Raw genomic sequence first — 72,089 nt, 5'->3', positions numbered from 1 at the left:
TTGGAACGGGTTGCCCAGGGAGGTGGTGGAGTCACCGTCCCTGGAGGCGTTCAAGAGGAGATTGGACGTGGCACTTGGTGCCATGGTCTAGTCATGGGGTCTGTGTTGATAGGTTGGACTCGATGATCCTCGAGGTCCTTTCCAACCTAAGTTATACTGTGATACTGTGATATTTTTCTATACTTCTGTAAAATCTTTTATTGATAAGCTCCATGTTTCTGAAAACTTCCTTTGTTCCATATGAGTATATTTTGCCAGCTTTTATTGATTGTTGTGTGTGGGGTTTGGGTGGTTTTTATTTTACTTGTTTTGGTTTGTTTGTCTTGACTTTTTTGTTTGGTTTTGCATTTTTTGTGTGTGTGCTTTTGTTTGGTTTTGTTTTGTTGTAATTTGGGGGTTGGGTTGTGGGTTTCTTTTTGTTTTGTTTTTATTTTATCCTAGCTCTTTCCTATTTCTTTCACATATTTTCTAATATTAGTGTTTGAACCTTTTTTTTTTCAGGAAGTTGCTAAGCCTGGAGGAGTTGCTAGGGAAGAATTAATTCAGGACTGTTGGTGTTATCAGGGCTGGCCACAGCTGTACGTACGCCAGTTAGCACCTCATTTGAAATGGAGACAGTTTCCTGTAAACCACGGTTAGTTAGTCTCATTCTATTTTGGTTTAAGCTGTAAATTCACAAAACAAAGTTGCTTTTGTGTTCACCTAGAGCAAAATAATAGATTATGCATAATTAAAGAAGGATTCCTACAAGCGTTCATTCTCTTACGCTATTTTTCAATTATTTCTCATTCTAACTCCATTTATGAGTGCAATATAGACTTAATTCAGCAAGGCTGTAATTTATTCAGTTCATATGGAAACTGAAAGAGGCTTTTAATCAAGTAGCTAATGCTGGGGTGAATTATACCTGTAATCTGCATTGAAATGGAAAAGCAGCAACTTTGTTGGAAGATTCTGATTAATTGGCTGTTAAATATGCCTATTATCCTATGCATATCATTAAATGCTGCCCATTATGATTTGTCAGTTTCTCTATCTGTAGGTATGTTCAGGCTCTGAATGATTAAGTGAGAACAGATTTATCATAAATGTCTTATGAATTCTATATATGACATACCATATAACCTCATTAGAAATGTTCATCCTTTTCTCCCCTAATTTGGTCTGTGTGATTACTTTCTTAAGTGAGCTCATTGTGGTTATGTTTTAGAAAATGGTTTGAGACATGCAATTACCTGGATAAGCCAATGAAGCCCAGCTCAACGTAGATATCACTGATCAGCATTATTGATCAAAGGAAACTTGTTTATATTACAGATCTAGGATTCCCCCCGCCTCAGATGTGCGCACACGCTATTTGTGTCACAGTGAATTAAGCTCCTCACAGGATGTCTTTGGTCATTGGCCAGGCTCTTGGCTGCAGGTAGCTTTTAGGAATGAAAAGCATTCATAATAATATTCACATATTAGTTATACATCAGGTTGGGGTTTTTTTGGTGTGTGTTTGTTTTTGTTGTTGTCGGGGTTTTTTTTTGTATAGTGGGAAGTTATTAATTTGGGCTTGTGATTATAAACTCAACAATGAGGGCAAAATATGAGAATAAGCAAGCTGAAGAAAATCCTATTGTTCCAATACTCCCTGCCTTTTCTCTTTGCTCCCCACAAATCTCAAGGCTTTTTCATGCTTCCTTTAAGATCACTATCTACCCAAAGATGATGCATGATGAGGGAAGATTATGACCTATCCTACATCGGTCACTAATATACACATATTCTGTCTAGACTTCTGGCCACTTTGACACCTGGCTCATAGGCTGCTTGTCCTGCTCAATGGCTGGTCTGGATGTCTAGTTCTTAGCAATCAAACAATGCCATGCATGCCATCACATGCTTCAAGACCCCAGACATACATGCACCTGTGGCCCATGACTACAGCACTCAAATACACACAAGCTCAGAGATCCTTTCACCTAGGAAGATGGTTAGAAATTAGCTTTAAGGGAAAGATATGATAGCCTGAAGTGACCAAGTGGGGAATATGGTTTCACAAGCATACTGACTAGCAACCTCTTTAAACATCACAGTCTTTTTATGCTCTTATCTGTTTTCTAATTCTTTCACCTCGTCAAGCAATCTTAACCCCTTCCTTTTTCCACCTATGTTTTCTCCCCTGTAATAACTCTTGTCTAATCCCCATATGATCTTTCTGACATCTCATAATACGTCTCATAGATCCTAGGCAGTAACCCACCATGGTCTGTATGATATACCAGCTGTCTCTTCCTGCTTTTCTGTGGTACTGGGTGACCTCTATCTATGGAGCTGAAGACCCTCCCCATAGACAGACCTCAGAACAGCTGAGACAACTTATTTCAATGACTTGGTAACAGGGGTTTGCTGTTTTGCCTTCTCTTGAATACCTACTATGGGTGGAGCAAGACTTTTGTCACATAATCTAACATTATGTGCAGGGTCAAGCAAAAGCATAACATCATGTTTTAATATGCAGCTTTCTAAGATAAAGGTCTTTTTATCTCTGCATCTATGAAAACATAGGAAAAGATTGTCTAGACATGTCTGCCATAAATTGAAGGTGGGCTGAAAAGAGACTTAAAGAACTAAGGCATGCTTGGGAAGATAAAATAGACCTTTTGTTTTAGTGCTTTTTTTCAGTCTGTGCTTATACTTTTAGCAGCCCACATGGGCATTCTCAAAGGTCTTCCAGATAAGCAGGCTGAACACTGATTCAATCAAACAATGCTAGTGCTGCAACACAGAATCATCAAATAGATTGCAAGAGACTTCACAGATCATATATTCCAAAGCCCAATGCATTTCTCAACTAGACTCAGAAGCAAAGGCAAGGCCAACCTGGCCTTGAACACCCCCAGGGAAGGGATATCCACAACCAGTCTTGGCATCCAGAGTTCCACCACCCTCATACTGAACAACTTCTTCCTAAGATCTAGTCTAAACCTATTATCCCTCAGCTGAAGACCATTCCCTCTTCTCCTGTAGCTAGATCCTTTATGAAAAGTCCCTCTCCCGTCTTCCTGTAGGATCCCTTCAGGTATTGACATCTTGGCCAAATGTTGCCTTTTGGCTTCTGGTACAAGATGTTTTCCACCACTAGGGCTCAGCAGTGCTGCAACAATAGTCTTAACCCTAGGAATACCATCTTCTTATGATTGCAGATCTTCCTATTAACATAATTTTTTCCCTCTGAAAACACATCATAAAATTGTATTGAGAAGGAACTGTGATTGAAGCACATGGCCTTTCCTATTAGATGATTAATTTTAACAGGATGTGAGCAATAGGATATATTTCCTGCTAGAGAGTGTATAAAATCATTAGTACATCTATGGTGCAAGTAAAAATATCCCCTTATGCATGTCAAACAGCAGCTTGAAAATGAGATCTTTCTGCAAGGAAGTGAATAACTGATGAGGAATGCTTGCACATATTAGCAAACATGTACTGCAAAATCGGAAGCTTCTTATGAAATACAAACCACTGGACATCACTTACAAAGACTAGACCACAGAAAAATGCAGTTTCAATGGGTATAGTTTTATTTAGGTCACAGAATTCTGTATTCACCTCGCCCTGTTCCTTTAGTAACCTAATTTCCATCTCTACCTGCTGTCTTTGCACATCTGTCTCTTGGTTAAAGCTCTTATTTGAGTGGCTGGCCACAGTTACTGACCATAGCCATTAATCCTTTCCAAAGTAACTGAGTTCATTGAGTTCTTGTGTGACTTAGAAATGAAGGGGAAAAAAAAATAAATATAAGAAGGGATGGTGGTGGGGAATAAATGGAGATTTTTTTCACTACTTATATTTCTGGTAGACAAATAATACCCTGAAATACTTTTGCTATTTAACAATTCCATAACAAGACAGAAAACATTATTTTGTGTGATCACTCATCCTTAAAATTATGACTGCCATTGTTATACCATTTTATAGAGACATGGAGATATAAAGAGAGCACACATGTCTGCAAGTAGAAATTGAGGGGTTACTTTTCCTCTGAACTATGTCCTAAAATTTACTTATTTTGATCAAGTAAATAGGGAAAGCCTCAAAGTTTTAGTGCAGGAAAGGTGGGAGGGGGTATATTTATTTTTTTTCTGCAAATACAGAGGGGTTTGGAGGGATTTTAATAAAACTGTATACAGAGTACAGCCAGAGAAGCTTTGGATTCTGTTGGAGGAGATGTGTAACTAGTTTAAACAACACGTTTGAAACATTTAGTGCCTGTTCAAATTTGAATCAGTTTGGCTTTCATCCTCACTGTGGGCACTCAGACAAAAGAAACATCGTTATGGCTAACACACTGAAGCTATTGAAGAGCACTAATATCAGTGGTTCTCTGGAGTTGTGTTGGTTTTCTTTAAAATGTGCAAAATTTGTGTTGCATGTTGCGTGAATAGGGCTTTGCCCAGTGTTATTGTGCAAAGCTTCCCACTGTGAAGCATGGCAACTTGACAGTTAGCTGCTGCCCTTTTTCAGAGGGGCCTGCTGTGATTTAGCATTGCTCTCACAGCCTAATTGGTCAAATGCCAAATGTAAGGTCCTGTATATGTGTAACATGTTCTTGCAGTATATCCTACTTAATTGGGATAGGGTTTTTTATTGAATGCCTCCCTGGTAACTAATTCAACCTAGTGATAGTAGGTTGTAATGACTTCTTTTTAATTGGTGTTATTAGCATATATCCTACAAGGCAGCTATATGTACACATGTAGCTGATACCAAGTAGTTAAACAGTCCTTTGACAAAAATGAACTTTAAAGAAACAGAGTGGAATCCTGTACCCTTTAAACAAATGATGAATCATCCTTTGTGGATCAAGACTGTACTCATAATTTCTGAGCATATCAAATTTCTGGAGAAGTCCAGCTAAAGGTCCTGGAATTTACATACTTGTCAGGCCTTCTAGTTGGTATAAGATAAAGAACTGTTCTCTTCCACTCAAAATTTATCAGACATCCTGGGTTTGTTCACTCCAATGACACTCTCACCCTTAACATGCCTGCTACAATGTCTCCTCAGGTAGGTCTTCCAATCTGTAGAGGGGCTGGCAAGCATTAATATGCTGAAAGGGAAGATTAGTTTCCAGGGTGCTATATGAATGACAAAAATGATTGAAAAAGCTCTTACACAGGCTGTATTTCGTTATTGACTCTGTTGTGCTGCTATAATTGTGTATGGGCAAGCAAGGTTACTGAAAATGATTGAAGTCAGAAGAAATCTGGGGGGCAAAAAAGGCTGTTTTTAATAAAGATTAATTTAGTCATCCCCAGAGTCCTATAAGTAGTTGTATTGACACAGCTGGTCTGATGATGAATCTCAGTTGAGGCATGAGCAGTTTTGGATGGCTTTGTTACCAAAGCCACCCTGTTATGAGTCAGTAGCCTGAAGGACAATGTATTAAACTGCTCCTGAGTGCTCCTAGATGCTAGGTATCAGTTTATGGATGAGATGAGAATGAATTACTTAATGGAAGATGACAGACACTTATAAATGCTATGATGACTGCTGATTGTTGCTGCATTCTAGGAGAGGAAAAAACACCTTGCTGGAATTTGAACTCTCAATTCAACTGGGATGAGGACCTACAGATGTTTGCTTCTTAGCTTAGATCCAGACAAGCTGAAGTTTTCCTCCTTGGTTCCACTAAGAGAGAGTCAACAGTGCATAGTTTCAATGGAAAATAGAATTTGCCTGGCTCCCAGAAATGAGTGATAAGACTCCAAAGGTGGAGTTAGTATTAGCTTAGGAGTGTTAACTACTATGTTCTGTGTGAGGCCTGCCTCTCTGGTTGCATAATTGACAAATAAGTGGCCTCAGTCAGTCAAATTTTAGGCTTAAATCTGGTTTAAGTGTGAACTTAACTCTAGCCTGTCAGTTGCAGTGTCCAGAGTGATTGTAGTTCAATGGTATAAGGATCTTCTGAAGCTTGCCATTTCAACATTTCCATGTCCTCTTGACACATCTGATCTCAACTTGTGAAATCCTCAGGGTATGGACAATCCCTTTACATGGAGGAATGAGCCCATTGTGACTATTACTATGAACAAAACCACAGCTCCTTAACAGGTCCCAAAGGGAATTTCTATCTGGAAGAGAGCAGAAGATGACTTTGAAGATAGACTTGTCTGAAAAGATGGTCACATATCTGGCAGCTAAATGACAGTTGTCAGACCTGAACAGCAACAACAAAATAATCCTCTGGTCTGATTTGTAAAGAAACAATATTTGGTCATCTTCCTGTTATATTAACTTGCATGGAAAGAACAAGTGCTGCACCTGGGCTGGAACAATCCTCACTATCAATATAGGCTGGGGGATGAGGTGATAGAAAGCAGCCCTGTTGAAAAGGACTTGGGGATGCTGATGGACAAGAAGCTGGGCATGAGTAGAAAGTGCACACTTGCAGCTCAGAAGGCAAATCACATTCTGGGCTGCATCAAAGAAAGCGTGGCCAGCAGATCCAGAGAGGCAATTCTGCTGTTTCACTCTGCTCTGATAAGACCTCACCTGGAGTACTGCATTCAGGTTTGGAGCCCTCAATACAGGAAGGACATGAACCTGATGGAGAGGGTCCAGAGGAGGGCCACAAAAATGATCAGGAGGTTGGAACATCTCCCTACAAAGACAGTATCACAGGTTGGACTCGATGATCTTTGAGGTCTCTTCCAACCTGGTTTTTTCTATTCTGGTAACCTCCAAATTGGAGTCAGTACTTACGCTTCAAAAAATACTCCTAAGGACTGGAACAGAATACTATATTATTTGGAAGAGTGACAGAGAATCTGTTAGAGGTGTTTGAGAAAGATGTCATAAATGATGCTTCATTCTCGTAAGCATTCCTTAGCATGAGGAAATTTCATTTCTACCATAGCTCATTCCTCTAATATGTTGGAATCTTCAAATATTAATAAATATTATTTCTGTTATTTATATATGAGGCTACAGGGAAAGTTATGAGATAAAGAGTGAATGACTTGAGAAAGATGCTTTCTGCATATGATTTGATACCTAGTCAGTCTGATATGTATAAACTCCTGCCGCATCTGACATTTATTGGGTCAAATCTTCACTTTGATATACAAAAGACAGAGTTATAAAGAATTCTGTTTTAAAATCTGTTTTGCATATGCCAGTTTCTATTTTAAAAGTTTTAACTGAATCAAAGCCTCTTCACTGGCATGCTGAAAAGCACTCTTTAAACACCACGTCTCTGCCAGATTTCAGCTTCCTAGTCCCAGCTACTTCGGTGCTAGATCTGTTTGCAAAAAGCAGCAGTGAAATACACGATGATGAAAGTGTTTTGTTCAGTAATTGTAATCCCATTCAGCCCAAACTGTTTCAATTCCCCCTTCTTGTGTCTACCAAATTTGCCTTGAACAGATACCAGCTCTTGATATTTGGACAGAAGACAGGGAAAGACTAAGAAAGAATTAGTGTCAGGCAGTCATTACTTCTCCAGAAATATTTTCACTCAAAATATCTCAGTGTAAAATAAATGCAATATCTGTGGTGACTTCTTTTCCAAAATTAAAGCTTGGTACCATAGTCACCTTTTATTCTAGGTGGAAGGGCAAATGTACTTATTTCCCAGTGCATACAACTGTTTTGAGTGTCTGTTTTCCCAAGTGGATAAGGTCTTTTTCTGCTTGGAAAACTGACAAGAGACAGCAGGTGCCTTATAGATGTACCTAAATCAATGATCTAGGCTACATTTCTTGATCTAGGTTGGTGTTGTGGTCTATACCAGAACTGACTTTATATAAGGTGCACTAGCCTCTTTGTGCTCCTTGAGAGACAAGGAAGCAAAGGCAGTGGTATAAGACAATGGACTGCCCTTTAGGCATGAGTCACGTCTGGGGAAACAAGGGACTAGGATCCTGGAGAGCTGCACCAAGAGCAAGCTTTGGTAGAGCATCGCTTTGACTAGCATGATACTTCAAAAAGTCTGCTGCTGTAAGCATAGACAACTTTTCACATGCAGAGGCACCGGAGGTGTTCATCCTCCAAACCACACCCTGAATTCACATTAGATTTATTTGCTTTGTTTTCCTTCCTTTTGTTTTAAGAGCTAGTCAGTGTGCTCCATTATTTGAATTTCAACATCTGGCATATTTTAGTCCAGAACATGCTGCAAAGTGAAAAAGACCAACTGATGGCCAAACAACAATAAGAAAAGCACTCTGATTAGTGAAGCTTCACTGATAATGAGGGTTGGGGGAAGTTGTATGCTCTTTCTGCTAGGTGGCCAACAGTTGCCAGGTCGGAATACAAAGAATTTTATAAAGCAAATGAATATTTAGTGTGGTTAGGTGGTTGTTTATTTTGTCAGGTTGCTGGATTGGGTAAACTTTTGTCTTTTTGAAAATAAGTTCTGCATCGTTTTCCTATTTCAGAGTCTGTTAGTTGTTATGGGAACATTTGTCATTGGCATTACTCAAGTTTAGTCACAGCCACATGGGCAAAATAAAACTGGCTTATACATATATGTTGAACATTTATGTAAGGGTTTGGCAGCTGTTAAAAATTTTTTATGGTGTTTGTGTCTGTGTATATGTATATGAATACACATCCACAACTCCTGAAGCTTTGATATTGATTTTTTTTTTTAAGATCTATTGTGCCTAGATCAAGGTGCTAGCTTTTCAATTAAAGATTTGAAAACATAATTTAGGCTACTTCCTTTAGATCTTCATCACACCAAACTTTTGCTTCAATTTTTGTATTGCATCATTTCACAAATCCACAAAGTCTTGTACTTCTTGTTTGGTTTGGTTTTGTTGGGTGGAGTGATTGCCCATTGGAATGGGCTGCCCATGGAGGTGGTGGAGTCACCATCATTGGAGGTGTTCAGGAGGAGACTTGCTGGGGTGCTTGGTGCCATGGTTTAGTTGCTTAGGTGGGTTGGATTGGTTGATGGGTTGGATGCAATGATCTTGAAGGTCTCTTCCAACCTCATTTATTCTATATTTCTATATTCTGTATTTTTGGGAGGTTTGTTTTGCTTTTAGTTTCTTTTTTTTTTCCCTGACAGTATGTATTTTCTTGACTCTCTCTTTTCATAGATTTTATATCCTTCCCAACTCTTGATAGTTCCCCTGATGTTTAGGAAGGTTTTCTCCACTGATCACATGAGTCTCAAAATGACTGCTCTTTACCAGTATCACCACTTACAGTTCCACAAGTTTATTCTCCCTGTACAGGTTGCTAGAATGTAATTTAGATACTCAACACAGGTTACAGGTAGGGTTTTCAGACTTATTAAACCTTTTCTTGTCTCTTCTCCCATTAATGACAATGATATACTCTCCCTAACTTCAGATGAGTAGAATTAGGAGGAAACTAAGGGCTTTCACTCTTTGTCCTTTTTCTTTCACCCTTTGTCCTTCTTCTTCTTCTTTTTGTTTTAATTAACTTTTCCAAGAAACAGTGACATCTCAGATCTAAAACTTATGGCTGTAAATAACAGTTTCTTATTTACTGTTATTTTGTGAGAAGCCAGGAGGCAAAACTTTTTTGGCTGTGGAAAAAGCATAGTTAGCTGGCTACTTGTGTTAACAGCTGTTTTGCTTCAATAGCAAAACTATACCAGCCATTCATTTTGATCTGTGTCCAATTTTATTAGCTTTATTTCTTACATCTTTGAGGGAAATATGGTTGTTTTGAGACATTTAGGATACAGCTAGCGTAGGTAAGCCTAGCTTCACTAGTGTTGCCTAATGTAATGACTTTAGGGTCTGAACTAGAGATTGGAATGAAGTAATTAATTCAGTTATTTATGTGGCTCTCCAACTAGTTTTACTAGCATTGGCCTACAAGAAGGCTAGGGAGGGACTTCTTAGGATATCAGGTAGTGATAGGACTAAGGAGAATGGAATAAAGCTGGAGTGGGGGAGACTCAGACTGTACATGAGGAGGAAGTTCTTCACCGTGAGAGTGGTGAAGCCCTGGAATGGGTTGTCCAGGGAGGTGGTCGAGGCCCCATCCCTGGAGGTGTTTGAGACCAGGCTGGACGAGGCTCTGGCCAGCCTGATCTAGAGTGAGGTGCCCCTGCCCATGGCAGGGGGGTTGGAACTAGCTGATCCTTGTGGTCCTTTCCAACCCTGACTGATTCTATGATTCTATCTGAATGGACCCCCACAGATATTCCCAGCAGTTGACAATATAGCTGAATGGGGCTTAGTAATGAATTAATGATTTAACTTGTGTATGTATGAAATGTATTTTAACAATGTATTATAATCTTTTAGATTTTTTTACTTAAGAGAATGTCTTATAGCATGCTATTTGTGTGTGTGTGTGTGTGTGTGTTTTCCTTGTTGCAGGTTTTTAATGATAGAAGTGATGGAGCGGTTTGTTCAGACAACCACTGTTGTTGGTTGTTCAGACAACCAGTGTAAGCTTCATTGCCCTTTTCCATGCAAGAAATTCTAAACCTGTTAGGTATTAGGAGTGTGTTATTTTCAAGAGAAATATAGCACATACTAATGGGCAGAGTGTTATTTTGGCACCCACAGCCATTCTCATAAACCAAATACGATCTGAAAAGACAGCAGTGACAATGGGAATAGAAGGAATTCCACCTTGGTAACAGGGGGCAGGGGAAACAACCAAAAATGATGTTATCTCCAAAAAGATGGGCACAGTTCTCTAACTGGGCACAGCATGGAGGTGGGAGGGCAAGCTGGGCGGAGGAGCTGAATGTTCGCTCCAGAGCGGCTGGGCCAGACAAGAGGATCTCCCCACGGATATCAGAAATGCCACATAAACACTGCTAGTAATTTAAGAGCTCAGCTGAGCTGGAGGCAATCTGTGACTGCTCGGTTCCTCCAATGTGTTAACTCATCTGGAAACAACTAAGTATGAGTGATAACAGTGGGCAGGAGGAACAGGTTGCTTCAGAAGAGTAATTACAGGTTTTTAGGGGCTGTTATTGCAGCTGACCAAATGTCATGATTTCTGTGAAAAACTAATTCTGCTCTGGAACAAAATAATACTGACTTTTTATTTTTGACTTTTTATTTTTAACTTTTTATTATTTTTTTTTTAACTACTGAAAGAATTGGGGCTGTTCAGCCTGGAGAAGAGAAGGCTGGGGGGAGACCTTAAAGCTACATTTCAATATCTGAAGGAGACCTACAGGAAGGCTGGGGAAGGGCTCTTTAGAAGGGCCTGCAGGCTTACAATGAGGGGCAACAGCTTTAGACTAGAACAGGATAAATGTAGGTTGGACATTCTTTACAACAGGAAAAGTAAAACACTGGAACAGGTTACCCAGGGATGTGGTTGAGGCTGTGGCCCTAGAGACATGCAACATCAGACTGGATGTGGCCCTGGGCAGCCTGATCTGGTTGGAGGCGTCCCTGCTCACTGAAGGAGGTTGGACGAGATGACCTTTGGGGGTTTCTTACAACCTGATGCAATCTGTGAATCTGCAGGGAAATAAAATACATTTTAAAATACTTTGGAAAAATGAAAAAAGTTATTTTAGATGCCTACATGTCTTACTGTTCTCATTTTCTTGCACTTTCTAGAAATGATCCCAGGGTTTCTCGACTCTCTATTGTCAACCACATAACCTTATTACAATGAAATGGTACAACATATACAGCCCCTGAGGAATTACAGCCAGATGGAATTCTGGGATTCCTATTTTATAGGTATATATCTGAGGGAATTCTGAAGCTTAGGCCATACATCCCCCCCCCTCCCTTTTGCTGCTTCTTATTGGGCCAATCAATATAGATTACCCAGAGCTAGCTTTTAGGATGCACCACTTTCTAAGCAGAGTCAACAGCTGGTAAATTTAGTTTCAAGCTAAGGCTACCAGCTACTGCTGCTCTGTAATTTAGATGTGGGACTTAAATTTTATGATGATCGGTGCAGTGCCCAGTTCAGATTCAGTAACCTTAGTTGCAGGACAGAAATAGTACTCTGCTTGGAGGTAATGCTACAGAATCTTTCTCAGCTGTCACACTGCCTTCTGTGTAGTTGCTGGTACCCTTTTTCTTTTGTACTCTAAGAAATCCTAATGTTTTTACCCAACTTCTTTTCAATCACAGTTCTCTTCTCTGGCTTGAATTAAAGATCAGAATTGATGACAAAGTACACAGGCTAACTTCCTTTGATGTGACACTTGCAATGGGTTGTTGATTCTTACTCTCTGTTTTTCCCTTAGTGGGTCAGTTGTGGTTGTGTTTTTTCAGATACAACACAAACAGTAGCCAATCCTTTTCAGAGCTTACATGAGGATTTTATTTTTCTTTCCTCTTGTTAGCTGGAGCTTGAGAAGGGTGGGAAACAGTGTGAGGGCAGAAAGAAATATACTCAATTTTTGTCATCTCCAATTTTCCCCCCTGGAAAAGCATGTTTTTAGGAGAACCAGAGGGAAGAAGAAAAACAAAAAGCCCTGGATATTTTGGAAACAACCTCATAAAATTACTACACAGCTAAAATGTGACAATTTATCACAGGAGCACTCTTACTTATATCTAGTGAAAGCTAAACCAGATTTACTTATGGGAGAGAAATTCACTAATGACAAAAAATCATCAGACCATATCTTCATAGTTTATCTTCAGATTTAGTATCATCATCATAGTATCAGTCAGGGTTGGAAGGGACCACAAGGATCAGGTAGTTCCAAGCCCCCTGCCATGGGCAGGAACACCCCACACTACATCAGGCTGGACACAGCCTCATCCAGCCTGCTCTTAAACACCCCCAGGGATGGGGCCTCGACCACCTCCCTGGACAACACATTCCAGGGTTTCACCACTCTCATGGTGAAGAACCTCCTCCTCACATCCAGCCTGAATCTCCCCACCTCCAGCTTCATTCCATTCCCCCTAGTCCTGTCACTACCTGAGATCCTGAGAAGTCCTTCCCCAGCCTTCCTGTAGGCCCCCTTCAGATACTGGAAGGCCACAATGAGGTCACCTCGGAGCCTTCTCCTCTGCAGACTGAACAGCCCTAACTCCTTCAGTCTGTCCTCACAGGAGAGGTGCTCCAGCCCTCTGCTCATCCTCGTGGCCCTTCTCTGGACACGCTGCAGCACCTCCACATCCCTCTTGTAATAGGGGCTCCAGAACTGGACACAGTACTGCAGGTGGGGTCTCACCAGGGCTGAGTAGAGGGGGAGGATCACCTCCCTCGACCTGCTGGCCACACTTCTCCTGATGCAGCCCAGGATCTGATTGGCTTTGTGGGCTGCAAGTGCACATTGAGAGCTCATGTTGAGCTTTTTGTCCACCAGCACCCCCAAGTCTCTCTCCTCAGGGCTGCTTTCCAGCCAGTTACTGCCCAGCCTGTATTTGTGCCTGGGATTGCCTCGACCCAGATGCAGGACCCTGCACTTGCTCTTACTGAACTTCATGAGGTTGGCTTGTGCCCACCTCTCCAGCCTGTCAAGGTCCCTGTGGATGGCCTCCCTTCCCTCCAGCGTGTCTGCTGCACCACACAGCTGGGTGTCATCAGCAAACTTGCTGAGGGTGCACTCAATGCCACTGTCCATGTCACCCACAAAGATGTTGAACAAGACAGGTCCCAGCATGTCCAGCCATAAATTTTCATTACTATGATCCCCTTGCCTTCAACCTGATTTTGTTATTCACATTCAGATTTAATGTGTTGTCTTATAAGCATCATTTAGAACCCACCTTTTAATGAAGTACTATAGTGATGATTTACATATGAATTGTGCAAGTGCTTTGCCTTCATTGAATCTGCCACATGAAATTTGCCATGAACTTTTTGTTAACCCAAAGCATGTAAATGAGTAAATAAATACATGTGATTGGAAAATCAGAAATTCCCTGAATATGAATGAGCATAACAATTTATTCCTGTGGTATGGAAATAAAGACTATAATCTGCTCTGCTTATAGAGTCTATACTTGAATATTTCATTAACTTTTAACTCCAGACAGCACACTTTGGTGCCATGTTCTTTTAATATCATGAGAACGTAGCGATGCACCTGTGGTAATAAAACCAGATTAAAATGATTAGAAAGCTACCATCTGAAATAAGTATGAGGTGCCAAAGATATATTTAGACAAGATGGTGCAACTTATAATCAAGAAGGAAACTTTCATCACGATTTGAGCAGAAAAGATTAATCTTGGCACTCTTTTCAGGATGATATACATCTCCCATAGTGTTTGGAAATACACTGGAAACATGCTCCAGTTCCTGCTTCTGCACCTAGAACTTAGAACACATCAGAGGAGAAGCTGTGCTGTTCTGAGTGCATACTTTTTACCTGGATTTGCTTCTCAGCAATCTCTTCTTTCTCTCAAGGCTGTTCCTGAGGCCACACTGCATTAACACATCTTAGGACTGTCTAAATGGTATAGTATCAGTTGTAGAATTATGTTAGTATGGATGTTGGGTCTGTGATGAGCAAAGCCACATGGTGCAGTTCTCTGGAAAACTAGGTTTCCTCAGATAACAGCAAACCTGAATGTGATCACTGTCTTATGTCAATGAAGAGAGGAGCTGTAAAGTATCAAAGCAAGCAGCCCTGCTTCTGTAACTGTTTTGTTCCTGCTGTCACCTGGGAGCTTGGCCAGTTCTGTAGTGGGTTTTGTTGAAAAGGTTACAAAGGTTTACTCAACACCTGTATTTTTTTTTTCTACCTGTAAGTTCTTGCAGGCTTATCAACTGTTGTAATTTTTGTTCTCAAACAAAAAATTTGGCCAAATGTTCTGCTTGCTCTGTGTAGGAATTATCCTTAGTTGCCAAATATAAGCTGTTACAGCCCACTCTATTATATTTTGATTAGCAGTCAGAGGGAGGAATCATATATCCCCTGAAATCAGTATTTGTTAAGTAAGCTAGACTTGGAAAGTTTATAGAGTTAACTTCCACCTTCCAAAAGAGTTCCAATGCTTAATCCAAATCTTCATCCTTTCTATTGTAGTAACTGGTTAATAGGTGGAAAAAGGTGAGTTGTTGGCTTTTTGTTTTGGTTTGGTTTTGTGGGGTTTTTGTGTATGTGTGTGGGTTTTTTAATGGTTTGGTTTTGTTGTTGTTCTTTTTTGTCTTTTATCTATGACCCAGAAATATTCCAGAGCTCAGTGTAAACAACACCACAAAATGCAACACTGAACTTCCTGAATTACCAGATAACTGAGGCTCTTGATGCTTCTAAGTCCCCAGTTCCAAGGTAGTTGTCATTGAGGAGTTGTCTCAGAAAAATCTCTGCTGTCCTGCAATTCACTAGGCAATTTGCAAGAAAACTTAGGGAAGGTTTATTGGATACTTGCCTGTGTTTTGGCAGACATTAGTTGAAACAGATGTTTATGTACAACATTTTTATTCCTGAAACATGCTTCATCTTAAATGTAGTTTGGTTTATTGCCCTTGCTACTCCTATTGGAAAGATGTTACAGAATATTCTGGCTCTGATGGTTTCAGCTTCTAATTTCCAACCCAAATGTATTTAGGGCCTACCTAGAAATATTTTTATTAAGTCAACATCATTGTTTATTTTAAATAGCTTTTCTTCTTCTCTTCTGTTTAACCCTAACCACTCCATTTATTTATGTAGAGCAATCTCATCACATCTCAGTTCATTTTGCTAAATTACACAAGTTCTTTTTGTCTTATTTCATATGGTTTGCAGTACTCTGGAGACCTCATTGCATACAACCTAGAATTGTATTTGCTGTTTGATGTATGTGTCATTTTATTGTCAACAACAACTCAGCAGCATCATACTGGGTTTCTTCTCTTCCAGCTGTTTAGATGAGAACTTACTTTTGTTCCTCCTTCAGTGACTCAGCTTGCTTTAGTGTTATTCACTGTCATATTCCCCCAGTTACTTCTGTACAGTGCTGATGTTTGCTCCATGTTGTATTACTAATACATTTTATCAGCTATCCTTTACAGTATGTGCGTGCATGAAATGTAATGAAAATATTATACAAGCTCTGCACCATGACTAATCCTTGACCTAAGTCTTGGTAATTGATCCTGGCTTGATTATTTCCCTCTCAGATCTGTCAGTTACCAGCTGGTTTTCAGTCATTTCACTATGCACTGCACAATTCTTGCACCAGCTCTCCTGTTCTCACACTTGTCAATTCCCGTAGGTCATCTCTCAGATGTTCTACCATATGCCTGATAGATTAACTATATTGTTATTTCTCCTCTTGTATCATAGGCTGTAGATATGAAGTTAATATGATTCAGTCATTCTTGGATAATTTCTTTTGGACATTATCCCATTTCTACTCACCATACATCCTGTATTACTTCCCTAAATAAATGAATTTTTATTTTAAAATTACTTGGATTTAACCTGTAATTTCTGAAATTGGATAAAGAATAAACTTATGTAGAGTAGCAAATTTTCATGGAAGGGCCTGTGAAAGACACATGCTGGAATTCTTTTCCTGTGAGAGTAAAGACTTGAAATATGTTTTCTTAACTCTTAAACCTATTGGTTTCTTACATAGTACATACTAATAAGTGAATCTCCCATCTCTCTCCTTCTGAATCTTCTGCCTTTAAGATAAAGGAATATAGAATCAGAAAGGGAGAATGAGTCCCTTCTAATGCTTTTTGCTAAGACTAGACTTCTAGACTCCATTCCTAAGCATAATGAATATTGAATTACTTATACATGGTACAACAGACTGGGCAGAAAAGATGAGGAAGGCTTCCTCCCCTGGTTCCCAATGTATCTTTAACCTGTCAGACTCCTGGAGAAGTGAAAGCTCAAGGCGGAGCACTCACAGGAAAAGGATTGAATTTGATTGTCCTTACTAGTAAGCAATTGATAAAAAAGAGATGTAAAATAACTTTTCATCTTGTTCTGGCAGCATTGTGAATATGGTCTTACATGTTTCTCTGTTTCTCATAAAAGCTGAAAAGACATGCTGGTGTACATCTAAAAGAGCCAATGGTTTTGTCCCATTTATATTTATTTAAACATGAGGGGAAGCAACAGTGAAATGAAAGTTTGTTTCTTTTGGCAAAGTGTTTATAAATAACAGTGTTTTATTTTCCACAACTGAGAGTAGAGGGGGATGGTTTTATTTTGACTTGTTTGCCTGCTGAAATGCAAAATCAGTTCTTGCACAGCTCCGAACTGACTTCTGGTTCCTTGTTGAGTTTCCTGGTCCTCATAGAAATATCTACATGTTGAATTGGCTCAAAATACTTCTTATATTAGGAAAAGACACCAATGGATTTATAAATGTTATTTACACTATTTGTGCATACAAGTAATCTATTTTAGTCGTCATTATGTTGTTTTTAAAGTCTAAAATCATCAACTACCTCTAAAGCAAAAAAAAATCTAGTTGTAATCATTCATAGAATTTAATGGACTAGACTTTATATTCCTGAATTAGAAAAGAAATAGGTTTATTTTGTAAACAACCACGAAGCAGTCTGCATTTAGATGTATATGACATGTATATTGCTCATATATTACATGTATCACAGTATAACTAAGGTTGGAAGAGACTTCAAAGATCATTGTTCCAACCTGGATGCTCCAAAACTGTACAGTGTTGTTTCAATATTTAGTTACTGCTAGTTGGGAAAAAGATTAAGTACATATATAATAACAGGAGGATGTAAGGAAATCATTGCATTTTAATAGTGATGCATTCTTTTAAATATGTCTCACCCTTTCCCAATTGTGGAAAATTAAATTAACAACTTGATATTGACTTATAATGGAAACAATTACCAACTTGTCACAAAGAATATGTATCTACCCTTCAGAGGCTAATGACTCACTGTATTTTCTTATTGGCTTTTCTTACAAGATGATGGAACCCACATACAAAAATTATTTCCTTTATAATAAACTGAGCAAACAATTATTAAATGTAAGGTAATCTGTTTTTTCTCTAGCATGTAATAAACCAAACTTTTCTCAGTACTAAAAATCTCCTTTCAGCCTCTGTTCTTAGAAGAATAACCAGAAGGCTCTGATTGCAAGTATGTAAAAAAAAATTTAAATCTTTTTTTATTGACCTTCAGTCACCAGCCACCAAAATATGCTGCAATTAAGCCTGAGTACTTGCAGATCACCAAAATGCTGCTTATGGCCTTGGACTCTTTAATAATAACTGACCTTATTTTTATTATTTCATCAGAAGCACTGAATTAATTTTTTTTCCCACCATTTCCTTGGGTAACCTTGGAAGAGACAGATGAACCTTTAATTAGTGTGCTGCATTTTAAGATGACAGCTTAATTGTTTGCAAAGATATGCAGTATAATTTCAGATTATTTTCTCCCCCCAACATTTTCCTGTGTTTCTTTATTCCAAAGGCTGTACTGTAGAGTTAATAGCATTAGATGTATATTTATACAACATTGAAAACAGTATCACAGTACATTAAGGGTTGGAAGGGACCTCAAGAGATCATCAAGTTCATACACACACCCTGCTGCACAAAAGAGACTGTACAACAGAGAAATCATTATGTAAGACTGGTACATCTGCACCTGCAAAAGAACTGATGAGTTACATTCTCTTCTGGTGGAGAGAAAATTTTTTGAGGGAAATGTGATAGTTCAGTCAATGAGGAGCAAAACAATGTAGCCTCCTATGGAAACAACTACCTAGGCGCTGCAACATCTGCAGGCTCACCTCAGAGATGAGTATATAACATGCTACCAAGTAAGCCCTAAATAAAACCCAATGTGAGTTTTAGTTTCTGAAAATGAAGTGATCTGTTTTATAGAGAAAACAAAGCAATGTTCCTTGACAATGTAAGGCTCAAACAGTTATCCACTGAACTCAATGGTTCTGCTGCACAGAGATGCTGAGCTTCCTTTTTCCCTATTACCATCACAAGTGCCAGTATTGTTGAGATAGATAATGGTATTGGCTGCATAATGCTATTCTAACATTATGTGGTTCTATTGCACTCTAGCTGTGCAGATACTGTCTAACTAGCTGAAATACAAAGAAAGGAGAAACCCCCATTTTTTTAGTAATTTCAGGGCATTTGTATGCCACTCTCAAGAGATGCTTATGGAATTGTACAGAAGAATCTCTTGAAGAGGAGGCTTTCCTTTCTCAGACACTCAGGAGCTCTTAAGGAAAACATTCTGATTTAGTATAGCTGCCTTATCCAATGACAAATAAAGGAGCTTTACTTGTGGTAGAAAACTATGTGCCTGTAGGCAGTGCCTGGAAGATTTTGTGTCTTTCCTAAGGTTCCTGGATAACCTTTTGCCACAGCTAATCCCACATGTCCCTCAGAGTCTCAAGGAGCAGACATCCAGGAGACAATGTTTTTTTGAAGAAAACATTTTGCAATTGCCTTTAGAGATTCATTTTTTTAACTTTCAGTGATGCAAAAAGTCAGGATTTGTGCCCAACTTGTATGTGGAATTGAGCATGCTAATAAAGGCCTGAAAATGTACTCTAAAACTGTGCTCAGTATTGAACTGACGATTGTACAAATGGTCCTCATTTTGTGCTCTTTTAAGTGGTGTTTCAGCTTCTAAGCATTTGTAAATGTCTGGAGTTTTCATTTATAATTTCTGTTTGCTATGCAATTACTAGAAACTTTTATTTTCAGCACATTTTTTACACTTTACTGTCAGGCTCCTCCATGGAGTTTTCACTGACATTTTCCTGTAATTCCCTTGTTTTATCAGTATCGGAGATTTGAGTCCTAATCCTCCAGTATCTAGCACATATACTTCTAGTTCAGTAAAACCATTAAGAAGACTAGTAGTCTTAGTCAGCAGGGTTTTGTTACATTTTGAAAACAAATAAATAACTATGGAAGTTACCAGAAAGCAAAGAAACATACTTCTAGCTACCTGTTTCAAAGATGCAGTGAAACGTCATGAATTAATTCTAATTTCACTCTTCTTATTCTTCAATGTAAGGATACCTTTCTTGTATACACATTTTCTGTTTTGCTTCTTATTGTTCAAAGCTTTATAGCATTCAGCACTTCTCCAAAATATCTTTGAAGAACCCTGGTTATAGTTGAGATCCTCTGAAAATCTGTTGTTAAATATTAGGCAAGATTTATATGCGCTGTAAGATTCTTATTGGAAGTAAGACCTGGAATGTGTTATTTCAGCAAACAGACCTAAGAAATCTCTTTAGGTGAACCATCTGGAATTAACCCCAAACAAATGAATGTCTGCTGACCTTGGTGTGTTATTGCCAGTTCTTACAGTTAAAATGTGGTCAGCACTAGCTCAGCTAAATTGACTGTAAAAATAGATCAAGGATAGATAAGAATATGGACATTACATTCTTTCCGTCTCTTGTTCTAACTCAGCATTTCTGTAATTTATCAGAATTGCTGTATATTTTGTGGCTGTTTCTCCTATGACACTCATTAACTTGTCTTTTCTGCCTTTCCTTTCTCATTCCCCCTCTCTTTCCGCCATTCCTTTCTCATTCCCCCTCTCTTTCCTCCTTCCTTTCTCTCCCCCCTCTCTTTCCTCCTTTCTTTCTCTCCCCCCTCTCTTTCCTCCTTCCTTTCTCTCCCCCCTCTCTTTCCTCCTTTCTTTCTCTCCCCCCTCTCTTTCCTCCTTTCTTTCTCTCCCCCCCTCTTTCCTCCTTTCTTTCTCTCCCCCCTCTCTTTCCTCCTTTCTTTCTCTCCCCCCTCTCTTTCCTCCTTTCTTTCTCTCCCCCCTCTCTTTCCTCCTTTCTTTCTCTCCCCCCTCTCTTTCCTCCTTTCCTTCTTCTGCTTTCTCCTTTGCTCTTTCTTGTCCCAGATAATCCTATCTTCATAGCTGCATAGGCTGTTGCATGTTTTGATGTGAATTATTCCATTGTGTATGATGCCTGAAATGAGGGAAAGAAGTCTTGCATGAAAGATTTGCCTTGTGAATGACTCTGCTACAAATTCATAGTGAGAAAGTTAGACTTTCAGCTCCTGGTACCTCACACTAGGTATCTGGGTCCCCTAAAACTGTGGCCCGTGCTTCAACCAAAGGTAGGCGGCTGTTAAGGGAGCAATTCCTTCCCTCTTCCCCAAACAACAATATAGACTGTTTAAAAAAAAAATACATAAAGCTTCAGTGAACAAGGTCAGGAATAAGAGACCTGTATTTTGACTGCTGCTTTTGCATACAAGACAAAATCAGAATCATTCTGAGTTTCCAATTTCATCTTCTTCAAGAACTGTGTGTAGGAGGGAGTGAGGTACAGTTTTCAGATCTGCAAAGGTGGATCCACAAGTATTCTGCTTTATACACAATAACATCTATAAAGAGCCAAAAGACAGGCACTCAATAGAAAACCTTCTGGAAACTAGCCTGGATCCCCATTTCTTAATGGGTCCAGTTTATTGTAGTTTCACTTCTTCAGGTCATAGTATCATAGTATCATTCAGGGTTGGAAGGGACCACAAGGATCAGCTAGTTCCAACCCCCCTGCCATGGGCAGGGACACCCCACACTAGATCAGGCTGGCCAGAGCCTTATCCAGCCTGCTCTTAAACACCCCCAGGGATGGGGCCTCGACCACCTCCCTGGACAACCCATTCCAGGGCTTCACCACTCTCATGGTGAAGAACCTCCTCCTCACATCTAGCCTGAATCTCCCCACCTCCAGCTTCATTCCATTCCCCCTAGTCCTATCACTACCTGAGATCTTGAGAAGTCCTTCCCCAGCCTTCCTGTAGGCCCCCTTCAGATACTGGAAGGCCACAATTAGGTCACCTCGGAGCCTTCTCTTCTGCAGACTGAACAGCCCCAACTCCTTCAATCTGTCCCCATAGGAGAGGTGCTCCAGTCCTCTGATCATTCTTGTGGCCCTTCTCTGGACACGTTCCAGCACCTCCACATCCCTCTTGTAATAGGGGCTCCAGAACTGGACACAGTACTCCGGGTGGAGTCTCACCAGGGCTGAGTAGAGGGGGAGGATCACCTCCCTCGACCTGCTAGCCACATTTCTCCTGATGCAGCCCAGGATCTTATTGGTCACTGCCTATAATTTTTTTCTAAGTCCATTTTTAGGATTTTGGGCTAATTTTCAAGCTTGATTTTTAAACCAGACAAATTGCTGTAGCCATAAGCAGTGCATTTTGATACAATAATTTTATCACAGGAAAATAATAATCTGAATAGTCTATATAGTTAGCAGCACCAAGAGGGAAACACTGCTCTGCTAGAGGAGATTGTACAAGAATATGAATTAACTACTGATGGAAAACATAGCCAGTGTTTTGAAAGGACAAGTTGTGTTTCCTGCACTTAGCATCATATTCAGCACTTGGCAAGTTTGATACCTACAAAAATATCATCCTTGTAGGCAAAACTGGAATAAGTTGACTAAGGCAGAATAAAGCGTTCTACAAATGCATCAGGTGAAGCTTGAATAAGTGGTCTGTTCTGGAATAAAGGTGTTGTAACTTGTTCAACCTCTATAATTTGGTTATGGATGTAGAAACCCAAATCCTCTCTTCTAGTCAGTAACTCTGAACGCTAAATGTAGAAGATAATCACGACAACAGCTATCTTTCATCTCAGACTACGACCTTCTGACTGACAAGGGTGGGAAATTTTGGTAGAAACAATTAGCTGAATTTCTAGTTCAAAGAATTGTGACACTTTTGTTTGTTTTGGGGTGTTTTTGTTTGTTTGTTTGCTCTGTTCTTCCAGTATCTGAAGGGGGCCTACAGGAAAGATGGGGAAGGACTTCTCAGGATCTCAGGTAGTGATAGGACTAGGGGGAATGGAATGAAGCTGGAGGTGGGGAGATTCAGGCTAGATGTGAGGAGGAGGTTCTTCACCATGAGAGTGGTGAAACCCTGGAATGGGTTGTCAAGGGAGGTGGTTGGGGCCCCATCCCTGGGGGTGTTTAAGAGCAGGCTGGATGAGGCTCTGGCCAGGCTGATGTAGTGTGGGGTGTCCCTGCCCATGGCAGGGGGGTTGGAACTAGCTGATCCTTGTGGTCCCTTCCAACCCTGAATGATACTATGATACTATGAAAATGAATAGCAGGAGAAGAACAGCAGGAGAAAAAGAACAAAATTAAAACATTCTTGAGCATTTTTGAGAGAGAAAACCTCTTCACGCAATAATTCCATTGCTTTGAAACCATGACTTACGTTTCATAATTAAAGTGCATGAAAACTTATTTGGAATAAGGTAAGGTGTCAATTTAAACTGGCTTAACTCATTTTCATTAAGTCTGTCTGCAACTTCTTTGATTCCAGAAAATGTTTCATTTCGATTATTTCTCTTATTCCAGAAACTGAGGGTTTCACACGTGGAGTTAATCAGGAACAGCAGCTGATGAACCACTGGTCCAGAGTAAACTTCAAGTAGAGAAGCCTTAACCCAGTGCTTGAAGGTAATGAGATTAGTTGGTGGTAATGGATTCAAATTTATTAAACATTAAAATCTTAAAATCCAACGGATTCCTTCCAAGATACACAACTCTCTGTGTCTAGCTAGGGGACAAGAAAGAAAAGGCATGAACAGCTACTTTTATGGTTTAAATTGGTAGGGTTTGTTCTGTGTACATATGTATAGATCTATTCTTTTTATATAAGCACTTCTTAGGGCTTAAGTGGATGAAACTGCTGTCCTGAAGCAACTTAGTCCTTCTCAATAGTGACTGGTTTTGTACATACTCTGGACAACAGAAAAAGGAAAGTAACACAAGCTAGGTTATCACCCACTGATAACTGAAGTTATAACTTTAAGTTAGCACAAGTATGACTTTTTAGACCCATAGCCAGCAACCGCAGTGCAGATTAGATGGTACTTCATAACTTACCCCTATGTCTAAGCCCCCAAAGTAGAACAAAGCTGTAAATGGTCCTATTTGATGTTTTTCAGGTGAGGCTTTGAAATTCATTCTCATTTTCCATGTCATCCATTGTGTGCAGCCATGGCACTTTAATATCATTGATCCAAGAAAAAAGAGAGAGGCCATTCTCAGCTAAAGTGTTTTCTAGATCAGTGATCTAAATCTCCACTTTTTCTCTCTCCATTTAACTTGAGATAATTTATAATGATTCCTGAAATGGGCAGAGTGATTTATGAAGCAAACCTACGTTTTTAGTTACCTCAAGTTTCCAAACCCTGAAATAGTGCAGTTTGAAAAGAAGTGAAAATTTTCTATCAAGTATATTGGCATGAAACTTCATGTTGTGAAATCATTGATTAAACTTGCTCTATGTGCCAGCATTTTAATCAATTCCAATCTAATAAAGAGAAAAAAGCCCACACCAAACAAAGTAGGAAAAAAACCAAACGTTAGGAGTAAAGGGTAGAAAGTTTTCCACAGAGCTCTCTACAGCTGTAGTGGGGGAAAAAAAGGTAAAAGTGCATGGGTAATCTACAGCCTGTTCATTTGTAATCCTGTTTCCTAATCATTTACATACAGAAGCTTATCATAGAAAGTGTCTCTTTGATACTGCTCTTGCCTGAGGCCTTCTTGGCAATCGGCTAATGATCAGCCTGATCTATTCTGCCAACATCACAGAGAACACAGTCAGAAGACTTAGTAGTAGTCTGTGAAAATGTAGAATTTTCCCTTAATGTGATCTTTATTTTTTTGTTGTTGTTATTTCCTCTAATGCTCATTTGTGCTGTACAACAAACTTACACGATTAGTAGATGACAGTTTGTCTACACAGCAAAGAACAATAATTAGTGTCAGATCTGGAGGGGAGAGAATTCTACTTTCATGCAGGAAAAATGGGTGCTTCAATGCTACTAACCTTTCTGACAGGGAGGTCCTAGCAACACTGGGGTTTACTCCCATGGTCTGGCTTTAGTCTCCCTTGTTATGCACTGAGGAAGTACTGATTCCTTCTGGATCTCAAGAAAAAGGGCATCAACATGTAAGGCTAATTAATTAGTTTATTGAACAAAATATAGAAATAGAAAAGGTAATTAGCTATAAAGTAGTAGAAAACGTGATAACAATCTTATGTCCCTTCTGATGTTAATAGAATCAACATGAAAGGTAATAGCAATCTGATGTCTCTGGTGATGTTAGGAATGCTGGTTGCTACAGCATCAGATGACCCCTTCATGTTGATCATGGCACACTGCACAGATCCTGTCCATGGTAAAGTGCACCACAACTGCGCTCCTTAGAGATCTACAGGCTTTTCTTGGAGGTAAACAAACCTATGAATCACTTCTGCTGTCAGATAAAGGACTGTTACATGCATGTATGCTGCTTAATCTCGGAATAAGACAAGGTTTGTAGATGGTATCATCCACATGTACAGACCGCTCTGTTACGGTTAATCAGCCAGGTTCATACAGCAGTCACTGAGGTTTGCTGAGAGAAGTATGCTCCTACACATTGCCATGGGAACAAGTCACAGTGCAGGTTATACAGTGGTTCTGCATGCTAACATACAGGTCTCTACAAACAAAATCTGTGGTCATACTCTGCCCATAAATTTATACTCTGCTTGAAGACACTGTCTACTTATGATAACTTAGCAGTGGCCCACTACACACACCAGCACTGCATGGCACATTCTTCCAAGATGTGATCTCCTTATGAGGTTATCTTTTCTCCTTTCTTCCAGTCATGCACATATATCCTAAAACAATGGCAGATTCCTTGGCTGATAGTCTTTGGCAGGATGCAGCTGAGAGTGCTTGTGTTGGCAAATTGAAAATTACAGCCAGACCTTCCTGGTGATCCAGTAAATACTTTTCTTTGCTCTTTTCATTCCTCAGGCACTAGAGATCAGAATAATAGACCATCTGTGGGGGTACATGAAATAACACTGAGCAAAATCAAGTAGGTCATGAACAGCTATTTTAGTGTACCAGATCTAGTGTGAATTTTCTGGTTTCATAGAATATGCTAGAATATATCAAATAGATTTGAGATTGGATTTTTAGGCCATCTTAGGTGGGAAAGAGATTGAGATTTCTTGATAAAAATGAAAGAGATTCAGAGCTTAGTAAGTCAGTGATTGATTAAAGGTTTCTGGACATGAGAGAGATTCTCATAAAAATAGACCTAACTGGGCAAGGTCAAACTTGAATGGACGCATATAATTCTGAAGAAATTATTAGGGCTTAATAAAAGAAGTAATTGAGAAATTGGAATATTTGTTTTAGTTACCTTCTTAGAATAAACCAGGTTGGAAGAGACCTTCAAGATCATCGCGTCCAACCCATCAACCAGTCCAACCCACCTAAACAACTAAACCATGGCACCAAGCATCCCATCAAGTCTCCTTCTGAACACCTCCAATGACAGCGATTCTACCACCTCCCCAGGCAGCCCATTCCAATGGGCAATCTCTCTCTCTGTATAGAACTTCTTCCTAACATCCAACCTAAACCTCCCCTGGCACAGCCTGAGACTGTGTCCTCTTGTTCTGGTGCTGGCTGCCTGGGAGAAGAGACCAACATCTGCCTGTCTACAACCTTCCTTCAGGTAGTTGTAGAGAGCAATAAGGTCACCCCTGAGTCTTCTCCTCTCCAGGCTAGGGTTTCTTATCAAACCTAAATTTCATTGTTCTCAGTGAGAATGAAAATATGGCACATAAAAAGTTGTCCTAAGGATATTTTCCTCCTAAAAATATGAACAATTCCTTTTCTTTGGATGATTACATATTTCTACAAACACTGGAGCTGCACCTCATTGCATACCATTATACACTGGTGCTTTACTGGGATATTTAAATCACTGAATGAGGTTCAGAAAGCTTATTTTGCAAGAATCTAACGATGTGTATTGTGCTGAAGCCTTTCATTTCCCACTGGTCACACTCCTGGTTATTCGGGGTCCTTCATGAATGGAAAAGACTTTCTTCTTCTTACTAACATAAAGGAACTTATTTTTGTGGTGATTCTTTTAGAAACTAGGAAAGGAAAAGCGAAGACAGGATGTTTGTTTTCAACCAGTTTAGATTGTATTGTTTTGATAGGTGGTGATGAAGACCCCAGTTGATTTTGCAACCATGTCACCTTTAAAGATGAAAATCAGTAAACGGAGTTCTTAGCATGAGAACTGCATTTAAGTTTCCTGTTGAGCCCTCTATGTGTTTAAGTTGGTAGTACAAAATCCACATTTTCTCCCTAAACAAACAAACAAACAAACAACAAGCCCAGACTATACAGGGAGCAGATGACAAGTTATGGGTTTTAGTAATTGATTTGAATTGCAAACATCAAAATGTTATATAGGCAATAGTGAGAAATAAAGCAGTAAGAATTCTCCTACTGAAATCATTGGAAATGGAAAGAGGCTCAGTCACACTAAAGTATTCTGGATATTGACAATGATTCCTTTGGCTACAGCACATTTTATATCAATATTAGACGTGCTACTGCAAAAGTAGTAAGCAAACTAATTGAAAAGGGTCTTGTACATATAAAGATAAAAGGCATATAATGCATTGTGAAAGATCAAAAACACAGCAAGGGAGATCCATAACAGGAATTTGCTGCAATGGACTGTGTCTGATAAATGCTTACCAAGGGTTAATAGGAAGTGGCCTAAAAGCATTTAGAGACAAGGATATCAATGTGTTGGCTGAAGATACTGATAATGTGTAACTTGATAGGAAAATTCTATCATTGTTCTCTCCTCATTGCATATGTTGCTCTGTGTTTTTAAGTGTTGTCCAGTTTCTGGTCTTGCAGTGTGGGAGGAAAAAAAAAACAACTCCTAGTCTGAAAACCAAAAATGACTGCTGGGTTAGAAATGCAGAAAGCTTACTGGTTGATAATTTCTGTGCATTTTAATAGTGCCTTTTAAAATTTATTTAGTGTTTTTTTCTTTTTAAAGCTTTGTACAACATACCATAATACCTGAGATCTGTTAAATAAAACTCCAATAAAGTGACATTTGGAACACTTGAATTCAGTGAATGTTTTCCAAATCTTCAATGTAAGTCCACAGAATGCCAAGAGATCTTGGATAACAAGGGGTAATATTTGCTACAAAAGATAAAGGCTTCCTCCCTCTGTATGTTCAACTATTCATATTGCTTAGGAAAATAGACCATTGGGAAAAAAAATAGTAATTGATCCCATAAATTAATTTCAGTTTCTAAGACAGGATTCATTTTTTTTTTTTACAAGTGTGTTAACAATTATCTCTGCACTGAATTAAAATTATTATGTAACAGATAGAGTCGCCAAAGGGTGGAAGCGAAATTCAGAAGTCAGTGTCACAGCCACCCTTTAGCCCCTGTGCTTACACACACCTGTGAGGATGAAGAAGTCAGGAGCTTTCTGAACTCATTGATTTCAGAGGACGATACTTCACTATGTGACTTCGTTATGAGGATGACTGACTTGTCAGTGAATGTAGTAGGCATCAGGTCAATTATTTCTCACTTTTTAAATATTGAGATAAACCCTGGATATATTTTCTCTCTCTCTCTCTCTCTTTTTTTTTTTTTTTTTCTTAAACATATCTGCAGTGTCAGACCTCCATCTTATGAAGTAAGGATCTCAGGATCTCAGGTAGTGATAGGACTAGGGGGAATGGAATGAAGCTGGAGGTGGGGAGATTCAGACTGGATGTGAGGAGGAGGTTCTTCACCATGAGAGTGGTGAAACCCTGGAATGGGTTGTCAAGGAAGGTGGTCAAGGCCCCGTCCCTGGAGGTGTTTAAGAGCAGGCTGGATGAGGCTCTGTCCAGCCTGATCTAGTGTGGGGTGTCCCTGCCCATGGCAGGGGGGTTGGAACTAGCTGATCCTTGTGGTCCCTTCCAACCCTGAATGAAACTATGAAGTAAGCTGACCAGGGAGGTAGAGCAGGTTTAGGAAGACTGTAGACGTGACGCTTCAGGATATAGTTTAGTGCTCATGGTAGTTGCTTTACAGTTGGACATGATGATCTTAAAGGTCTTGTCCAAGTTCAGTGTTTCTATGACTCTGTGAAGTGTTTTGTAGGTAATCCTTCTACAAAGAGACCCTTTTGTTTCAGTCCAATTACCTGTCACAGCTTTCACTTTCTAAGCATCTTGATATTATGATGTAAGGCTACTGACAAATGCAACCAACTGCTTTTCTTATAATACTCTCTCCATGGTTTTTCAGGGCTGCAGTGCAACTAGTTTAGAAGTGGATAGAGTGGCAGCTTGTAACTCAAGATGACATGCCTATATCAGTGGACATCAGCAGATGATTTCTGAAGAAGAAGAGAAAAGAAGACATCCTTGTTGCCAGTTGTGGGGGTTTTTTTGAAGGTAATTAGAAATAACCAGTTTGGATTCTTTCAATAAAATTTCATGACACATTAGTGAGCAAAGAAGGATCTAAGGATTCCTTTTGCTCCATAGCATTTAATCACTGCATGTCCATCCTGCAAATGCCGTAGTGATACATAGAAAGTACAGATGGGTAACATTTTGAAAGGCAACATTAAAGCCAGTGAGTAAGAGTGTGGGGTGAGTGTCAAGGAGGTAAAGCAAAAGCAAGCATGTAAGGGCATATTTTCAAAATCTCACTGTAGCAGACTTGTACCTTTGAAACCAAATATCTTTATGTGTATATATATATATAAAGTTTCATTTAAAAAGTATTCAAATCAATATGGGAGGTTATAAAACCATCCTGCATTTTTGTGCCTTTTCTCTTTGCTCCTCTATACTAAATTGCTCCGCTACTGATGCTGCTTATTATTTTCTCCTGTGTAAGATGCTACAACAAAAGTGCTATTTACTTTGCAAATATTTTTTGGTGGACTAATGCATTATCTTTTTCCTCTTGTGGCTAAGATAATTATATCATGAGTCCTGTGAGCTACTGTATTTTTTATACTGGGATGATTTCTACTATGAATTCAGTTTAAAGAAAAGCAGCAGGCGTCAGCTTCACTGAATAATCTTTAGTGCTCGATTTGTTCTTACGATATATTTTTGTGGTTCACTCTACTTGATTATCTGAATCTCTTAGTTTTGCACTATTTAGTTGGAGTTTGACTCCTGAAGACTGGAAGGAGAGTCTGTCATCTTTCTGCAGTTTCATTAAAATTAGCATTGATGAGTAGGATCTGGTAGGATGCTTTTGTCTTTTAACATCTCGATATTTTTTTCAGTGAAAAAGGTCTTATGAATTACACCAGGATTTGCTTTGGGTTTGAAATGTTCATGCTAACTATAGGCAGTAAATATTTTGCCATTTGAAAAACAGAGGCACTGCTCTTTTAAAGACTTCTCTTTTTTTAACTTTCAGATCTGGGTGTATTCATAAAAATAATTTTGTGTTTTTCAGAGGACAGCTTGGGGGAGGTTACAAATATCCCAGTTATACTCTTCCCTCTTTTAGGCTATTTTCTAGTATTTACAAGTGGTTTATGAACTTGCCCATTGTTATATTGCATGTTTTGAGACCCTTCTTTTTTCTGCCTTTCTGTAGAGGGGAAACTATATTTACTTTTTTTTTTTTTTGTATTAAGTTTTCTCCTTTGTATTGTGCTGGTTAATTACTGAGATGTAGTTCAATGGAATTCATTCTGCTGATTGAAGAAAAGTCAAAATCTGTGGTAGTTCATAGATTTTGCTGAGGGTTTTTCTCCATGCTGCAAAATATTTGTAATTTGTACAACAGAGCTGTACTTTTGACGTGACTAAATGTTGCTGTGGCTGTTGTTGTTTCTTGAAATAAGCTTTATTTGCCTCAGCTTAGTAAAGCCTCTCTTTATTTATTTTTAATGTCATATGATTTTAGCAAATAAGCTTGAATTATGATTAATTGAATGCTCTTTGCTGTATAGCTGACAAGAAATAGAAAGTGGAGCTCTCACTTGTCAGCCATCATTTATTAAGTTATAGTTAAAGGAAGAGTACACTCAAACATCATTACGAACCAACAAGAAAAATCAAACAGCAGGTGCAAAAATGAAGACTGAGAGGTTAGCCAGAGCTTGGCATTTAGTCTGCTTCTTCAGGTACAGGTTTTGTCATAAAATTACATGTAGCTTGCACTTTCAAGCACTTCTTGATGATGTGGTTATAGAGCAGCATTACAGTCTCAGAAGAGACAGTCATCCTTTTTGATCTTAGGTTGGCACACGTAGGAGGAGACAGTGAGTTACAAAGAGCCGGTGCTTGCAAAAGAAAGGGTAAAAGCCCTTTGGCCTGATTTACCTTCAGATAAACATGTCTTTCCCACTGAGAAATGAAGTGGTTCATGGTGTGTGTCCTGGATGACAGTCCACCCACACCGAGGTCTCTGTGTCAACATCATAAAGAAAGAGAATGCTGGCTTTATCTCACTATTGGTACTGCATAGCCTGTTCGACCTCTGATCCATCCATCATATACCTACCTGTCAGCAATTCAAACTGGACAGTGCATTCCTATCACTAAAGGAAAGTCATGATTATCCAATAATCCACATAGCTTTGCTGAAAAGCATGATTACTGGTAGCCTGCAGTAGAGTCATAGAACATCCTGTACATAAATATTTGTAAATCTCCTTGCCGGGAGCAGCTAATCTCTCTGTCACCCAGGAGATGACCTCTGTCAATACAATTGAAAACCAGAAACCAATTGCTGTGCTCAACAGACCTATATCCTATATTTCACTACTTCTATGTCAATTTCTATTCTTAGCTGCTCACTCCTGCATTACAGGGTAAATCAGTCCATTTCAGTGGTTTTGGTTTTATTGCTTTATGGCTTTAGAAGTTTTAAAATAAAAGATCCAGACTTTCAGACATGCACAAGGGTAAATTAATTTTCTACATGTCATTTCACTTACCTTCATGGCAAGAGTGGCTCTCATAAAGCTTTCCTGTTTGCAGGATTAGGTCTTGACCAGCCTGACATTTTTCTGCAGCTGCTTTACCATTAGCTATCTACTAAATGCACCCAGAACTGTAAGTTTGATTTTGCATGAAGTGTTGTAAGGAATGGATCTTGGGCAAGACTCTGTTGTCAGCTGCACTCCTTTAACATGGTAAACCCTCTGTGGTAACAAAATCTTCCCTCAACTTTTTCACTTTATCCACATTTTATCCTGCAGCTGCCTGCCTATGTGTGTATGTCAGAAACTATATTAAGAGTTCTGTGGGAAAAATAAGTGAGGTTTGTGTAATTTCCGAACAGATTTATAAGTAGGTGTATCCACTGTGCAAGGGAGACCCAAACCTCCCTTCAGCTGTGGAGGAGCAGATGAAGTTGGCTGTGCACACATTCCAGTGCTACTTTTCCCTGGCCCCTGATGGAGGAGGAGGTGGGGTGTGTCAGAGAGTTTATGTGACCAGTGTAGGACTGTAATTTGTTTACTGCAAGGCTAACAGCAAACTGCCAATTCCCAAACTAAGAAGGAATCTTTTAGGTTACACCTTAAGATACAACCTTACTATACCATCATTACAATAAAACCTGTTGTGTGGGCACAGTTTAGCCCTTCTTATACTTAAAATTGTTTCACAAGGAAATATTATCTTTGTGAAAAAAATATAAAGCCAAAAGAAACCCATTGTTTACAGGGAAGCATTTCAATAAGACACAGTGAATTTCAGTATTTGGAATTCAGACTGGTTGCAATAGGCACTAAGAAACACCAGTCTTGGAAACTGTTAAGCTGTTTCTGTTTAATAATTTATAATTTTTTTTAGTTTTAGATTAGTTGACTCAAATGTTTCTTTTTACAGCTAAGACAATGCTTAGTAATATCATCCAGGTAAGTGAATCTGGAGATTCAAGGGATTTATAAATGAAAAGACATGCTGAGCTCAGTGCAGTTGCAGCAGTTACACCAGTGAAGGATTTTCCTCAATCTATTCAAGAGGAAATTAGACTTGAACAAGGTTATGATGAGAGTATTCATTTTCCTGCATGGCTCATTACATACCAACACATTAACTATGAATACAAAGTAGAACAATACTCTAAGAATGACTGTAGTAATCAATATTTTTACATTTGTCTAGGAAAAAATTATGCAAAGTGAAGCAGAAAGTGAGTGAGAGCTATTGTGGCAATTCATCTACCTACTAGTCTATGTATGTGGGGATTGATTGCAGCTATGCTTTGTGACAACACAAGAATTTACAGTAGATTCTTGAAGCTGCCACAAACTAATCACAACAAAAATAGTCAGTATAACTTTTTTTTTTATAGCATGTAGATATTATCAGAAGAGGTTTGCTTAAAAAGCCACAATAAATTCCTAACAAATTTGTTCTTTTGAATTACTGCTTGTGATTTAAATTAATCTGTACATTGGAGTCAGTGGAGCTAATTCTAGCTCATAGCACTCAGTAATCACTGTAGCAAAAGTGTTGACCAGAGACATCAAGACAAAATTTTTGTTACATTTTCTTTGAAGTTTCCAGGACTCTATTAGATTGGTATTGAAAGATACTGCACATATGTGGTTTATTACCCCAAAGGCCTACAGAATACATACAGATTTCACTGAGCTCACTCTTGCAATACCATACCAATGTGTTACAGTATTAAATACAAGTGGTAGACCACAACCATCTTCATAGTATTATAGTATCAGTCAGGGTTGGAAGGGACCACAGGGATCATCTAGTTCCAACCCCCCTGCCATGGGCAGGGACACCCCACACTAGATCAGCCTGGCCAGAGCCTTGTCCAGCCTGGTCTTAAACACCTCCAGGGACGGGGCCTCACCCACCTCCCTGGACAACCCATTCAAGGGTTTCACCACTCTCATGGTGAAGAACCTCCTCCTTACATCCAGCCTGATCTGTAAACTGTAAGGAAGTCAGCTCTCCAAAAAAGGGAGTATTTTCTAGTTTTGTCATTCTCTATGGGAGGGTCAAAGGTACTAAGAAGGCCAGTGAGGAAGAAATGTCACTCAGAGGATATGTGCAGGTTGACTGACAAGTTCCTAGGGAAGAAGGATCAAGAACTCCTTGATAAAAGACAGTTCCTGCAGGTCATCTGCACAATGTAGATATTTTGTTTTCCAAGTAGTCTCTCTTTCTGCATAATTTTTGTCAGCATCACTAGAGTATGTGTTGAGTGCAGACTATCAAAATACTAAGAATCTATATTCTCTGTGTGATTCTGCCACTTTGCTTAAGCTTTACTGTTGTTTCATATTGTTTCATATTCGGTGATGTATAATCACTTTGGGAAAAGAATAACACATTTTAGTTTTTTGCTCAAGACCTTGGAATAATTTCAGCAATCTATCTGTTAATTTTTTGATGACAATCCTACACTGCCAAAGCTGGACTATGTAGCTGTTCTTGAGCAATAGATCCCAGTTCCTTCCTAGTTTGAAGCTTAAAGATCCAGATACTCAAATTAAGACTCTCGCACTCTGTTTGGATCCATTGTATTTCTGATAACTCCTGTTTCATTTCATCAGCACCCTTTGCACTGAAAATGGATTGTCTCTTTAAATTCTGTTGTGGTGGCATAAATAGTGCCACAACATTAATTTCATTGATGAATCTAGGTAATTCCTAGTGTAGGGTAAAAATACTGGAGACCACCCTTTGCTTCGGCATGCCACGTTCAAGCTCGATGTGTCCAAAGTATTTTCCCATTTTGCTTTTTCTCTCTATATAATAAATTACAGCTGTAACTATACCATTGCTAAAGATTGTTGACATACAGGCTGTCAGCAGAACATAATGTAGTGCATGAGGATGCGATGCATCTCCTGAAAGATTCTTGACTGACATCCTTCGAGTCTGAACTCTCCCACTGGGCGAATTCACTTGACCATTAGCGGTTTTGTACTCCACCTATGCTGTGGTTAAAAAACCAAATGAGCAGAGATATGCAGATGTTGCTGGTGAAGCTTAACCTGTGTATCTAGGAAAAAATAAAACTTGCTTTTTCACTACACTACATTGGAGATGAAAATCAGTCATAAGGCCACTAAATTTAGTGGGGAGCAAGATCTTATATGGTGGTCTAAGCATAGTGCTTCTTCAGCAGTATCAGTTACGAGACTTGATGGGGTGCTTGGTGCCATGGTTTAGTTGTTTAGGTGGGTTGGATTGGTTGATGGATTGGGCACGATGATCTTGAAGGTCTCTTCCAACCTGGTTTATTCTATTATTCTATTCTATTATTATTCTATTCTATGTGGGGAAAGCACGCAGGAAAAATGAACAGGAAAAGCTGTAGCTGGAATGTGCTACATGGAAATGCCTGATGAGACAGGCTGCAATCTGGGGCAACTTCAACAGCTCAGTGATAAAGGTAAACTAGGTAGGTATATTCTAACTGTATAACAAAGCAAATGACATTGTTTGCTGGTCTCATGCCAGTGTAGTGATTATACATGTCTCTATTGATCAACATATATCAATGTAGAAAGTGGTTAAGTCATGGCAACGCATTATCTATGTGTGGAATGGCACAAGAGCAGGGAACTACTGTAAGAGATAAATTCAGTTTTAGAGAATTATATTTCAGTCTAACAGAGAAGCACTTTTGAGAGAATTCTTCTGGGTATTTGAAATGGGAAGAATTTTGTAAGGCTTTTGTCAAGAGCTTTATGTGTGTCTTGAATATTTTCTGTTTTTGAAGAGCTTGATTTACAAATTTTTGTTGTCACTCAAGTTGTTTTGTTTGCAAAATTCATAGTAGTCAGATGAGATGCCAGGGTTTGGGTGCTCTGTTGTGTTTTTGTTTTGGTATGTTTTAAATTCAGAGAGCCTTCAGTTCCTCTATGAACTGAAAACTCAATCAGTAGCTACACTCAGTATTAAATAAGTTTTAAAAGAGTAGATAATCTGCTCATAACCATTCCCACTTGTACACATGTATTACAGAGGTGATGAGTGGAAATAATTTTGCCATCTTGTATAAGTCTGTGTTAACTGAAAGCTATTGTTTTTCATGTTAAACAATTACAGCTGGAAATGATAACATATGTTGGCTCATAGGGATGTGAAAACATCTTCTGTGCTCTTTTTTAATTCCCCTGAATAACTTATGAAATCACAGGGCTTATATTTTTTGGATATGCTGCTTTACTCCAGAATTTGATATAAAACTAAGGAGTTTTCTTTTACAGAGTGAATTGAAGTCATACTATTTCGTACATTATGTTCATTAAACATGGATAAACCAAAATGTCCTGACCACGGAATTTGACTACCTCATTAGATGTTTTTGTTTCCTACAAGACATTAATAAAATGACATATGGAAGTTTCCCATGCAGATCTCATGGAAAAGGGACTATGTAAATCCCATACATTTTTTTTCTGCAATTACTTTATGTAAATGCTGTTTCCTTGGGGATTTTGTTTTGTAAACCATCCAAGAGAAGAGACGTAATTCTAAACTGTTGTGAAGCTTTATTCAATTTATTTCCCAATCAGTGTCTCTTTTGAAGATACTTATTGTGTAGTTTTTGACATATTGTGTAGTTCTTCATAATCAAAATAGAGCTGGAGGACATTCTATGAGGAAAAAAAAATGGTTAGGTCAACCCATTTTTATTGTTGTACACCAGTTATTCTGGAATGTATCAAAAATTACTATTTGCTGGCTGCCAGATGACATCTGCAGAAAGTAGGAAACTTAGAAAATAAAACTCCACCCTCCAGAAAGCCATTTTAATTTTTTGTTCATTTTCATACTAGAACAAAGGGACAAAACCCCAAACCCAACCCCATGTTACCAGTCAGTGTGATTGTGACAGTTCTGTTCATGTAAACTTAATTAAAGGTTCAAGATGAAAACACAGAGCTGTCATTATATCTAGAATTAGGCTTTAGAGATTAAAGTCACTTTTGTTACTTATTCAAAACTTCCTTTCTGTAGGTAATAACAAAATTCAGCCTGTTAGAATACACTTCCATTGATTTATTGTTTGGCATGGGGACATGAATAGCTGTGTGTACATTTACTGAAGTAAAAGAACCCTCTGTAATGGTTAAGCGCTACTTTGGTGACTTTCCTAGGTGTTGATGCCGTATTTTATAGCCTTGAAATGTTAGTTTAAAAAAAAAAATGAAAAGTTTTTTTGAAAGACTCTATTAGTGTTAAAGAATTCAACATTTTGGGCAGAAAAAAAAACTTGGAGGAAAAATATTATACCGTAGCTGGAAATCAGTAAACATTTACTGTTCCCATTTGACAGTGGTTCAAAAGGGATCTTTCCAGACTCTAGAGACAGCAGTGAAGCCAAATGCTTTCAGTGTTTCCAGGGCCTAGAGGCCTGAACTGTTTATCCTTATTTTTACAGAATAATGTCAAACCCTGTGCTAGGTTAGAAGAGCTAAGTTTCTGCCTGTTTCATGATACAAATGGTTCTTATAATGTTGTATCGAGCCAAGTTATTTTTCCTCTCATCTACAAAGCTGTGGAAAATGGATTCATTAATGGGTCTTTCTTTTAATGATTTGGTTTCTTGTTCTCTTCCACATTAAGAGTAATTACTTTCCCACAACCTGGCCTCTTCTGATGATGGCTACTGTTTTCCAAATGTAAATGGTTATTGATTTGCCAAAAAGGGTCTAATTTAGAAGTCTAAGAGTGGTGCACAGCTGGGAACAAATTGAAAAACTGGCCAAGCCATTCACACTGCACTTGGCAGTCACAAACCCAAAGTAAAGAGTGATTTTTTTGACCTTGTTTTCCAGACATTTTTATTTTCATGATTTTACATGGCTTTAGTACCAGCTATCAATTTAAAAAATTACTTAAAATTTAGACTACAGATTTGGATTACAGTGGTAACTATCCACAGTGCCTTTTCTTGTTCACAATCTCATGGCACTGAATTAACGTCTTGTGTTTTTGGTGTTGTTTTTTTTTCAGATTAGTGGACTTGAACATTATTTTGGGAGTTATTTCCACATTAGTGGCCTCATTAATTGCTATTTTTGAAGTAAGAATAAAATATTCTTTTCAGGAGTAATTGAGGCAGAAGTTTGTCATCTCTGTTTTTAGATTCAAATGCCTAAATGTCATTATTGTTGTACTGAATAGAAGTGAACTTCTAGAAGGAAGCTCTACACAGAGAGAGTGATTGCCCATTGGAATGGGCTGCCCAGGGAGGTGGTGGAGTCACCATCATTGGAGGTGTTCAGGAGAAGACTTGTTAGGGTGCTTGGTTGCATGGCTTAGCTGATTAGGTGGGTTGGATGATAGGTCGGATGCGACGATCTTGAAGGTCTCTTCCAACCTGGTCTGGTCTGGTCTGGTCTGGTCTGGTCTGGTCTATTCTATTCTATTCTATTCTATTCTATTCTATTCTATTCTATTCTATCTCTCAAGCACAGCTCAATGTGATTATAGGAAATCTAAGATATTTTGAAGAGACTGGTAGCGTCAGAATATGGTCACTATGAAATGAGAGAAATTCTGATCTGTAATTCTATGATTCTGACTTACTCTAAACTATGACTCACCTAGAGAATTTTCTAATGCTGGTGTTGTAGTAGCTGTACCTTTTTCAAATTGTGTAATGATCAAACCATGCAACACAGGGTGTAGGAATGTTCAGGATAACATTGTGGAATTATCTGAAACCCACTTTGAAGAGTGGTTTTGGGGAGGTAATAACTGATCTGAGGTAAATGAAGGCATTTAGCAGGATATTCAAGAGCATCTTTTTATGTCATTTCTCTATTAAAATTTGGCAGCTAGTTTTCAAAATAGTTAGATATCTGATAACCTTTTAAGCTTTTAATATGCCTGAGATGGAGTCCTTCAAAGCTTGCCTGTGAAAAATCAGTGAACCTAGTATTCAGATAGATTCATCCTCACTGTCCATGAGAAATCAATAAAAATACTCTTTGAGACACCATGTGGCATTTGTCTTGCTTCTTGGTCTCTTACCCTTCAGAAAGGAATCTATAAACCTCATTTTAGGTCTTGAAACCAGGTTCAGAAAGAAATGTGGTTCTTGTGATGTTTAATACTGCAAATTCCTCAAATTATACTGAGTGAGCTTCACTGTAGGGAGCTTGGTGCCTTAAACTCATGTGGAGGGAATTAATGAGTGTTAGCATGCTGGGCAATGGGAAATGTAAATCAACTGACAGAACTGAGAAAGGAAAATGCTAAATTCTAGCTTTCTTCTGGACCTGAGCAGTGATTTTTCAGTTAGATCCCACTGCTAAAATGAGATCCAGAGTTTTAGAGAAACTGTATTTGTGTTTCTTTGTACAATATAGAATCATAGAATGCACTGGGTTGGAGGGGAGATTTAAAGATAATCTTGTCCAACACTTCTGCAGTTAGCAGACACATCCCCAACTCAATCAAGTTGCTCAGAACTCCATCAGCTGTCCAGTCCTTGTGTACCTTTAGCTTTCTATGCTGAAGAAAACCTGGGCACTGTTTCTACCTCTGCACCTGTAGAAACACACTAGAAGTACAAATCTTGTGTCTTAAACTTCTTTTGTCTTTTTCCAACTCCTAAACTAATGCTGTCTGAGCTAGGTTACCTTTCACCTCAGCAGCCACATATACTTCAGTTCTCCTGTGTCTTCAGAGATCTCCCTTTTCTGGTGTATCACTTGATTATTTGTTTTTCAAGGATATGCAATATATTTTATGCTTATTTAATACCCAAATTACTTTAACCTAAACTTATTTAACATTTATTTAATACTCATACTTATTTAATACCCAAAACTTAGCTGCATTTTCCTTCCTTAGTCTCCATACCATTCCCTAAAGAATTGTTCATGCTCAGGATCATTATATTTAGGGGTATATTGTGTCTTTCTGAAGTCTGTGAATTGTGAATTGCATCACACAGGGCTTTTTTTAGAACATGGAGAATTACCAAAATCATTTGTTGACTATGTTTACTCCCACAGGGAAACTTCTTTCCATTACTGCTTTAGATGCTAAAAAAGAAGATTAAAAAAATCCCTAAACAGCCCACATGTAAACTTCAATGTTTTTTTCCTTCCTTGTTGAAAGCTTTCCTTTCTTTGGAAATGAGGAAGTTACTTACAGTTTTAGTTTGCAGAGAACACTGAAAAAAGATTGCTGTAATCCTCCAAGTTACATGATCATGTGGTCTAAAGGGCAGAGGTCTTCAGTATTTGATATATGATGGTTTAGTGGATTAGATAGTGTTGGATGATAGGTTGGACACAATGACCTCGAAGGCCTCTTCCAATCTAGTCTGTTCCATTCCATTCCATTCCATTCCATATTCAGACTTATGTTCTATATTCATGTTCCATGCTTTGTTTTCATACTTCAGAGTGTGATGCTCAATGCAGGAGGTTGTTGAAATGTACTGAATGAGACCACAAGTCACAAAGAAAACTAAAGTGATGAATTGAAATATTAACTTCACATTGATCTAGATTTTTTTAATTTTTTTTTAAACTACAAAGACAGTTTCTTGTTCTGGACACCTATTCTCAGAGAAAAATATCAATTTAGGTTACTTTGTCTTTATCAAGCAGTTGGAACCTTAAATCTCAATAGAATACAACAGAATTAAGCAGGTTGGAAGAGACCTTTGAGATCATCGAGTCCAACCTATCATCCAATACTATCTAATCAACTAACCCATGGCACCAAGCACCCCATCCAGTCTCTTCCTAAACACCTCCAGTGATGGTGACTCCACCACCTCCCTGGGCAGCCCTTTCCAATGGGCAATCACTCTTTCTATGAAGAACTTCTTCCTAACAGCTAGCCTAAACCTCCCCTGGCACAGCTTGAGACTGTGTCCTCTTGTTCTGATGCTGGTTACCTGGGAGAAGAGACCAACCCCCAGCTAGCTACAACCTCCCTTCAGGTAGCTGTAGAGAGCAAGAAGGTCTCCCCTGAGTATCCTTTTCTCCAGGCTGAGCAACCCCAGCTCCCTCAGCCTCTCCTCACAGAGCTTGTGTTCCAAACCCCTCAGCAGCTTTGTTGCTCTTCTCTTGACACATTCCATCAAGTCAACATCTCTCCTAAACTGAGGGGCAATATCATATTTCATGCAGGAATGGTGTTCTCAACAGTCATGGTGGTATCTGCTACTCACTTTGTAAGAGGTGTTACAATAATCAAACAACCCCTAGCTTTTCTTTCAGGACCTACAGAAACTGGCTAGAATTGGTATTTCTGGCACCTTATGGGAAGATAGCCTTCCTGTGTTTCTCAGAAATGTCACTTCTTCAAGGTTGCACTGTAGCAGAGAGGTCACTAATTTCATGTGTTAATATAAAGGAAACCTTCTGAAATGAACACAGCTGGTTTGGTGGAAGTCTAGTCTAAATGTTGTTTTGTATAAACTAATCTCCTGATTATTTAAGTAGTTTAAGCTCAGATTTGTTCAGATTGTTCATGAACCTGGGGTTTAGTTGGGATGGAGCCTAATGGCCCAAAGATCAAGTGTTCTGAAGTTCTATTTATTGAGAAAAAGATAAGAATATTCAGTATAACTTTACCCCCTGTCATGCATCTCATAAAAATGGAAAGTTATATGTATAATTTAGTTTTGTTTCTTAATACTATGGAATTGTGATGTTCCAGGAGAATTATTGAAAACCAGAGCAGAACAATGTGCTCTACTTTCGTGTTTATTGACTACCCTATAAATGCTCCAAATATCCTAACCTAAACTTTCAAGGTTACTTTCAACTTAAAAATTAGATTCCTATTGAAAACATTAAGTAGTAAAGGGAATTTGGAGTACTTAGTCACTAGCAGATTTTTTTTACACATATACTCAAAGGATTTTCTGAAGGGAAAAATAAAATTAAGTACAGATGTTCTTCATCTTATTATCAACAGACCCCTGGGGAAATAAAACATTTTAATCGAATTTGAAAGACTGTTTGCATACTACTGATCTAGAAGGAAAACCCTGGAAATCATTTGTTAGGCAGTTTCTTACAGATCCACTGAGCAAACTGCCCCGTTCTTTCAGCTGCAGTCAGAAAATACAGGAAGGGTATGCAGGTCTAACCATTATATTCTTGAAAGGTACCAGACAAAACACAGGACATAGCTGAACACCAGCAGGAAAAAAAGAGCAAACCAACCAACCAACCAAACGAACACCACAGAAAAATACACTGTGATTTGATGTACTTTTTAATACCCATCACACCAGTGAATTCCTGCTAAAAAAGGTAGAAAAGAATGGGTGTTGAAGATGCAGTTTAAGAACCAGCAGAAAGGTGGAAAGAAGAAAAGGAGTTTTAGTTAGGTGCCAAAAAGAAAGTTTCTTTGTCAGGGTAGTTGTTTTTTCAGCTAACCCCAATGTCCTATGAGGAAGGAGGACCAACTCTATATACTGCAAGTTCCTTCAGATGACACAGGCTTGTAATTTATTATGTGTGTGTTACATGTACCAGGATATCAGACACTGCTCTTTTACAGGATTAATTGTTAGGATTGTTGGTTTTCCACTTTTAAACACTCTAAGGGGTGAATAGAGCATTGTTATTTTCTGCTGTAAACTATACAAATGCTATGTTTCTCAAGGGCAAACTACTAAATATGGCAGTGGTTAGTTCCACTGAGAGTTAATCAGAGTTAGCAGCATTGTATTTTGGTATTGCTGATGTTATCTTTTAGTTTTATATGATATCAAGTGGACTGGACTGATTAGTCCCAATTTGGAAAGAGGAAAGGGATTAACTGATGTTGCCCTACCCTGATGGCAGCAGATAACACTCCCTAAAAATGTGCACTATGGTCTGATAAGAGAAGAAAACAAGGATAACCTTTCACATTTGTCCCCTCTGGACTGCAATGACTATTACACTTGCACTGAAATACCCAATTTAGCTGCTACTGACAATTACCTTTTCGTGCATTTCTTCAGAAGGAACATTTTTATCAACACTCTTGAGAACAGAGATACTGTTTCATTGATATCACATAAATGGAGAAGAAAAATGTCAGCTATTAACATTTGTATAACTAAGTTGCCCAGAGATCAACACAGTATTTCCAAATTTCATGCACAGGGATTAAAATGCTGGCATCCTTCCTGTATTTTTCCTGTCTCTTGGTATTCAGTCTTCCTATGTAACACAAGGATTTATTGATTATTTTATTAGTCAATAATTACAGTTATGATTGTGGCGATCTCTATAGTGGTGAAGGAATTCGCCAGAAGCAGTGAATTACTTGTGTTCTATTCTCATTTTTTAAAGGCAAACCCAAGCCTTGGTTTCTTTTCTGCATGCATACATTAACATTGACTTTGGGAGGAACAACATGACTGATTTTTTTTCAGATGTGGAGCCAACAGAGATATCTCTGGCTATGGAGCCATAAAATGATCTGATTTTTTTCCCCTGCATTTTACTCTAAAAAGTCATACGTTGAGCCAAAAAGTTTTCTAGAAAATTGCAGATCATCTTTGTTTTAAAGCCTGGCTATGTCTAAACCAAATCTTCCTGATTCTGACCTCTGAAGCAAAAGAGTTTTTGTTTTGGGGTTTGTATGTTTGTCTTTGTTTAAGTAACAGGGGTAGAAACTGATGTTCCAACCTGAGCATTGCTTATTAAACCTTTTGAACATCCTCCTCATGTTCATGTAGTGAAAAGTAGAAGCACACCAGCCTGGAGAGGAGGAGACTCAGGGGTGACCTTATTGCTCTCTACAACTACCTGAAGGGGGGTTGTAAACAGGCAGAGGTTGGTCTCTTCTCCCAGGCAGCCAGCACCAGAGGACACAGTCTCAGGTTGGGCCAGGGGAAGTTCAGGCTGGAGGTCAGGAGGAAGTTTTACACAGAGAGAGTGATTGCCCATTGGAATGGGCTGCCCGGGGAGGTGGTGGAGTCGCCATCACTGGAGGTGTTCAGGAGGAGACTTGACAGGGTGCTTGGTTACATGGGTTAGTTGATTAGGTGGTGTTGGGTGATAGGTTGGATGTGATGATCTTGAAGGTCTCTTCCAACCTGGTTTATTCTATTCTATTCTACAGCCAGATTGTACTGTGTGCTGCACAAGAGCAAAGAAAGGCATATATTTGGTCTCTTTTATTAGCTTTTAATCGAATTTAAGTAAAGGGATAATACACAAAAAACCAGAGTGCAGTAGTGTGGCATGGAAGAAACTGATAGAATTCAGATATGTTTAGTTAGCTGTTAATGTGGAGAGGCTGAGGGAGCTGGGGTTGCTCAGCCTGGAGAAGAGGAGGCTCAGGGGAAACCTTATTACTCTCTACAACTACCTGAAGGGAGGTTGTAGCCAGCTGGGGGTTGGTCTCTTCTCCCAGGCAACAAACACCAGAACAAGAGGACACAGTCTCAAGCTGTGCCAGGGGAGGTTCAGACGGGATGTTAGGAGGAAATTCTACACAGAGAAAGCGATAGTCCGTTGGAATGTGTGCTGCCCAGGGAGGTGGTGGAGTCACCATCATTGGAGGGTGTTTAGGAGGAGACTGGATGGGATGCTTGGTTGCATGGTTTAGTTGATTAGGTGGTGTTGGATGATAGGCTGGACACGATGATCTTGAAGGTCTCTTCCAATCTGGTTTATTCTCTTGTATTGTATTCTATTGTAAATAAACAAATAATAGAAATGTCATTAACTACTGAAATATGAACAGACATTTGAGTGCTGTGAACAAATGCATAATTTTTCCTCTACAGTAATAGATGTTATGAAGTTATGTTACAAGAATAACCATATGCTGTTGGTTGGGGTTCCATTTGCTACTTTGTGACTGCTGTTAGAGCAAATTTTAACAGGCAGAAAGGTAAAGAGATTTTGTGAAACAGAGTTTAGGATACAATATTTTGAATCTTGGGTTATTTTTCAGCTTACTAAACACTGAACCATGGATACACTTAGCAAAATATCTTCCACAGTAGTCAGACAAATCATGTTTCGCAGCATTTAGAGTATGAAATTTTTCTTTCTGCTGTTTCTGTTAATGTCATTTTGGTTTTCTTTCATACATAGCATTCCAACAGAACATTAATTATTTGGTCCTGCTAATGAGAGATGCAAGAGGCATAAAAAGGAGGTGAAAATTCCACGAAGAAAGTATGAGCTGTATGAAGTCACTTCATTTTAAATTTTCTGGAAAACTTCTATCATCTTCAGTGAGCTTGACTGAATCACAGCTTAAACTTTTAGTCTGAAAACAACCTGGACATTTCTTCTAGTAAATCATTTACAGAGAGTTTTCATCTGCTCCCACAAGCATGCTTAATCTCACCTGCTCAGAGAAGTCATTAGATTGCAAGAACTCTCCAGGTAATTTATTCTATTATTCAGTGGTGTTCACCGTTAAAAACCTCTTCCTGATGTCTAATCTAAATTTTAAATTCCAAGCCATTTATCTTTGATTTATACCTTGGAATCTGTACAAGTAGGTCTATTTATTTATTTATTTATTATATTTGGCTAGATTATTATAAAAACAAAACACAAAACCCAACAACAACAACCATAACCACCAACAAACCAAGCATATTCTTTAAGGAGAAAATAAATAGGTCTCATTAGAGATTAGTTACAGGCAATCTTTGACATTTCATTTGGGTATGTCACAGTGAAACCCAGAACCTTCTGGGAAGATGGTGATATATTCCATACCTTTAAGAAGAAAGAAAGAAAGAGACACTAGTGGCTTATTAATAAATATTATGAGAGTCCAAGAATGTCCTCTGGTAAAGACATCTCAAAGATAAAACGCTTTGAATGTTGATGAGGAGGTTGTGGAAGTGACAGGGAGTTACAACGTAGTGGGAACAGGCTAAGGATATAAGGAATAAAAAGAGTTTGGTCAGTGAATACAGAATTGGGATGCAGTACTGTGTCCAGTTCTGAGCCCCTCAGTTTAGGAAGGATGTTGACTTGCTGGAACGAGTCCAGAGAAGGGCAACGAAGTTAGTGAGGGGCTTGGAACACAAGCCCTATGAGGAGAGACTGAGGGAGCTGGGGCTGCTTAGCCTGGAGAGGAGGAGACTCAGGGGTGACCTTATTGCTCTCTACAACTACCTGAAGGGGGGTTGTAAACAGGCAGAGGTTGGTCTCTTCTCCCAGGCAGCCAGCACCAGAACAAGAGGACACAGTCTCAGGCTGCACCAGGGGAAGTTCAGGCTGGAGGTCAGGAGGAAGTTTTACACAGAGAGTGATTGCCCATTGGAATGGGCTGCCCGGGGAGGTGGTGGAGTCGCCGTCACTGGAGGTGTTCAGGAGGAGACTTGACAGGGTGCTTGGTTACATGGTTTAGTTGATTAGGCAGTGTTGGGTGATAGGTTGGACGCGATGATCTTGAAGGTCTCTTCCAACCTGGTTTATTCTATTCTATTCTATTCTACTTTAGAAAGGTAAACAAACATAAGAATGTGTGAGATTGGTATAAGCTAAAAAAGAAGTCTTAATGTTTTTGAAAGAGTTATTAACATCATTTCACAAAATCAAGAATATATGAGGTATTTCTGTCATGGGTTTGGAAACAAGGTGACCACTGGAATATTTTGTGGCCGTTCTTAGTATTTTTATCCTATTTTCATATGAAAATTTCTTTTTCTTTTATTTTAACAAGTATGTATCAATGCCTTCACTTATGTCAGTATTCTGTCTTGTATGTAATCTATCTAAATGGCATTGCTTAGCTGTTTCATCTTTTCTAGTGATTGACACAGTAATGTACATTCTTCACAGCAATGTACATTCTTCCTACATTCACCTTTTCTTTTTTTTTTTTTAGTAGGTAGAAATTGTTCAGCACTTTAATTTTATGTGGCAATTACCTTTAGAAATTCAGTGATTAACATGTCAGATGCTTAATGGATCCGAGAACTCTTCTACTTTTCTCCCTAACAGCATCTCTGCCTGAAATTAGCATTTTTTTTTTTTCACTTGAAATTAATACTCCTTTCTCTGTACTTTCTGCTCATGATTTTTTTAATTAATGCCAGAAGAAAGGTTGTAGTGATTAATCATAGGTATTTTAGTTTAGGTAGCAGCATATGTGGGAAAAAAAAGTAATTTTATCCACTCCTGGATAGTGCTGTTCTAATGGTTTTGAGAGGCAAGAATATGAATATTGTGTCTTAAGCACTTTGTGACAAGGAGAAAATATTGTAATAATAAGGGTTGTTCTGCTATCCATCCTTGTAAAACTTAGTGGTGGATTCTGAATGGCTTTAAATGATTCTAAAGTATATTTATAGCCTGGCACAGAGCCACTCAGTGCACTCTTATCAAACCTTTGGTGACTCAGACACAGGACACAATTACTGAGCCATGTGCCAAGGTTCTGTTGCCTTTTCTGAACTGTTCAGCTGTTCCTCTCAAGGGTAAAATCTCAGCAGAGTTGCCAATGGAAATTATTTCTGTGTGTAGACATACGCTGCAAGAAGCTGACATTTAAAGCAAGAGAATGGCAACAGTAGGCTGGACCCAAAGCCTGTGGCTTCCATGCTTTTGATATTTGCCTTCCTTCCTATTTTGATTCCTCACTGCCTTTGATAAGCTCACAAAACCAAATCTTTGAACGTAAGATGTAATTTTTCCCACAGGATATTCAAAAGGGAATTCCTAGTACTCTTGGAAGGCTTTGCCTGAGCTGACATTTCTTGTGCCTTCACTCACGTATATGCTGCATCTTTCAGCTCTGCTGCTCATTGTATTTATCAGTATGATAAAAATTGATAAGTTTAAGGCTTCTGAGGGGCTTTTGAAAAAAACAGAAATCATATCCACTAAAATTACTACATGATGATCAAGTTCACCTCATTGCTGTCCTGGTTGTCCTAGTCCTCCTCAGATAAGCAGGAAGGATTACCTGGACTGAAGATTAAGGTGCTGCAGTGGTCTCAATGAAAGCTTCTGTTTTATAGTCAGATCAGATGGTATGAGTGTAATGTGAAACTGTATCCTTGTCTTGAGCACAACCAGCATGTGGTTAAATTTCCTCATAACATCCTATATGGTACTGTGTTTTTCATTTCTGGCTAAAACACTGTTAGTAACATCTATGATTATAATTCTGTGCTTTTTATAGTTATAATAAAACTCTCTAATACCTGAAGTGATAAGAGTTAGACTGTCAGTGAAAGGAGTCTGTACATATCATTTTGGTGCTGCCATTTTTTTGCTGTATCTCTGGGTATACCAGTAAGAAAAGGGGTGTTTCTTTCTTTGTCAGACATTAAAAACAAGGACAAACCCCAAATGTAGGGTCTCAGTATGATTTTTGCAATATGGCTTTGAATAGTGTTGTCTGATCAGAACACCAAGCTATAGAAACAAGTCACGAAGAAGCTCAATGTTAGCTATTTGTTGTAGGTCATTCCCTGTTTTGCAAAATAGATCTGCTTGTTCAATACATAGATATTGGAGACATGTTGAGAATGATTAATCAGGATCACAGAAGTTTTCATCTTTATATTAACCTCTTTGAGGAGATGATGTATATTCTCAGGGATATGACAATCTGCACCAATGGCATACAGCCTAATTTCACATAAAATAGCTTAGTTTCTTCCTGATACAATAAATTATTTGATGTAAATGTTATTTAAAATTACTTAAATTATACAGGATATATTCTCTGAAACAGATTATGGTTTATATCCTTTGGATGAGCACAGTATAACATTCAGGGTGTCTACAGTGATGAGATGCAGTAAGAGTCCTATTTTATAGTGATTATGTCAATACTTAGATCTTTGGGCCTAATTTCTACAAAGAGCTCCTGAGAGATTTCTGCAAATTGCAAAGGCACAGAGGTGTGAATGTACAGTAGGACATTTATATAAATACCAGAAAGTCCAAATTCTCAGATACATTGAAATCCAGGTGGTGTTTTAGAGCACCTAGGAGGAAGCTATGTTTAATTAATCACTTATCTGCCTACACAAAATAGAAGGAAAAGAAAACAATTTGAAGAGGAGAATAGTCTTTTCTTATGGGCATTAGTTACAAGACAAGATCACATTTTCCTCCTCACATGTTAAGATAAAAAGGAGACATTGAATAATCTAAGACAAAAGGGGGCGTGAGAAATGGGTTTGCCATTACTTAGCAAACATGTATTTCTTTTCAATATGTATGATTGTCAGAGGGGGAAGAGAGAAAAGACATACAGGACTACAATACTCATGAGAAGCACCCCACAAACAGGTGTAGGCTTTGAGTGTTAACTTCTATCCCTGCATCCTTCAAGTAAAGGATTGGATTCATGAAAGAAAACTGTCATCTGCACTACACTCACAGGAGGGAAGAGGTAGGGAGTATCTGGAGACTAAAGCCAGAAGCTTTGTTGCCCAATTCAGAGTTGTATTTCCCAATACTAATATTCTTTTAAGAGGACTTCTCTAGAGCATGTGGCTAACTCCCTTTATCCACTGGTTGTTATTCCTCAGAGACTGGTATGCCTGTCTTGCGAGTGGCCACATAACAGCTGAAAATAGGTAAGAGCAATGGTGACAAAATGAACCATTCACCTTACATCATATATTCCATTATGTTACCATGTGAAAACCTCTCAAGAGAAAGGCAGACATTCATTTCTCACCTCAAAGTCTACCAGAAGCACAAATAAATTATATGTTGACTCTGAAGTCCAGTTTAGTTTTCATTATAATGTAAAATATCAACTTTCAATTCACAGAGTGTAGGAGGGAAGGCAAACAGTCATCTGCTTATGGAGATGAGAGAACTAGTTGAAAGCATCCTTTCTGGAATCTGAGGTCGTTCAGCATTTTAAAAGCTTGAGAACAATTGTTTTTTTCTAGTATTTCTTACACCTTGAAGGTCAATTGTTTTAGTTACATGTTGCCCCAAATCTTTTCCTTGGCTACCTTTATTTGGAATAAACCAAACCAGGTTGGAAGAGACCTTCAAGATCATCACGTCCAACCCATCAACCAATCCAACCCACCTAAACAACTAACCCATGGCACCAAGCACCCCAGCAAGTCTCCTCCTGAAAACCTCCAATGATGGCGACTCCACCACCTCCCCGGGCAGCCCATTCCAATGGGCAATCACTCTTTCTGTATAGAACTTCTTCCTAACATCCAACCTGAACCTCCCCTGCCGCAGCCTGAGACTGTGTCCTCTTGTTCTGGTACTGGCTGCCTGGGAGAAGAGACCATCATCTGCCTGTCTACAACCTCCCTTCAGGTAGTTGTAGAGAGTGATAAGGTCACCCCTGAGTCTCCTCTTCTCCAGGCTAAGCAACCCCAGCTCCCTCAGTCTCTCCTCATAGGGCTTGTGTTGTGTCTTAGTACATAATGCATGAACCCAAGGAAAACATTGCATTGTCTAATTGCTTATTTTAGAACCTATTGTGAAAAAAAAACAACCCAGGTTAGATAGATAGATAGATAGATAGATAGATAGATAGATAGATGGATAGATGGATGGATAGATGGATGTTGTGTCTTAGTACATAATGCATCAACCCAAGGAAAACATTGCATTGTCTAATTGCTTATTTTAGAACCTATTGTGAAAAAAACCCCACAGGTTAGATATTTTGTCAGGTAGAAAGAGATTGATGGGTTGCTTGGAAAACAGGAATAGCTCCAGCCTGGATATAACATCCTCCACAGGTGTGGGCACAGTATCTCTGACAGTTCAAGGTTTGTTTGTTGGCAGTTTTCATTTCTCTAATTTGACAGCAAATGCTGGGTTGTGTCACCAGGAAGCATCAACGAGTATGAGTTGCAGTTTAGGGCAGCTGTCCTTTTAGAAGAAAAACTCACTCAGTTGAATAATTAAATGTTACCATCAAAAAAGTAATACAGATTTTCCAGCAGCCCATCATTTAGACTACTGGGTTTTTCAACAAAGGAAAAAAAATCTGTAAAACTAAGGAGGAAATATATACATTGTCTATAAACATTTCTCTCCTAATCCTATGGCTGACTATGATTACCTTTCTAAGAGAGGAATTTATATAAGTTCAAAGGCTTTCCTTTGTCATTTTATTATGTCTTTTCATGTTTGTTTTTCCCACCAAAGAAGCTTTAAGAAGTTTCTCCTAAAGGATATTTTTTGCTTGATGAGATTATCTTTCCATTCAAAGATAACTAGTCAGCAAGAGCATTTTAAGGTGTCCTGAACCACCTCTTGCAAGTTTCCTTTCTCCCTCTCTCCTTATTATAGCAGAAGGCCTTACTAAACTAACCTTCCTAAATTGTCCTTACTCTCCTGTTATACTCAAGGGACATATAATGTAGGTAGCTCATTTCCATTTCTTGAAGATGGGATGAGCATGAATTATGATTTTGATTAAGTTTGCTCACCAGTACTAGGTAATCCCTTATATGTAAATTCATATAGAATTTAGAGAGATATAATGTTCTTCATGAACTTTTCCAACATGAGCCTTTCCCACAGAGTACAGCTCTTCATGAACTGATCCAGTGTGGATCCCTTTCCATGGCATGCAAGTTCTTCAGGAACAAACTGCTGCAGTGTGGGTCTCCCCCAGGGTGAAAAGTTCTGCCAGGAAACCTGCTTTGATGTGAGCTCCTCTATCTCCACAGGTCCTGCCAGAAGACTAATCCAGTGTGGGGTTCACATAGGGTCACAGCCACCTTCAGTCATCCACCTGCTCCAGGATGGAGCATGAGATCCTCCACAGGCTGCAGGTGACTATCTGTTCCACCGCTAACCTCCCTAGGCTGCTGAGGGACAGGCTACCTTACCATGGTTGTCATCATGGTTTGTTGCTTGCAGCACTTCTTTCCCCTGCTTCTTCACTGACCTTGATGTCTGCAGAGTTGTTTCTCTCCTCTCTCTTCCAGATGCTGTTGGTGTTGTGCAGCTTCTTTCTCCCCTTCTTAAATATCACAAAGATGCTACCACAATTGTTGGTGGGCTCAGCCTTGGCTATTTGTGGGTCCATCTTGGAGCTGGCTGGTGTTGGCTCTAACAGACACAGGGGAAGCTTCTAGCAGCTTCTCACAGAGGCCTCCCTTGTAGTCTCCCTTCTACCAAATCTTTGCCATACAAACCTGATACATCTACTACCTCAAGCACATCCAAGTGTGACTGTGGGTTTATATTGACTGCCTTGTAAGCATACCCTCTCTCAGTTGCATGGAAGTATCCTCACCTTTATTTCTGCTTAGGTGTTGTAAAAATATTGTACTTACAATTATTTTTTGTTTGGTTTTTTTTCATTTGGCAATGGAAAATACATTTTCCCTGTAGCACAAAATCCACCTTTATACATAAATCACTACTGCTACCATTTGTATTAACAGTCAGCTGCCACAATTGTGTTTTCTTAAAGCATATGTGTGCTCAGAAAGCTTTACCTGATCCTTGCAGCCATCTACTGACAGGTTATACTGACAAAATGCATGCTGCAATACAGATTAGTACAGCTAGTACCCTTGGCAAAACCATCTGGTACAAAGCCTATGGGGTAGATGAACTGTGGGTTGCCAGCACTTCCACAGGAAAATGGAGACAGCTTGAGGTTCATGCAGTTCTCTCTGGTATATGACATAAGAGCAATTCTGAAACTATCTTTTCAGATAATTCTTTTCATATCATAATCTACTCTTCCATTCTCTGCTTTCAAACTTCCATTATTTTTTTCTTGAGCAGAAACTGTAATCTGTGTGGATCATAAGTCACCTGAGTTTATGAAAACAGACTTTCTTTTTTATTTCCACAGATGCTTGATTTATCAGATAAACAGGACACACAGTAAGCCCAGAATAATGAAGGTTCTTAGCCTAAAATTCTGTGACATCACCTGAAGAAAGCTATAAGCAAACATTTTTGAGCGTGTCAGATTTCAATTTAATTACACATCAGCACAAGTATGTAGCCTTTATCAGAAGAAAAGCTTTGTCAGAAGAAAAGCAGAATTGACCTGAAATCTTTAAAAATACTCAAGTCCAAGTGACATGTCCTAATATATAATAATAGCCCACCCCCCAAAAAATAATGTAGTCATTGAAAATCCATCAGTGAAAACACACTTTAGGGTTCCTTTTTGTTGTTGTTGTTGTTTAACTACAAATATATTGAAAATAGAGTTTAAAACTATATTTGAAACCCAGCCAACCACTGAGGGGGAATTTAGAATAAACTTTATTTAGAATAAACCAAACCAGGTTGGAAGAGACCTTCAAGATCATCGCGTCCAACCTATCACCCAACACCACCTAATCAACTAACCCATGGCACCAAGCACCCCATCAAGTCTCCTCCTGAACACCTCCAATGACGGCGACTCCACCACCTCCTTGGGCAGCCCATTCCAATGGGCAATCACTCTTTCTGTATAGAACTTCTTCCTAACATCCAACCTGAACCTCCCCTGGTGCAGCCTGAGACTGTGTCCTCTTGTTCTGGTACTGGGTGCCTGGGAGAAGAGACCATCATCCGCCTGTCTACAACCTCCCTTCAGGTAGTTGTAGAGAGTGATAAGGTCACCCCTATTAATTAATTAATTATTAATTAATCTATTCATAGATCTGTTTCAGGTATCTCTTCTTATTTACCTTAGCAATTGCTCATATCAGTTTTGGTACTTTTGAAATATTTTTCAGCAAGCTTTTCTGTTGCAAAGACAATTCCTTGCTGCCTCTTGTGGACAATTCTGATTTTCTCCTTCACAAAAGATATTTTATTCTATCTCAGAGGCAGTCAACTTTCCTGACCACACAAGCCACATGTGGAAACACAACGCATCTACAAAATATCTTGGAGCGCTAAGAAAGAAGGATCTTCAGTAATTCTTCCATCTGCTAATGACAACAGAAGTCTGTCAAGGCTGCTGAAATAGTGTGGGTATGCAGCTGAATGCCAAAGAAATCTGCTCATAGCATTCTCAGTACCTTTTGCTATCTTGTTTCTGCTGTAGCTCAGGATCAAGCAGCAGATCCCTTCTGCCATCCATGCAATACAGCCTGGCACTGGCGTCACAGTAGAGTTGCTTCTGGTTCATTAGCTGCAAGCCCACTGCACTGACTTTTTGTAACAAATGAAAAACCTTCGCATTTCTGATGGACTATCCTCAGCATTCTGCATTGATTTTGATATTTGGATAAATGAAGGAGGTTCATATCAGGTCAGAAATTTATTTCTGGATTTGAATATTCTTTCTGTAAAGGAGAATAGTGGCTCTATACCAATAATAGCCTGAGACTTACCTGTGGCTGTCAATACCACTTCAGAAGTGTTCCCAGGCAATGATTAAAGGACTGGTCAGGAAGAATAGATCAAAATCTTTTCCCACAATATTTGTTGTTTAAACTTCCTTCAAGGAAATACATAGATTCACCAAAACTCTTTAACAGTAACATACTACCCTGCCTACAGATAATTGCAAAAACCACGGTTTTGTTGAAGCTCTTGTCATAGAAAATGCATTACAGCACCATAAGGTTTATTAAAGAGGCAGCTGATGACTTCATGTATGAAAATTTGAATATTGCACAGTTATCAGTTAAACTGCAAGAGGAAAAGGTGGACAAAATAATTTCTGCCTGTACTGTAAGATGTGTTTTTTATAATGCTCATTTTTCATGACTACCAAATATTCTTTCTTCCCATTACAGCCTTGGCAAAAGCTATACTGCGCCTTGCAGAGTTTTTCTAAGCGGGGAGAGTGGAACTGAGTAAGCAGATTCTAAGCTAAATGTTTTTTAGACTCTAGTGACTGAAAAGCTTGTATGAACAGAACAGGTAACCATTTAACATATTGCTGGTGTTTAAGAAAATGTGTTGAGTAAGGACTTTGCTATGATATTTTTACTATATGGTAGAGGCATTCTGGCACCCACTTTGAGGACAGTTCTTTATTTCATCCCTTTTCTAGTGGGAACTGTCACTGGTGCAAAGGCATACTGAGTGCAGGCTTCTGTTCGGTGTTTGATTTCATCCTGGGCTCAAGCATGTGAACCATGGTCTTCTCTGGGAAGGCAGATGAACATATGCTTAACTTTCGGTCTGTAAATGCTTCCTTGAACTCTGTCACAGCAGTCTATGCATGACCACAACTAAAGTTTGAACTAAAATACTTGTGGTTGGTAGTCAGCAATCCCACCGCAGGAACCATTGTGTTCTTTGGACAAGCTTTTGGTAACTGCTAAACTGCTCTGGGCTGAAATCCACTCTGTTACTCTTATTGTTCCTCTGTATGTGTGCCTACCATTTAAACTTTTTCATGTAAGTAACAGACTTGAATTGATTGGCTTAATATCCTGCTTGTGTGGAGTATGTAGCTACATGAAGATGGTTAGTACCAGTCTGCTTTTCTTGACTTTGAAAATAAGCCACTATGCTTTTAAGTGCAAAGAATCTCCCAGTCTAGTAGTGGGAAGTGATCTTGCTGTGAGGTTACTGAAGATGAAGGCAATTACAGAGAGAGGGTGTTCAATGAATTACAGGTTTTCACCTTTCTTTTTTTTCTGTTTTCTTCCCTTTTACTCTAAAAGGAGTCACCTGTAAAACATCTATTGTCTTTCTGTGTGAGAAGAAATACAACCATTCACAGTTTCTTGGAACAATCTGTGGCACCTATTCAGTTAAGAGGAACCCATCCATCTTTGCAATATTTCTCTTTTGTAAAAGCCTTTCATTTCCACTGAGAGATGGATGTATTGAACTATTAGTAGAACAAAAAAGGATCTTTTGCCTTGGCACAATACCTAGTTTCCTAGATGAAAGATCAAAAAGAATTTAAATACCTTTATTTTATAACTGATTGTGTGAAATTATATATAAATCAGTTGGAGGCCTTTCCAGGGCTTTATTTTATGTTTAATTCAGGTATGTTCACATCAATCTCTCAGCGCCTTTTATTTCCTTGTTTCTGTGTCACTTTGCCTCTCCTTCAAGTCTGTGCAATTTTCTTACTAAACCACTACTTACATGGACTAATCATGACATGGTTTTTTTGACATCTTTTGCAATGTTTAGTAAAGGTTAGAGCAATTGTAATGCCCAAATTACTATGTGAAAAGTCATTCCAATATTTTGCGAAGTGCTATAATACGAAACAATGGGGGAAAGGAGGGGGAAATAATTCCCTTTATGTAAAACTATAATTCTGATTTAACTCACACATGGCTATTACATGTGGTTTTATTTTGGGAAATATGCTATGTTATCGTTTTCTGTAATGTCTGCCACATGGTGCCTGTTGCTTTTGCATAGAACAATATTTTGTACTCCAGACAACATAAAGCTATTTTCATATTTCTAGACAAACCAGCGCTGTGGTGGCATAACTTCTGATTGAAAGGGCCAGTGAAAAGCCAAAAATGTCTTCTCTGTAGCATTCTGTGCTATATTATGTACCCTGGGTACTGGCCTTTTTTTTTAAGCCGGTGTTATTTATTTCTGCTAAAGGTCTTGTGTGCAACATTGAAAAGTTTGGTATGGAATTATTAGTGTGGTTTATGATCAGCAGGACTAAATTTGAATTCTTGACACCTCTCTCCTCTTGTCTCTGTCACCTTGGGCTACATCATCAGAGGCATGGAATCTGGGCTTCTTTGACTTTGGTCTTTATTTAGAATAAACAAACCTTTATTTAGAATAAACCAAACCAGGTTGGAAGAGACCTTCATGATCATCGCGTCCAACCCATCAACCAGTCCAACCCAACCAAACAGCTAACCCATGGCACCAAGTACTCTATCAAGTCTCCTCCTGAACACCACCAATGACAATGACTCCACCACCTCCTTGGGCAGCCCATTCCAATGGGCAATCACTCTTTCTGTATAGAACTTCTTCCTAACATCCAACCTAAACCTCCCCTGGCGCAGCCTGAGACTGTGTCCTCTTGTTTTGGTACTGGCTGCCTGGGAGAAGAGACCATCACCCGCCTGTCTACAACCTCCCTTCAGGTAGTTGTAGAGAGTCTTCTTCATAACTTGTACATCCAGATTATATCTGCGTTTACTATGTATAGTTAAACCAACTTGCAGCTTTTTCCAGCATCTAGGGATATTCATTAAGGGTTATCTAGGGTCCTCTCTCAATTCATACATCGTACATCTGTCATTTGGGGTTCTTATCATACAAACAGTTGCCCTTTAAAAATGCTTCTGTTAGAATTATCTTGCTACTTTATTTATCCCTCTCTTCTTAGCTGTTAGCTTCCTTTTCTTCTGCTGCATTTAGCAGTATGTCTTCTCAATATCTTACTAAATGCTATTTTAAGGTTTTCTGCTTTTATTTCCTCCTCATTATCTCTGTAACCTGTGGCTTTATCTTTTTCCCTTTCCTCTTTTCTTTGTTTGTTTTGTGTTTTTGTTTGTTTGTTTCTTTGATGTAAGAGTTGGATGTTGAAGTAAAAAAATAAAATTAAAATAAAAGGGTTCATTTGCCTTCTTGATAGCACAGCAGGATCTGGGTATTTTGCCCCAAGGAAGGACAGTAAAATACTAAATAAATGTAAATGAATGTAAATTCTGATGGAACAGAGAGGAGGGATGATAGCCTAACACATGTAGCAGTGAACTGAAATGTCATTTACTGTTGTGAATTTAATTCACATCGCACTTAGAAAATATCAGCAAAATGTTTTTAAAATACCCTAACAAACAAACAACCAAAACCAAACAAACCAACCAACAGACCCAGGAAAAGTTTTATCCCCAGAATCTAAGCATTTTACATACAATACAATACATAGAATACAATACATACAATAGTTTCACTGCTTGGTTTAGAATCAGAATAGTTTGAGTTGGAAGGGCTCTTTAAAGATTCTATGGCCTAACACCTCTGCACTGAGCAGGAATATCTTTGACTAGATCAGATTGTTCAAACTTCAACCTGATGATGAACACTTCTAATGACAAGGCATTCCAACTTCCCTGGGCAACCTGTGCCAGAATCTCACCACCTTCATAGCAAAGAAAATCTTTCCACAGATACTGCTTCTGTCGCAGTATGCTTTACACAATTGTGTTCTTTCTTACAAGGAGAGACTGAGGGAGCTGGCTCTCTTTAGCTTGGAGAAGAGGAGATTTAGGGTTGACCTCATTAATGTTTATAAATATGTAAAGGGTGAATGCCAAGAGGATGGAGTCAGGCTCTTCCCAGTGGTGCCCAATGACAGGACAAGGGGCAATAAGTGATAATTGAGGCTTAAGAAGTTCCGTGGAAATATGAGGGGAATTTTTTTCACTGTGAGGGTGACAGAACACTTGAACAGGCTGCCCAGGGGGGTTATGGAGTCTCCCTCTCTGGAGATATTCAAAACCCTCCTGGATGTGTTCCTGTGTGATCTGGTACAGGTGATTCTGCTCTGGCAGGGGGATTGGACTGGATCTTTTGAAGGCACTTCCAAACCCTAACATTCTGTGATTCTGTGTGACTTCAAATTGTCAGCAAAAGATAATTCTGCAGAAGAATCCTAGTAAAGTGCATCAAATGGTATATTTGTAATAGGTTCTCATTTCCTTTTAAATAAGTACTTTCATATGTAGGTTTAGTGAAAATGAACTACTGTCTGTGCCTATTTATCTTCTGATATGGAAATAGATATTTGTTTTCCCTGGTCTTTTTGAAAGAGAATTTTAGAATTTGATTAAGAGGAATGAAACAAGGAATTATACTAAAAGGATGTAAAATGTAACACAGCATTTAATCTGTGCTGGAGGAAAGTCATTCTCTTACATTCTCACAGTTGTTAAAAATAATTTTGTAACACCTGTTTTTTGATACACGATGTCAAGTAGGTATGTGAGAACAGAAAGCGGCTGACTTATGAAATTAAACTTCTTGGGGGGAAAAAAAAGCTCATGAATTTGCATAGAGTTTGAGGGAGAATTTGAAAATGGCATAAGATATTGTCACTGCTTTAATCCTGGGACTTAAACATCAAATGGCCTTCTCTAGTTCACAATGCTGAGCTCATGGCACAATAATTGCAGGAAAGACTTATCACAGAATCACAGTACCACTTAGGTTGGAAAGGACCTCGAGGATCATCGAGTCCAACCTATCAACACAGACCCCATGACTAGACCATGGCACCAAGTGCCACGTCCAATCTCCCCTTGAATGCCTCCAGGGTCGATGACTCAACCACCTCCCTGGACAACCCATTCCAATGACGAATGACTCGCTCGGTGAAGAACTTCCTCCTCATCTCGAGTCTAAACCTCCCCCTGGTGCAGCTTGAGACTGTGTCCTCTTGTTCTGCTGCTGGTTGCCTGGGAGAAGAGACCAACCCCTTCCTGGCTACAACCACCTTTCAGGTAGTTGTAGAGAGCAATAAGGTCACCCCTGAGCCTCTTCTTCTCCAGACTAAGCAACCCCAGCTCCCTCAGCCTCTCCTCATAGGGCTTGTGTTCAAGGTCTCTCCCCAGCCTTGTTGCCCTTCTCTGGACACCTTCAAGTGTTTCAATGTCCTTCTTAAACTGAGGGGCCCAGAACTGGACACAGTACTCAAGGTGTGGCCTAACCAAAGCAGAGTACAGGAGCACAATGACCTCCCTGCTCCTGCTGGCCACACCATTCCTAATGCAGGCCAGGATGCCATTGGCCCTCCTGGCCACCTGGGCACACTGCAGGCTTATATTCAGGCAGCTGTCAATCAGCACCCCCAGGTCCCTCTCTGTTTGGGAGCTCTCCAGCCACTCCGACCCCAGCCTGTAGCTCTGCATGGGATTGCCGTAGCCAAAGTGCAGCACTCGGCACTTGGACTTGTTGAATGCCATCCCATTGGACTCTGCTCACCTGTCCAGTCAGTCGAGGTCCCTCTGCAGAGCCTTTCTACCCTCTCACTGACTAACATCTGCCCCTAACTTGGTGTCATCTGCAAACTTGCTGATGACTGACTCTATCCCCTCATCCAGATCATCGATGAAGATGTTGAAGAGGACAGGGCCCAGCACTGATCCCTGGGCGACACCACTGGTGACTGGCCACCAGCTGGATGTGGCACCGTTCACCACCGCTCTCTGGGCCCGGATGATGATGCTCTGATCATGCCATTTGTGCAAAACCAGAAATGCCCTTATGTCTTAAAACTGCTTTATAGTTTTCTCAAAATGCCATCTCAGCGACCAGTTATTTGGTGATATAGTAGAAGTCACGATGCACCGTCCTGACTAAAAACCTTTAACTGTCAAAAATCCTGATTTGTATCTCTTCTGGACTGGTACTTTACACTGAGTATAGCCTAACAGCAAAAAGCTAACCAAACAGGGCATTCTAAGTGGTAGAAGGAGGTTAACATTTTGAAGGTAGATTTTTATTTGGTTCTAAGTGGAAACAAACAAGAGTTGTGTAGAAATGTCTTTAACCTTTTGTGATTGCTTATCACAAAACTGACTTTTTTTTCCCTTTTTTTTTTTCCCTGTTTTTTTTTTTTCTTTCTGGTTGGCTACCTCTAGAATCTTTCTTTCCTGTAAAACTTATGAAGTATTTCATTCAAGAGAGAGTAGGAAGCAGAAAAAAACAAATTACTGTTGAGCTACAGATTCTAGTTAGTCCTCTGTCATAGTTTCATATAGAATCTCTATTCTCACAGTGTCTTGTACTGAACATTATTTCTTTTCTTTTTTAATCTAAACAAAAAACAGATGTTTATTATCAGCATTATAAAAGATGTATTTTTCATGACAGAATAGGATCTTTTTATCATCTAGCTGGTCTTTGTAACACAAGGCACTGTATTTAGTTTGAAAATCTGTGCACTGAATTTGGAAGTTTGTTACTGAGAACATCCTTCTTTAAAAATATCTAACCCTCAAGATTTAAAGTCTAGATTACGAAGTCCCTCCCTTATTAGTGGGCTGTTTCAGTGGTTAGTTTCCTAACTACCTTCTTTTAATAATTATAATTTCCTAACTGGCTTTAATTTGCCTAGTCCTGGCTTCATTTGATGTTGTAGTTCATTATCCTGTTGTTTTCCACATCTAAAAAACTCGCCATCAGAGATCTTCTCTGTGTGTACTTACAAAATGTGATCAAATCTTCCTTGTAGGTTCTTTTAGAAAGTCTAAATAAATTAAAGCTTAATGAATATAAGGCTTGCTTTCAAGTCCATGAAGCACTCTGTTGATGCATTTTGAATGATGTTCATGCTTATATTAATTGGACAGTATTTTCTTTTATTAACTGGACAGTGCTCTATCTTGTAGACAACACAGAACCTCATTCATTAATTTCCTGTAATTTTCAATAAGTTTTAAATACCACCACTGATCTTGTTTGGATGCCATGTTATGAAACAGTTATATTAGTACATCATCCCAGGCATGACACATATATTTGCTCTGCCCATACTTGAAACTTGCTGAAAGTATTATGACTTCACAAACGTAATCTAAAGTCTAGCCAACCCTTTCACAGCTGCAGCTGGTGAAATGCCTAGCAGTACAGTGAAGATCTTTTAAGAGGGACAAGTTACAGCCTTGTACTTACAAAAGGAGTACATGTGTGTGGTCCTTGGGTACTTAAGTGTGAAGTAAGAATGGATTAGTCTGTTGACTAGATGAGTCTGATGCCTCTCTTTGGACATCAGCCAAACTTCTCAGGTAGACCTAATACACTATGTACTTATTTCATTCATAACTATTCTGGAGTTGCATTTCCTTGCGTATTATACATTCAGAAATCAGTATGTTTAGAAAATATCCAACTCTCCCTGGAAGTGCCTGGACTAATATTGGAAAATCACTGCATGAACTGACTCTTTTTCCATTTAATCTGGAAGTAGCCACTCGCAGACTCAGTAATTCCCTTTGGTCTGGAGTTCAAAACTCTGTATCATTTTTTGAATAAAAATATCTTTATTCTAAGTAGTGTTAGTGCTGAATAATGATAAGAAATGTGCAAGGCTTGAGTGGTTAGGGCTGTATAACTGGGAGAAGCACAGTGAGTGAGGTTAAGGAGAGGAGAGTATCTTTGGTTTTAAAAAGCTTTTAATCTGTTGTGTTTCATAGTGCATTTCCTATTATCTGATCTAATTAGCCAGACTATGAAACAATCCTTTAAAAGATCCTGAGATTCCAGGAAGGTTTTACTTATTCATGCTTATACCTACTGTGCAGAAGAGTGCACAGTAAAGGAGTGCCCTTACCTCTAAAAATTGTTCATGTGCTCTGCAGTGCCATCTACAGTATTTTGGTCAAGACTCTGAAACAACCTATTTTCTAAAGTGTAAGGTGTGAATATATCAATATTAAAAAGAAACCACCAAACATCAGAGAACTGAGCTGTACTGTAAATTAGCGAGAGATTCACTAGATTATCACTATTTATTCCAAAATCTTGTCACCTGGGATTTAAATATGTTATCTTATTAGAAAGGTTTCAAATCATTTGATAACACCTGAACATAATCAGCAAAATTACACTCCCATGATACTGGAAAAAAAAATGACATGATGCCATTTTATGGGAATCATGGAAATTACAAGCACATTTGTTACTGCTTTTGAAATAAATCTATTCAGGCTGTCTTTTTTTCCTCCTGTCTTCAGTCCTTACCATACCTGTGTTTTCACAGTTTTCTCTGTGTCTGTGAGAAAAAGAAATATTAAAACAATACAAGGAAATAAGTGTTCTCACGTTCCCATGAGCTTTAAAAAAAAAAGATAATATTTAACTACCACCAACATTTTGAGAATGGTAGCACTATTCCAAAGGTTGAGAAAAGATAACTGTTTGGATTATAAATTAAGATTTCATTCTGTTTTGATTGAAACAGTGTGGTACATGATCTCATATGAACTCCAGATTTCAAATGGTCTAGGGGTAATTTTTCATTTAGAAGCAAGCTTATTCTTTTATTATTTGGTAACTATAGATGTAGTCAGAACACTAGGCTGAACATGAGGTTGCAGTGTGCCCTGGCAGCCAAGAGGGTCAATGGCATCCTGGCTTGTATCAGGAACAGTGTGGCCAGCAGGAGCAGGGAGGTCATTCTCCCCCTGTACACTGCACTGGTTAGGCCACACCTTGAGTACTGTGTCCAGTTCTGGGCCCCTCAGTTTAGGAAGGATGTTGACTTGCTGGAGCATGTCCAGAGAAGGGCAACAAAGTTTGGAACACAAGCCCTGTGAGGAGAGGCTGAGGAAGCTGGGGTTGCTTAGTCTGGAGAAGAGGAGGCTCAGGGGTGACCTTATTACTCACTACAACTACCTGAAGGGAGGCTGTAGACCAGCAGATGTTGGTCTCTTCTCCCAGGCAGCCAGTACCAGAACAAGAGGACACAGTCTCAGGCTGCGCCAGGGGAGGTTTAGGCTGGAGGTTAGGAAGAAGTTCTATACAGAAAGAGTGATTGCCCATTGGAATGGGCTACCCAGGGAGGTGGTGGAGTCACCATCCTTGGAGGTGTTCAGGAGGAGACTTGATGGGGTGCTTGGTGCCATGGTTTAGTTGTTTAGGTGGGCTGGATTGGTTGATAGGTTGGTCACAATGATCTTGAAGGTCTCTTCCATCCTGGTCTGGTCAGGTCTGGTCTGGTCTGGTCTGGTCTGGTCTATTCTATTCTATTCTATTCTATTCTAATTCTTTTTTCTTTTCTTTTTTTTTATTTTCTTTTTTTTTCTTTTTCCTTAAGTCCTGATCTTTAAATACTATACAAACAGTTTTTCTTAATTAAAGTAGTTCTGAAAATGTGTTACTGAACAAAGTAAACGGTGGCAAACATTATTCTTTAGACTTTCAACTAAGGAACTAACTTTCAGAATTTATTTATTTTTTTGAGTGCTTTAAACAGTAGTCATTTTCTGTTCACATGCTTACTACTATGGAAAATGTCATAGGAGCATGTATGCAAGAACTCGTTTCAAGGAATTACTCAAAAGGTAAAATAGTTGCCTGTGAGACATGAGGGCATGCTTTTCTGGGTTTTGTTGTTTTCTACCTTCTAAATACTGTAGGACACCAAATATTTGTATGATTTGAGTGGGAAGAATTTTTCCTGTCTCTTGCTTAAATACTACCAAGAATATTCAGAATTCAGCGAGGTCAGAGGAATTATAATGTTTTTCAGCGATGATAAATGAGAACTCAAAGTTTGAGCTTATCACTGTTGTGCAACTTCAGTATGAGAGATAAAATGAGTTTCCTATGTCACATGCTTCAGCAACTAATGCTAACAATTAACCTAAACAATAAAATTCCTGGAGATCTTATTATCTCAGCAAGTTACCTGGATACCAAAGCCGGTGTCAAAATTAATTCACTTCATGAAAGGTATCATCTGCCTGTAAATGATTAAATGGTCCTGTCATTTCCTGGTATTCCCCATGATCAGATGAGATGTAGTGATGGATATAAGTCCAGCCTCATGAAGTGTGATGGCCTGGATGCAGGGGAGACATCTGTGGGTGAGGTTTGAATAGAGGTCCTCTGACCTTTGATCAGGTTGCCCAGGAATGTGGTTGAGGTCCCACCCCTGGAGTCATTTAAAATCAGATGTGATGTGGCCCTAGGCAGCCTGACCTAATTGAAGGTGTTCCTGCTCACTGCAACAGATCAAGAAGATGACCTTTGAGGGACCCTTCCAACCTGATGCAATCTGAATCTATGTGAATCTGTGACTCTGGTTAGTAATCACCCATTAGGAGAGAGGCCAAGGCATGTATCTCCAAGGGACTTAAATGAAGGGTTAACACCAGACTGAGCAACTCTTGCTCTTTTTTATGATAAACCACAAATAATGATATATGATCATAATACATGGAATTTATGTGTGTGTGTATATATATATATATATTTATTTTTATATATATAAAAACAAATGTCCTGCTCAACCAGAATATTGGTAATTTTGAACTATGTGCTAGCCATACCCTGTCACCTCTTTTTAATTGTCCTGTCTGCAGTTCATGATTCAATTAAAAGCAATTCTAATAATGTTAAAGTGCAGTTCAATATTTTAAGCTTGTATTTGAGTGTTGGAAAAAAAAAAGAACTAACATTTCTTGTTTTCTTCTTTTATTTTAGTTGTCTTTTACATTGGACCTAAAACTGCAAGAGAGGCACTTCTCTTTGCATGGTCTCTCTGAGCCAGCCAAACCCACATGATGATAGAAAGCTCACAAGAAAGCCTATTCTTGCAAAAAAACAGAAGAGGAAGGAAAAAAAAAAAGAAGCCTAGTTGTCTGCAGTGTTTTCCCTTAGCCTGTTATTTCAGGGAAGGGGTGGGAACAAGGATGTTGTTCTTTGGTTAATGTGTGGGTAGTGATTCGTATTGCAAAAGCTTACAGCTGGACTGCTTAGCTGACATAAACAGGGAGCAGACTATTGCAAGAGGACATAAAGGCAAAGGACCAACCCCAAACCTCTCATTTTCTTTTTTAAACAGTCAGGAACATGGAGACTGGAAGTGCTGTTTTGACAGTTTGGAAGTTAGACCTCTGAAAAACCCAGATATCTAGGCATGCAAGAGTAAGCACATTTCCATCCAAAGAAATTAATAAAGACTAGACAGGTCAGTAATTAGGGGATTTTTGAAGCATTTGAGGTAACAAAACAGGATCATGTGGGCAGTAAGGTTTTGGTGTTTGGTTAGTGCTGTCTGCATTATCTCCTGACTAGCAGGACTGAATACTGGCCCCAGTTGCTGTGGCAGCTCAGAAACAGGTAGGCCTTGAACCCTTCAAGAAGTCCATCTTGTCAAGTGAGAAACCTACCAGATTCCTATGAAGGAACTCTGGCTCTTATGTTATACTCCAGCTTTACTTGTTTTGACCTTTTCAATAGCCTATGTCAATTTATTTGCTTCCAGTGTCTGGTGCTGTACAAACTGGTTAGCTTGTTCCATGTTTGAAACACTTCGTTCTCTTTCTTATGATGTTCCTTTTCTTTCAATTTATACCTGTTATATTTTCAGGGGAAAAAAATAATCCAGAGACACAAAACACCTCTTGGATTGCGAATCTTCACTGTTCAAGTCATGATATATCCTTAAAGAATCCACCAAGGACCTAGACCTGGCATCAGTAAAGCTGCACCAGGGGAGATTCAGACTGGATGTTAGGAAGAAATTCTACACAGAGAGAGCATCCATTGGAATGTGTTGCCCGGGAGGTGATGGAGTCACCATCATTGGAGGTGTTTAGGAGGAGACTTGATAGGGTGCTTGGTTGCATGGTTTAGTTGATTAGGTGGTGTTGGGTGATAGGTTGGACACAATGATCTTGAAGGTGTTTTCCAACCTGGTCTGGTCTGGTCTGGTCTGGTCTGGTCTGGTCTGGTCTATTCTATTCTATTCTATTCTATTCTATTCTATTCTATACATAAAGGAAGCAAAAGTGCAAACTAGTCTGAGAAACTATGAAAGTCTCACCTGTACAAAACCCAAGTGTTATCCATGGAGGTGGATAGTTAGGTGTTTTTCAGAATAGGAGAAAGAGGAAATAAGAGGTGGGCAAAAGGACCAGAAAGAGATGATTTAAGTAGGCATGGAAAAAAATCATACTAAACTTCTTACTTCCCCAAGATTGCTGTATCCCCTGTAAGAAATCTGTTTCTGCTGGTGCTGTTGGCAGGGAAATAAATGAAAATGCAAATTATCAAACCAGCCTTGAGAAAGTTGGACTAAGCTGGAGGAGAATATTTTATAGCCTTGTTTCAGATGTGGATAAGTTTTAGCTGGCAAAACTGGAACAAAGGAATCTCAAACAATAAATTACCAGTCACAAGCATAATAACATAGAATCATAGAAAAAAATACAGCTGGAAGGGACTTCAGGATATTATCTGGTCCAGCCTTCTGCCTTAAGGCAGGATCAGGAATACATATGTAATTCTTGACAGAAGTTTGGACAATGTCCTGAAAAGATCTCAAGTGAAGCTCAGTGCCTCCCCAGGAAATCTGTCCTAAAGCCCCACAATCCTTGCTGTTACAAGGCTTTAGTCCTACCTATAATATCTTGCTTTCTTTAGCACCTCAGTTTAAGACTTTTACTTATTTAAATAGTATAATCATAGCAATACATCTGAGGCAATGTTAATACAGCTGATTTGGAAAGGGATGCCAGACTATTGAACAATGGTCACATTTGCATAAATGAAATTCTAATCCTTCATTTAAACATTATATAGTAATTCATCATCAGTTACTGTACGGTGTGCATCATTACAATGGTTTGTATCAGTTGGAAAATGTAAAAACAAGAGTGTGGGAGAGATTCCATATACCATCTGTGAGGTCAAGTACGGGTTGGTTTGAGAAGTGAATCCTGGAGGATCCAACAGTTAGTAAGAGTAACTAAAAAAACAAAACTAATACAAAAGATTCTTGCTTCAAAAGGTACAAAAATAACTGATGTCACAGACAATATTATTGCTGAATTTATGATTCAGGATTTTGTACAAAGCCTAACAACCTGTTTTGGAAAATTACCTTGCAGTTCAATTTTAAAGGTATTGTTCCTTTTAAAAGATTATATTCACGGTAATGTTGGATTAAAATGTAATCAGCACTATTATAACAGATAGTAAAGGGGAAAAAAAAGTAAAACAGATCAGAAATTTGCATTTTAACTCTTAATATGCATCTATGTAACACTTCTAAAATGCTAATCAGAAATTAAAGTAATTTTGCAGGTTAACAGAGGAATTACATTCTGCAAAGTCTTGCCTGGAGTACACCACAGCAGGAAATGTTAGCTTGCTGTCTTGCTCTGCTATGCTGCAAGTTTAAATAAAGACTTGATAAAGATATAATTATAATTATAATCTAGCAATTTAAGTATATCTCATGAATTATTAATATCTCTCTCCTTCATATCTTGCTGTAATTATTCTGCTGTACTCCTCCAGCTCTTGCAATTACTCGTCACAGGACCAGACTGACACCTAAAGGGGCCATCTGCAAACCTCAGATAAGGACCATGGCTCACTTGAGCAGTTTTAGGGTGAGTGGGAGAGGGTAAGTCTGGAGCCTTATGGCTCCACGCCTGCTGGTAATATGGGAGAGAAGATAGACTTCCTTATTTGGTTTTAATGTATGAACTTGTATCCTCATTGAAATGAGCAGAACAAAACCTTCCAGAGAAATAGTTGGTGCTAAGTTGAAAGATAAATGCAATAAATGCCTTAGTCCTGGTCTAGAAGTCACAGAATCACAGAATCAACCAGGTTGACCTCCAAGATCATCAAACTCAACCCTATCTAATCAACTAAACCATGGCACTAAGTGCCTCATACAGTCTTTTCTTAAACACCTCCAGAGACAGTGACTCCAACACCTCCCTGGGCAGCACATTTCATGGACAAACACTCTCTCTGTGAAGTCACAGAACTTTGTTCTGTGATCAAGCCCAAACTTCTCCTGGCTCAGCTTGAGACTGTGTACTTTTGTCTATGTAGCTGCCAGTTTTGTTAGCATATAAAGTGGCTCCTTTGTAAATAAAATACAGTGTTCACTTATCCATGTGCTTGAACCTTCTGCAGATGCACTGACCATAACTGATTTGAGGAGGAAGCAGCAGAGGAATGCAAAGATCTGTCTGAAGTTTTTACTTTTGATATTATCAAACTACCAACACTCTGATTGAAATGGTGGTGCCAGTGGGCAACACATGTGCTTCTGACTGCTGCAAGATCCAGGAGCACTGGTGGCAGCTGATGCAGCCCCATCCTCAGGCTTTGGATGTTTCCCTGGGCGTGGGGACAGGCCAAAGCCAAGCTGGAATGTGAGCCTGTGAGTGCACCTAGCACAGAGGAGAAGGGCAGGACAGGCATTAGGGGGCTGAAAACTGACCTTGTTGGGACATCAGTGGGGCAGGGACTGGTGGTGCTGGGAGGTTTGACATGGGGCCCTGAGCCATGGGCAGGGTGAGGGGAGCCCCAGGGCATCTGGGCAGGGACGGTTAGACTGGTGGTGCTCTCAGGGCCCCAGAAGTACATCACAGTTCTGTTAATTCAAATCTCATACTGGAAAAGAAAAAAAAAAAATACAACAAACTTGCCCTACCATTAGTTTTGCAAACCTTCTTTAGTTTGATCTTATCTTAATGTAAACAACAAAATGTTCCAAATAGTTCCAAATATCTTGCAGTGTGAAAAGAGTGTATAAAATCAAGATATCAAGTGCTTTTTTCAGCTTCACACGTCACTTGGATGTCCTTAGAGAGTGCAGATATCTCTCCAGGGAAGCTCTGCCTTAACCATAGTATTAGTCAGTAATCCTAGCACGGCATGTGCTGAATTTTAAGTGATTTAAGTAACCTCCATTTGTTTGATAATGCTAGTCGCTTGATAAATAGTCACTAAACATCAAAGTGCTCATGGTGTCAAAGTCTGATGTTGAGCTTCAGGAAAACATTCACTCCGTGGAGGGAGAATTGACTCTTACTGCCAAGATTGTACCATTTGTTAGTTATCTCCAGCAGACTATGGTGGGACTATGACTCCTTTCCTCCACAAAAGTTCAGCTTTGCTTTAGTATGAGGAAGCATCCACACTGAGAAAGTACATGCAGTTTCTTCCTTTTACCTTCCTCTATCATGAATGTAAATTGGTTTTGGGTCAAGGGGTGGTAATTCAGAGTTTCTCTGAAATTTTGGATTGCTCTCTGGTAAAGTTTTTATTCCTTTATTACTTCTTAAATTAAACCAGGAAGTTAATACCTGAACTTGTGAGAAAGAGTAACTATCCCTTACCTAATGGCAGAGATCAAGTCAAGAGTAGGAGGAATTTCACTGGCAGGATATTTGGAAAGAGCAGAAGGGGTGTTAAATTTATCCACAGCAAATTGGTTTCCTGTCTTGGGAGCAAAGGACAGCTGAGCAAAGTTGTGCTTTGAGTGGCTCCAGGCTAAATCTTGCTAGCAATGTCTTCTGTTTCCTTTGAGAAGTAGTGCTGATGAGAGATGGTTGATTTTTACTTCACAATTCATGGAGTTTTTTGTACTCAAAAATGGAAAACTCTGTGGCATATTACAGACCTAGTTTTAAAAACATCCTATATGATTGGATTGACTTATTTACTCTGCCTGTGTTAACAGTACCCTTGCTAAGACATTATTACTGGTTTAATCACATAGCCCAGATTTTAAACTTTGCCTTGTCCAAGATATGAATCTCTTGCTGTGGTATATTTGCTGGTTACTTATAATCACTTGTAGCTCTTCCCAAAAGTTTTGAGACAGACCTGAGGCTGAGTATTTCCTGTGACAGAATGAGTAATGGAAGAGATATATGGAATACATTTGAATGCAGACAAATGTTTCTATCTACGACAGCTGATGAAGCAGGAATATTTAGCAGTGTGAAGTATTGTGGTAAAGAGAAGCCAGACTAAAAATTTAAGCCCTCAAAAAACCCCTCTGTTGAGTCATGTTTAATGGCTAGAGCTCTCCCATGATTACATAAGAAATGTAATAATAATGCTTTTACAAATGAAACAAACACTGTGAGGTAGAACAAGCGATAGAAAACATAGATAAGCAAGTACATCAAATAGAATCACAAGTCTGGGGCCTAGATATTTTTAACTGTATGGAGCTGACCCTTGAGTAACATAAAACATTCCAGCACATAGATGCATTCATTCTCCTAATTTGTTCTGACATTGTACCTACAAAGTGTTTGTTCAGTGTCTTATTTTACAATTTCCTGCAACTGATAATGCTACCATCTTAAGTTTTCTTTGATGTCTTTTTAGAACTTCTAAATCATTTTAAATACCAAACATCCGGACTTTGTAAACGAAAACCATCCAGCAGACCTCTTAATAAGCTTTGACCAAAATTTCTCATCCGTTTTCTTTTCGAGCCATGTGACAGGTTGGACTTGATGATCTTTGAGGTCTTTTCCAACCTTATAGATTCTATGATTCTGTGATCCTATGGCTCAAGAGAAAAAGCAAAAAGGGAAGTCCCTCTCTGACTTATATTAAATACCCCATGTAAAATAGAGGCATTCCTCCTATTAATTATTTCTGAAGCAACAGCTATGCTGAAACCTTCCATGTCCTCAAGTATATGCTACCAGTGAAGTTTAAATTTAACTTGTTGAAACTGAAGTTTAAATTTAACTGGCTCAAACTTCACTGATTCTGGTTTCCAATTTTCTGTTCCCCCTAAGGTACTCCTAAAATTCCACATAGCTTTTCTGGGTCTGACGCAAAGCACTGGAAGGGTGAGTAAAATGAATCATCAGGTCTAAGCAAACTGAAAAGTTAAAGCAGTCACCTTGAACATGAGGCCTGATTTTAATTTTTCACTCTGCCTGAAATAATTTAAGTCTTCACTTACTTCTCAGATAAGTCGTACAGGGCATTTTCAGGGTACCTCATTTCATTTCTGCTAGTGAGTTTATTCTACTTGGCATGAAATTTTGAAATACCAAAGAGGGGACTGGAGAATATGCTTCCCCCTCCCAGATATTTGTCTCTTCTCTTTTCTTCATTTCTCTCTGGCTTAATGAATATTAAATAGTGTCTGTATAGCAGGATAGTGTCAATAACAAGTAAGATTATCCTATGATCTAGACCACTTCTCTAGAAGAGCTGTGGGTATAGACCCTTTGTGTCATCCTCAGACCTTGCAAGGCAGTAGAGATAACTTTCCTGGGAAAGCCATAAAAACATAGGTTCCTCTTACTGCAGCAGTTTATGAGGAGACAATGATTTAAAGTTATCTTAACTACTAAACTGCAGGATAAGCTTCTTCTGCAGATAATCACATGTGGAGGCAGATGTCTCCTTCCAGCCCGTGGTAAGGTATTTCTCTTCTAGGGCTTGGGCCTTCTCTTTTTATTTGGCATTTCATACTAATTGATTTAAACATCTTGCCCATTAACAATCTGGCTTTTATGGACCCATGCTTTAAGATTTACCTTGTGCATGCATACAGAGCTGTGTTTATCTTGACTTACTGGGATGTCTTCCTATAAACAGCAGGCCATAAGCAAATGCAGTGCTCTTTCACATTATTTTAAAATCTTTTGTTGCTACAGTGCTTATACCTTTCATTCATACTTGCTCAGCCTGGGATGAACTCCAGCAGCTCAACACTCTAGTGTAATTTGGCTGACAAAAATGAATTGCAGGAGCTGTGTTCCAAGGGATGCCTCCTGCCGAGAAAGCCACTGCCATTTACATGACAGCTGTACTGCTGTATCCTTTACAGTTTCTGAGACAGCAGTCTCCAGGGATAGCCATCTCACCATTACAAACCTCAGGGGAATATTCCGTCAGTCTGCTATTCCCAGAGCAGAGTCAAGTATGCTTCTCTGTGTATATCAACCACGTACAGCCCTGCAGCTCTCTGAGCACCTGTGCTTCGCTTTCAGGGACCTGAGAGGCTATCCATCAGTACTTTCATTTAGCAGTTCGAATGA

Source organism: Melanerpes formicivorus, unplaced genomic scaffold, assembly GCF_026170545.1.
Source record: "Melanerpes formicivorus ecotype bairdi unplaced genomic scaffold, bMelFor1.0.p_v2 SCAF_40, whole genome shotgun sequence".
Classification (NCBI taxonomy): domain Eukaryota; kingdom Metazoa; phylum Chordata; class Aves; order Piciformes; family Picidae; genus Melanerpes; species Melanerpes formicivorus.
The sequence above is the reverse complement of the archived record's forward strand: the minus strand, read 5'-3'. Positions refer to the sequence as shown.